Source organism: Schistocerca cancellata, chromosome 3 (genome assembly GCF_023864275.1).
Source record: "Schistocerca cancellata isolate TAMUIC-IGC-003103 chromosome 3, iqSchCanc2.1, whole genome shotgun sequence".
Taxonomy (NCBI): Eukaryota; Metazoa; Arthropoda; class Insecta; order Orthoptera; family Acrididae; genus Schistocerca; species Schistocerca cancellata.
Window position 1 is genome coordinate 168,599,490 of NC_064628.1, and position 72,089 is coordinate 168,671,578.

At 41.3% G+C, this 72,089-nt stretch overlaps 1 protein-coding gene across 1 annotated transcript; it reads left to right on the forward strand.

The window, feature by feature from the left end:
• Positions 1-5,258: 5,258 nt before the first annotated feature.
• LOC126174795 (venom carboxylesterase-6-like) lies at positions 5,259-51,315 on the forward strand. The gene is made up of 10 exons (XM_049921165.1): positions 5,259-5,494; positions 10,617-10,760; positions 17,910-18,054; positions 19,843-20,028; positions 22,958-23,151; positions 35,366-35,522; positions 40,898-41,064; positions 44,931-45,075; positions 48,490-48,625; positions 50,835-51,315. Exons 1-10 carry the CDS (start codon positions 5,279-5,281, stop codon positions 51,019-51,021), a joined length of 1,677 nt encoding a protein of 558 aa, XP_049777122.1. The 5' UTR covers positions 5,259-5,278; the 3' UTR covers positions 51,022-51,315.
• Positions 51,316-72,089: the final 20,774 nt, after the last annotated feature.

The following is a 72,089-nucleotide window of genomic DNA, read 5'->3' on the forward strand; positions in this document are numbered from 1 at the left end:
TCGAGCCGTTCTGCTGCTCGTCTAAGATCGTAAGTACTCAAATTATTTCTTACAGACATGTTGCCGCAGAACACAGAATGCCGCTATTAATCGATTCGACAACAACCTACGTCAAACACCATATTGCATGAACAGTCGACCGCATACAAAGCGTTTGTGCTCAGGTTTCACTGCAGTTGACGTGTCCTAACCTCTACATTCTCTTTAACTGTCATTGGTCGGGGGGTTCCGTAGCAATTGACAGTCGTTTTTTTAGCAAGTACCAGACGTTCCTTAGTAACTGCCAAGCATTTTATTACACATCTCTACGTCAATAACATCCATGCTAATTATACATTCTTTGTGACGTTCAAGTCGATGTTTATCTGACAGTATAAAAGTTTTCGTGCTTGATAGCGCTGCCAGAACTTAAACAGTGACATTTCCTGGTCACTTTGTATACAACTGTCTTATATGTAAACATGGAACTGACAGATAGGCTCCTGAACCTAATACTTTCTGCGATCCTCCTTTCTGTAATCTTCTATATCTTGAATTTAATCCTGTGTTAACAATAAACGGTATCCTTGGCTGGGTTAGATAGTTCCACGTTTACATTACATGACAGGTGTATCCAATGCGACAAAGGCATCAAACCGTTTAAGATCTGAGAGCAGTACCAATGCGATAACTTGCGCACTGTGGGGTGGTCATCGATTTGGACATCACAACGAATTTATATACTTAACATGTATATCGTTGGTATAAAGATACATAATACACGATCAAGTCATATTAATGAGATCACAACTGTTCGACGTCAACATGCAATAGCCACCCACAGAAGTCAGGTGGCAGCGCTGGCAATGGAGGATATACGAGGGTTGGAACTTTAATAGTGTCAACTATTTATTTACAGCTCGTACAAAATAGACACGTGTTTCAAAGTTTTACTGACCTTCAAAGTAGTCACCAGCATTGTGTATAACCCGTTGCCAGAGATGTAGAAGTCGTAGGATACTCTTAGCAGTGGCAGCTGTGTTGACAGCTCGAGCGGCGAGGTCTATTGCCCGACGAATTTCTAGAAGTTCTGAAGCGAATGTCGTGAAGTATTTCCTTCAGTTTAGAAATCGAGTTGAACTTACGAGGGCTTAAGTCAGGGGAGTGCAGTAGGTGGTATAGCGCTTAGCAGTCCCATCAGTCAAACAAATCAGTAACAGCTTGGACTGTACGTGCTTGAGCATTGTCCTGCAAAATGATGGTCAGGTCCTGCAGAAAGTGTCATCACTTCTGTCTCTGTGCTGTTCATTTCTGGAACACAACCTACAACCAGCTTACTTAACGAAAGAAAGTTTACTTACTGTCAGTAAACGCAAATCCCTTTTTGGTGCTGGTGTTCAAGGCTGAAGACCAAAATAAGAAATAATAATTGACTTATGGCCGTGTTACAACAATAACAGACCAAAAAATACCTCTTGGCAGAAAGTCAGTTCTAATAGACTAACAGTTAATATCCCACTAACTAGTCTGGCGGAAAGCCGGTGTGGACAAGTACTTAACCCAGCTTGAGCGAGGCCGTGTGGCCGAGCGGTTCTAGGCGCTTCAGTCCGGAACCGCGCTGCTGCTACAGTCGCAGGTTCGAATCTTTCCTCGGGCATGGATGTGTTTGATGTCCTTAGCTTAGTTAGGTTTAAGTAGTTCTAAGTCTAGGGGACTGATGACCTCAGATGTTAAGTCCCATAGTGCTTAGTGCCATTTGAACCATTTGCGTTAGGCTGTAAACGTGATTCAGAAAACAAACAAGTATATCAGTTATGTTTTCTCGAGTTGTCAGCGATTGTCAGTGTCTAGAGTCAGCGAATTGTCAGCGATTGTCAGTGTCTAGAGTCGGTGAGAGGTTGTAGAGTATTGTGCAACCACAGTCAACCACGAAGGTCGAGACTGTTGATACGGCGTCGTATGCCCCACGCCCAGTGGTGATGATCCGGAGCATCGAGGTTGCCCCAGTAGGACAACTCGTCGTCATAGCGGCGGTGGAGCGCGACCCATCTTCCTGGATGCACAGAAGGGAGCCCAGGTTGTGGAAGAGTGGTTACTCTTGGCGCCTTGGCTGTTCAGCCGAAACTCCTTATGTAGTCCGTGAAGGACCTTAAATGGGTTACTCGCAACAGAATACTCTGCGCACTATTTTTAATCACGTATCTATGAGTAATAAACTACTCCATGTTCGCGCGATGTTGCAGTGCCAGAGTTATTCGGAATGACGATGGAAAGTTCCTTTGGACATGAATGTATGCATGCATTTCCAAAACAACTTTGCATCGTAATTCCCACTAACACTGGAGCTGCAATGTCACTTTTATCCGCCGACACCGGGTAAGCGACTTTCAAACAAAATATCTCTCCTGTACGGAAATATACATAATGGACGTACGAGTGCAGCTTGAAGACGAGTGGTTGACGACAGATGGAAGTTTCGGTCTAACCGTGAGTCGTGCACGGATAGCCAAATGATAAGGCGATCGCTCGAGTCCCGGTCCGGCACAAGTTTTCATTGTCGTCATTTCATTCTGCAGCTGATGGCTGTCCATGTTCGCAATTGGAAATACATTTCTGGTAGACCATTCACGTCGTGACATCTGACGGCGTATCGGATTCGCCTGACGGCTGACAGTACGCCCTGTACGAGTAGTAACGTCTGGCGGCTGACAGGTTAGCCCCTACACTATCCAGGACCCGCCCAACGGACACATTGTGAAGATGGCCGAGGTGTATCGTATATTTAAACAGCCTGCTTCAGTGAAGAGCCAAAGAGACTGATACACCTGCTCAATATCGTGTAAGGACCCACGAGCATGCAGAAGTGCCACATTAGGGCGTGGCATGGACTCGTCTAGTATCTGAAGTAGTGCAGCAGGGAGATGACTGCCATAATTTTGCATGGGGGGGCGGTCCGTGGAGATCTCTTCTGAGCAGCACGTGGCAAGGCATCCCAGATATGATAAATAATTTTCATGTCTGGGGAGTTTGGTGGCCAGCGGAAGTGTTTAAACTCATAAGAGTGTTCCTGGAGCCACTCTGTAGGAATTGTGGACCTGTGGGGTGTCGCATCGTCCTGCTGGAATTGCCCAAGTCCGTCTGAATGCACAATGGACATGAATGGATGCCGGTGATCAGACAGGATGCTTACGTACGTGTCACCTGTCAGAGACGTATGGAGACGTATCAAGGGTCCCATATTACTCCAACTGCGCACCCCCCACCCCTCCCACCATTACAGTGTCTCCACCCGCTTGAACAGTCCCCTGCTAACATGCAGGGTCAATGGATTCATGAGGTTGTCTCCATACCCATACACGTCTATCTGCCCGATACAATTTAAAACAAGACTCGTCCGACAAGGCAACATGTTTTCAGTCATCAACAATCCAATTTCGGTGTTGACAGACCAAGGCGAGGCGTAAGGCTTTGTGTCGTGCAGTCATCAAGGGTACAAGAGAGGACCTTTGGCTGCGAAAGCCAACATCAGTGATGTTTCGTTGAATGGTACGCTCTCGGACACTTGTTGATGGCCCAGCAGTGAAATCTGCAGCAATTTGCGGAAGAATTGCACTTCTGTCACGTTGAACGAGTCTCTTCAGTCGTCGTTGGTCCCATTGTCGCAGGACAATGTTAAATATCAACACGTAACAACTTTCACAAGAGCAAACACAATTTTATTTAATATATTTCTCATTTAGTGGTCCGTCTCAGTTGCATATTTGTAAGTGATAACATGTTTCGATCACTCTGGATTATCTTCAGATCGAAAACAAAGTACAACTAAGTATGTACCGCGTAATATATTACGATAAGTCAAAAAGGCATAAATTGTACCTAAACGTAGAATTTACCTAAATAGTTGTTTGAACAACCAGTCTTACCCACTATCAACAAGGTATCAAAGTGCTGGGTTTTGCAGCTGCAGTCAGTGTTTTAAATATGTATATACGTTGGTGGTTTGGGGTGGAGGGCAGAGGGAAGCGGAAAGGAATCAGGGAGGGGGTTGTGAGAATGTCAAGAGTTTTACAAGAGAGGTCGTGCTAACATTGTAGCATTATGTAAAGATTCTCGTTTAAACACTAATGATGTATAACAACAGACGTGTAAAACATAAACGGCATAATAGACTGAAATTGTAAAACAACGCGAAGGAGGACTGAGAATGGGCAAAGAAGGTAAGAGAAGAAGATGGATGGATAGTGGCAGGTATGCTATGGATTTAACAAGAGAGCGTCTTATACGAAAATTGCAAAAAGTCCGAAATGTAAAAAACCTGCTGCTAAGACACCAGAATGGATACGTAAAACTGTAAAAGGTGGATAAAATAGATTATACAAGTGCAAATATAAAAGCTAATACTGAATTAGTTTCTGAATAAATTCAAAGTGCGAAACTTGGAAAGTTCGAAGTCATAAGTTCTTACTCTAAAAGTGCAAAAATAAAACTGTACAAATTTTTCTTTTCGTTATAGTATTAAAAGTAAAGGGTTATGACCACTGACGTATAAGTAGTGAAAGGATTAAAGATCCTAAAGTTATGGAAGCGATATTATGTTGACGACCTAGAATTGCATGAGGTTTCATTAAATATTACGAATTATAAAAGAAATTGAAAGCATAATATAGAAAACACTAAATTTGAACAGTGAAACTACCTGCAGTAACTAAAGTTATAGGTAACAGTGTGTGACAGTTACGATTAATTGCATTTGGTTCTGCTTGGAGGCATTTTTGTTCAGTTCATGTGTTTTTTACTAACGGCAAAACTTTAGATGGTACATATTCAGTATTGCTTTGTTTTAGATTTGAAGATGATCCAGAGTGGTCGAAACATGTAATCTAATCACAAACGTGCAACCGAGATAGGACAATGTATGAGAATTATTTTAATTATCTACACAGATGATGAATCTCTCAAGACAATTCTCGACTATAATGACAAATTTATTTCGTATATTGTAATAGTGTGGGCATTAAAGATGTTAGCGTGGTCAATATCATTCACCACCATATTCATTCAAAACTCCAGTGCATGTTCGACATACGTGGTTACCTACAACGCTCACATCTCATTTCAGGTACGCGTTTGCGTGTAGAACCCTCCACATTGCGTAACGCTACGTGAGTTGCAGTTTTTGGCTGTGGTTAATCACGGGCGGAGTACGCGATAACATGCAGAATGCTGTCAAGGACCGTGACTTTGCGATACGGCTCCCTTCAATATGAGAAGCACCCCTCGGTGCCGGCTCACAGCAGCCATGGCCGGAGTGTGGAGCGCGCCCTCTGCAGCACTGCTGCTGCTGGTGTTGGTGGTGGAGGTGTCTCTGAGTGGCGCAGCGGCAGCCGGCGAGGTGGTGCGCACCAGGCAGGGCGCGCTGAGGGGCACCAGCCGCATGTCCAGCGAGGGCCGGCCCTTCCACGCCTTCTACCGCATACCCTACGCCAAGCCGCCCGTCGGGCCGCTGCGCTTCAGGGTGAGTCGAGGCGGACGGAACTTACTTTTCAGATCCTACGTCCACATTCCGAGATTTCTGAGAGTGGGGCATAAAGTACCCTCCACCATACCCGTAAGGTCGCTTACCGCTTATAGATGTAGATGTAGAAATCTATCGTACTATGTGTGGCGGCAGGTTGGAAGTTCTTTTGGAACTTTTTTATACTCTAACTTCTCTCATCAGGATCTAGGCCAAAGGTCTGGTTGCTCTTCTAAGTCGACGGCATGCTGGAAAGTAATGACTCCGAATTTTTTATGTCCAAACCATTAAAGCTATTTTTAACCTTATACATCTTTATTCTTCGTGCTTACGTATTTGCAGCCTTCTACCTGATAGAGTGCTCCGAATTGTTAAGTGTAAACATGACGGGATGAAACGTAACTATGGCAGTGTGTGGGAAACAGTGTGAAGAAATCGAGTTTCGAACCCCCTCCTTCAGCATGACAATGCAGGACCACACATGAGCACTGTATAATCTGCAACAATCCGACAGCCGGCCAGTGTGGCCGAGCGGTTCTAGGCGCGTCAGTTTGGAACCGCGAGACCGCTACGGTCGCAGGTTTGAATCCTGCCTCGGGCATGGATGTGTGTGATGTCCTTAGGTTAGTTAGGTTTAAGTAGTTCTACGTTCTAGGGGACTAATGACCTAAGATGTTAAGTCCCATAGTGCTAAGAGCCAACAATTCGACGCCTTGGATTTACTGTCATCGATCACCATTAATACAGTCCCGACTTGGTGCTACCCGACTTTCATCTGTTTTCTGAACCTGAAGAACCCTTTCGAGGACTTCACTTTGACAGTAATGAAGCAGTGCAAGCAAATATGAGATTGTGGTTCCATCAAGAAAGTCAAAGATTGTGCAGTTACGGTATAAACAAACTGGTCTCTCGCTGGGACAAAGAGTTCGTCACCAGGATGAGTATATTGAGAAATAAGTATGTACACGCGAAGAACTGTAAAGCATTAATAACGCTTGTTTTTTTTTGAAAAGGTTTTAAGAATTTTCACATAAAAAATTCGGACTCATTACTTTTCAGCACGTCCTCGTATTCAGCCGTCTCACTTTTAGCCTTCCCACGGATCTTGAACCTGTAGGTCTGAAATTTAAGGCTACTTTTGGTAGTCTAGAATCTGGATTTTGTAGCAGATGTTCTAGCCAGCTTTGTCCACTAGACTAGATCTTACCATATATCTTGATCATTGCTCTTATGCCTACTTTTTTGAGTCTGTTTAATCTTGTGGAGTCAATCACTTCCCTTAAAAATTCAGTTTCTGCCACTTGCTTTCTATATTCTAGCTTTTCATTCATTGTTCAAACGGTAATGTTGAGACGGCCGCCGGCCGCGGTGGTCTAGCGGTTCTGGCGCTGCTGTCCGGAACCGCGGGACTGCTACGGTCGCAGGTTCGAATCCTGCCTCGGGCATGGGTGTGTGTGATGTCCTTAGGTTAGTTAGGTTTAAGTAGTTCTAAGTTCTAGGGGACTTATGACCTAAGATGTTGAGTCCCATAGTGCTCAGAGCCATTTGAACCATTTTGAGACGGCCATTACCTTATAAACACGAGTTTTCCTCTATATATTCTTTATTTTAAGTCGAAGCTTTAAAATAATCCACCACACTGAAGTGTCCGTCACTTGTGGTCTCGCGGTAGCGTTCTTGCTTCACGAACTCCTGGTCTCGGGTTCGATTCGCGGCGGGGGATTTTCACCTGCCTAGAGATGACTGGGTGTTGCTGTATCGTCTTCGTCGTTATCATTCATTTCCACTACGGTCGGAGGAAGGCAATGGCAAACTACCTCCACTAGGACCTTGCATAGTACGGCGGTGCGGGTCTCCCGCATCGTTCCCCTACGCTGTGTGGAGTATGGGACATCATCATCACTTTGAAGTAACCCTTGGATTTTCAGGAGATCGCCCTCATATGATATATGGATTCCAGGGAGACCTTCCTCTCATGCTCGCTGTTAATAATGTACTATCTGTTTATGTTCTTGTATTATGCTTAAGTTCCTTGCCTCTTTTTAAGTTTTATTTAAATGTTTTAACATCTTGCAAGCTGTACACTATCTGCAGTGGATATCGTGTTCAGTTCCGCATGCAAACGTAGTGCACGGTCACTCATTTCTTCATGGCAGTGGTTTTTACTTTGGTATGACACATTTAGATTCTTCTTTCGCAGATTCTTTTTTCGCCTGTAAACAAAGCTGATATGCGCGTTTCTTTCCCTGAGGTACTTTTGCTCGAACTTGATTCTGTAATTTGGGACAATGCTTCTCAGGTAGAATTAGTACTGCCAGATGTTGCAATTTCCTCGGGATGTCCTAATTGCAAGGGATTTTATGAACTACCCGACGTAACTCTTACACAGTGCGCAAACTCCTCCACTTTTGGGCACGGCTAACAATTCTAAATGTAATCACTATTTACTATAAACAATTCGATTAGACGATAGTTCCAAAGTAGTTTCTCTACACGTTGATACCCGTCACCTAGAAATGACGCGCTGCACCAAGTGGTCGCAAACACATGACTATCAAAAGGGTCGCAATAGTGCATGAACGAAATGTACGTTTGGAAAAGACTCAGCCAAGTGGCTTCCACTCTGGTATTATTACCATAACCACGCTTTTTCCCCTCGTGTGACCTGCTGACCAGCTGCTACTTCTCTTGACGCGCTCACTACTGCTGCATTTCCAGTCCTTAACTGTGATTGTACCTAACAGCAGCCCGCTTGTTCGTTTCGTACTTTCTTCCGCAGTGAGGAAAGAAACGCGGGAGGCAAGTGGCTTTTAGGTGTGTCTACTACACCCATAGATGTTTCAGTCCATTCAGTCAAGAAATGCGACTGGTAACTAATTTTCAGAATATGTATCTACAAATGTTTGAAGAGATTTGCCAGTTAGGTATAATACGTAACTTGAGTTATCGCAAACACTGAAACTTCACATAATGAACATTTCATTCTCACACAACTATCTTCCGATGTATAGTGGTTCCATTCGTAGCACATTAAACTGTGTTCAGGGTTGAACTATATCTAAAAACTTCGCACATTTGATTGTGGAGCGGCATCACATATCTTTCTTGAATGTGCTTGTGATACGTGCTTCCTCAGATTCTTGTTATAATCACTTCTCCCACACTCTGAATATGTGTATTTGTTCTCTTGGTTCATGATATTTCTAATGGTACTCTCGTGATTCACAAAGGGGAAAATTGTCACACTTTCACAATACCTCAAAAATGTCACTACACACTTGACAGGTAAACAATAGTCCGCGTGGATTCCCAAGCGTGAGGCAGTTACCTGTTGAAGATCGCGTTTTTTATGTCTGCTACGTAATGCAGGATCGGCTCTGGAGCCGCGGTTGCATTACAGTCTCGACACCCATGTTGCAGACGATATCAGTTGTTGCCTATCCGACACTGACCAAATCTCGCGAGAATGGAGATTTAAGTTTCTGATTTGCACAGCTGTCGCGTTTGGTGTTGTTGGGGCCTATACTAGCTGCGGGAATGAGGTAGTAGATGCAATTTCTGTGATACAGAGAAGTTCGTAAGTAAATATTTTTGACATCAACTGGGACGCAGCAGTACTATGCAAGTTATGTAAATTACTTTCCAAATACAAAGACGATTTTTTTGGAGATTATGGAAGACCTAAAGTAGGATGATCACAATCACAAAACAGGTTGCAAGAAAGCCATATGCCAAGCTAAGTTTCATTGGAATAATGGTAGGGTAATCTAATCCATACAGTACATAAGCGGCTTATAAAATGCCCGTTACTCTGATTATTGGATATAGCTTATCACTCTGAGAGCGTTATCGCGCAGTGTTAATACGAGAGATAGAGACAGAGCGGCACATATTTCCGTCATTGGATGGTATAATAAGGGGAAGAGCGTTCTGCAAATATTCAACAAACTCCAGTTGTACACGTTAAAAAATTTGTGTCCCGGAGATACTGTTGAAACTTTGCAAACGTACTTTCGCAAAAGAGACGCACAACACATGACTCGCGAAATGACCAAGACGAGAATTTCGGAGAAATTGTTCATATACGGAGGTTTATCGTCAGTTTTGCCTCAATCCAGGAAACGAACAATATATATGTAATTCGAATGAAAACCAGTTTAATTTTGTTCAAGCTGAACAAAGGCTTTACTGAAGATTAGACACGAAAACACCTCCTTTGATTGGGACAATGTAACCGTTACTTTATATTTCGCTTCTTTCTCCTACACAGAGTTCTTTCTCCGATAAATTTCATGTTGTGGATCGCAGTAAGCAACCAACTGTATTAACTTTCCTGTGAATCTGATACCATCTTTCCATCGCTTTGATTTCTTGAAGAAAGAGCCTCGTCTTGTTCTTTATCGACATCTCTCAAATTATTAGGCAAGAAAGAGAGGTGAATGTTCACAAAGTGAAACTTGAGCTTATTAAACAGCGTAACTTCCTGAGTATTTATAGCACGTTGCCTACAATAAATATGTAACATGGGTTCTCTTACTGCCAGACAAGTTTGTAAAAACCTCCGTCTGACTCCAGTTTTTATTTTTTGTTCGAAGCTATAACTGAAAAACATTTTTCTAATTTGATATTTAACAGACGCACCTTTTTTTAAATTCACCTATGATGGATGAAGAAACTTCTCGTAGATGTACTTGAAACATTGCCTGTCTTCTGTTAAAGCTTTCATAGACTATTCAGTAGGCCCAGCCTATTGTGAAGAAAAGGTAACAGATTTATTTTCGAATTCACAATGTCCTTACACAAAATCTTTTCTCGCTTGGCTTCATAGATATTCTTGCACGGCAGTACATTGTCTGAGTGTTGATCACATGCCCTACTAATCTATTTAATTCAAACTATTAAGTGAAATTGTGCATGAAACTTGTATCACAAAAATAATTAATATGCAGTTGATTAAACTTTGGATGTTGTCTGTAAGCAGTGGTGGATATTTCGGCGTCTTCGTTTCATATTACTACTAAACGTAGTAAAAATCACAGTAATATGTGACGTTCGTTGAAAATGTTTTCGCATCGTTGATTTGTGTAACAAGATGAGTTATGAGTTTCACTGTTTGTTTCAGAGTCCTCAGCCTCCGGATTCATGGACACACATTCTCGATGCTACGACTCCTGGGCCTGTATGCACCCAGCACGCAGTGCTGATGCCAGGATCGGCTGTCTCCGGCACTGAGGACTGCCTGTACCTTAACGTCTTCACTCCACAGGTACGTTTTCTTTCGTTATGTAGCCTATATCGTTGTAGGATACCGCAGTACTAATGTATATTAAAACTGTAACGCCCAGAAAGAATATCTCGGATCAGAACAATCTCAGTGGGTGTGTTAAACAGAGTAACAGCTAAAACTGATTACAGCTGCAAAGAGATGGCGTTTACGTAGGTACAGCAGCGTTCTCCCTTGCGCGACCAAAAATTGTTAGTTTTTCGTCAAACATCTTCGATGAATAGTTGCCATACAAATTGGAACGACATAAAAAAATGCCATTTCATAGAATTGTATATCAGTATGTGAATTAGTTCGCTGGGACGCAGCAACCAATAGTCTGAAAATAGATTTTTTTACTGCGACTTTCTGACTGCAACAGCGATACACGCTTGGAACCAACTGATAAAAGAGAACTGTAGTAGCGGCAAGCAGATGTTGAGTCACACAATATAACACAGCATTGGAAAGCTCACATCTTCTCCAGAGGCTACTAATGGCCGGTAGAGCTTCCTGCACACCGTAAGCTTGTGTCTCGACCCATCTGCTGCGCAAACGTCCTGCATGTTCTCGGAGTTTCCAGGTGAAATAATTGCAGGAAATCTTGTCGATTTGAGGACGCATCTACCACACTCAACCTCTGACCCATGACTTCCATCTATTAGAGCTATCAATTTAACTAACACTAAAATACCTCACTCTCGAGCGTGAAGTAAATTGGAACACTCACTTACTAATTATCCGACAGAAAACTCACAGCAGACTAGAACTGCTGACAGACGGATCACGGGATTGCGTCCCTTCAACGACTGTTTGGTTGCTGGTCCAGTGTACACATAGAATAACAAACCTCTTGTCATGCCCTAGTCAACATTTGCTTGTCTTTAAAATTCTATAATGCTCATAACAGCAGTCTGGTTTTTGTTCAAGTTGGAAAAATATATCTGTAGAATACTCAGTATTGTAGAATCCTCAGTAGAATGTCGTTTATTGAAACTGAACTACACTTTTCGAACAATCACTATATACACACAAAGAAAACAAATAACGTGTAGACGACCATTCATCAAGAGCGTTGGTGAGGTCCGTCGGAGCTGGTCCTAGCTCGGTGAAGAACTGGCTGTGCTGCTGTTTTTTTTCTTTTTCTTTACTGAATTTCAATTCCCCCCGAAGGGGGCGGGCTGGCAGCAGCTTAGTATGCCGCTCTTCAGCCTACAGATTTTGTGACAAAGATCAGGAGAACAAATAATAATAAAAAACAGGCGATAAAATCGGAGACTTAGAGAGTAACAAGGCGAAAAGAAATCGTGGAACTTAAAACAAACAACAGAGGGATGATGATGCTAATAAAAATACGTACGAAGCAGACAGGGAAAACAATAGACAATTAAAAAACACGGCGACAGTCTGGATTCTGTTCGCAAAAGACATAAAATTCACACCTAGCGACAGCATGGTTTCCGTTCGCAACACGAGAAAGACAAACAACACTGAATAGTCACTGGAACACTGCACGAAAAAGTTGGCAAATGTGACACCACAGTCGAGAGCAGGTGGGGGGAAACTGGACAGTAGATGGGAAAACAAAAAAAGGGGGGAAAGGAGAGTAAAAGCGAAGGGGGGGGGGGGAACCGGGAAAGGAGCTGATGGAGGATGAGGACCCATAAGAGGGGCAGGGGGCAGACGCGACAGGGAGTGGGGTAGGCAGAGGAGGGGAATACAAAAGGACTGGGGGGGAGAAGGGAGGTAGGGAGAGGTTTAGTGGGGAGAAAACAGGACGGAAGGGGGGGGGGGGAAGAGGGAGCCCAGGGAAAGGACAGAGGAAAGGAGGGGGAGGGAGGATCAGAGTTGATAGGAAGGATAAAGGGAGGGAGAGAGGGCATCATCCGGGAGGGGGAGTTGACGGAAGCCACCTTGGGAAAGGAGATGGAGGGTGTAGAGATGGAGGGTAGGGGGGACACAACGGTGAAGACGTGGCAGGGGGCAGGGATGGGAGAGGAGAGGAGCAACCAGGGGGTGAGGGGGTTCAAGACGGCGGGAGGTGTAGAGGATGCGAATATGTGTGCTGCTGCTGCTGCGCTGGCCTTATAAAGCCGGTTGAGGTCGGCGGAGTGCTCCAACTTTCCCTGTATCTGTGAGGCGACCTATGCAGAAAATGGTTCGCATTAGTCTCTAGCAAGTTCTGTTTGTTTTGAAGAATTGGTTTCCTCTTGGTTGCGCCTGCAAGTGCTTGTGTATGTTATTTGGTGTACAGGAGTGTCTTGAGCGTAGTCTGCATGGCAGGGGCCGTCTGTGGAAGACGTAAGAATATAATATTCCATCACTACTACAAGTCCCACCGCCACACCTTCACCTGCCCATGTTAGGAAAATTTTCTGCCTGACTCATGTAGTACTATCACCGTCAGAGGGTGGTACGGGACTACAAGTCCCACCGCCACACCTCCTAAGTGAATTGCAGTGGCTCACCAACACAGTTAGACCGGTGATGCTCTACCTTCGGAATTGCAAGTATATTCTAGTCAACATTTCAAGAACTGTTACCAAAATTTTCAAATGCATAAACGTATATTGACCTTTCTTTAATTGGTAGCTTGTAAGTATTGCCTCGCATACTCATAAATTCTCCTGAACTCAAACTGATGTTCCCTGAGGTCGACTTCTAACAATTTTTGATTCTGCTTTTCATAATTCGTGTTAGTACTTTGCAACTGTGACGTATTAATCTAATATTTCTTTAATATTAACAACAGTCACTACCAACCGTCTTTAGAATTGTAATTATTACATTCTTCTTGAAGTCGGAGAGTATTTCCCCTGTCTCATATATCTTGCATTCCGTACGGAATGGTTTTGTCGCGGTATGTGTTACCAAAGGTCATAATAATTACGAGGGAATAGCGCCTATTGGGCGTCTACACTATTCATAGGTATTTCAGCGCTCCATCAAACTACTCTCGTGGAATCGCATCTCAACTACAGCTATCATCTTTCGCAATATTGGCTTCAAGTTGTTTTTGTGTATGACACTTAAATATTCCTATATTCCACCCATCTTTCAACTTTTCATTATTTATGAAATAGCAGTGCCTGAATTATTAAGAAGTACAATGGAATATTTCTTCGTACATGCATGCATGTCCAAAGAAACATTGCAGAATTTGACACATGGACGTATTGAAGTCTGGGTCGGACCTTATTCGTGCAAAATGAACGTGGAAACTGAACGTCACACATTTACAAGATGACGAATAGAAAGAAAGATTCAGCCGGGTGTGGGAATAATGTGAACGAAAATTTGCATCGTATAGTTGAGCAATAGCCTGGTGGCGCAAATGCGCCAGACCCCAACTACTAATAATGTTAATGAATTACTCACGTGAAAAAAATTCTGGCGCAAAAAAACGAGTGAATTTTACATCGAATGTATCCGAGATCTTTACAGAGTAGATATCTCAGTTGTCTCGAAATGCGTGAAGATACAGAAAATAAATTCCAAGCATGAGACACTGAAACATTTAGAACGATACAAAAGTTGGGCGAGGATGCCGGAGTATGTACACCTTAAAGAAACCTCAATATATCACGTTATGTGCGAAAGAACGGCTGCACAAAGCAAAATATTGACAAAAATTAAAAGGAAAGATGCATCAAACATTTTCAGAAAAGAGCTCAACAATACTGACTCAGATGAAGAATGATGAAGAAGTTTTGGAAGCATTTATATAACATAGTCCCTAAAATAAATCGCCGGGCCCATATGGAATACCAGAAGAGATTTATCTTATCTTCCAACAACAAATTAAAATTAAATTATTATGCATATACAATGAACTAGTGAACACTGCCGCAGAAATCCCAATTGACTTTTGTAAGCCCGCATCTCGTGGTCGTGCGGTAGCGTTCTCGCTTCCCACGCCCTGGTTCCCGGGTTCGATTCCCGGCGGGGTCAGGGATTTTCTCTGCCTCGTGATGGCTGGGTGTTGTGTGCTGTCCTTAGGTTAGTTAGGTTTAAGTAGTTCTAAGTTCTAGGGGACTGATGACCATAGCTGTTAAGTCCCATAGTGCTCAGAGCCATTTTTTTTTTACTTTTGTAGAAGGAATTACGGTTTTACTTCCAAAAAACCAACACAGTGTATCCATGGAAAACCATAGATCCTTAACTTTGCTGAGCAGTGACTGTAAGATCATGGAGCGTGTACTACATCAGAGGCTCAAGAATGTAATGTATATAATTAGTTACCGCTCCTTATAAAACAAGCGTGGGTCAGGATAGAACGATTGTACAGATTGTGGTGATTATAGACATACAACAGCCATAGTAGATGTTCTCAAATTAAAATCCTCTGTAATGTCTCAAGGCTTCAAAAAGCCTTTGGTGGAGTAAACCAACATTACCTATTCGAAACGATGAAGGTAATGAATTTTCCGCAACGATTTAGCACATTAATACTCAGAATATCAAGCTAAGGTTCATCCAGAATCCTAATAAACAGCCATCTAACGAGAACATTTAACGTCTGTTGCTCGGTAAGACAAGGATCTCCGATGACATTGGCCCAGTTTGCCACCGTATTTGAACCTCTGCTAGTCACTCAGGAACAGCAGCTAAGAATAATAAACATAAATGCTCAAAATAGCGTATGTAGGGCAAACTGTGATGACATGAGTCTCAAGCGTGATAAAACTCGACGAATTTCAGAGGCTATCCCCGAAGATATAAATCATGGCAAAAACCAACTATGTTTCTTAAGTGATATCGATTCCTCGAGACACAGGTACCAGAATTATGTCGGCCTTAACTCACTTTGTAACCCGTCGAAACATACTGTAAGTTAAATTTGGCACTCTGACTCTCTCTGCATAAAGCCGTGGAAAAAAACTCGTTGATATTACCATAAAGTCTAAAGCAATATTTATATGTACAACGTACAAATTATCGAAAAGATCGTTCAACACTGTAACATCTCTATTGCTCAACGAAATTACTCCAGTTAGTGTGGACCGCCAATTAACGTGCAACATCTCCCTACCGGATTACATCATCTTAAACAATTTTGAATTGTATTCAATTATATACAGATATACATGCCGGAAATGAATATGACGAAGACATAGGAAATATATCTTAAACTGATGGAAACCAAAATTAAAGGTCCCGAGTTCGAGTCTCGGTCGATCGCACAGTTTTATCTGCCCGGAAGTTTTGTGTCAGCGCACACTCCTCTGCAGAGTGAAAATTTCATTCTGGAAGCATGCGCCAGGCTGTGACTAAGCCATGTGTCCGCAATATCCTTTCTTCCAGAAGTGCTACTCTTGCAAGGTTCGCAGGTGAGCTTCTGTCAAGTTTAGAAGGTAGGTGACGAGGTACTGACGGAAGTAAAGCTGTAAGGACGGAGCGTGAGTCGTGCTTGGGTAGATCAGACGGATGAGTACTTGCCCGCTAAAGGAATAGGTCCCGAGTTCGAGTCTCGGTCCGGCACTCAGATTTAATCTACCAGGAAGTTTCATGTCAGCGCACACTTCTCTGTAGTGTGAAAATTTCATTCTGTGAAGATCTCTGGCTCTTATTACATTGCATGACAACCTAAAACAAGGAAAAGTTACAAAATTTATTAAAATTTATCATTACGTAACAAAAAAAGTAACTCACTGAAATCGAATAGAAAAAAGATAACTACACAAAATTTCCAACAAATCCCAACAAATCTGACAGGTCATCGCCAATGGACATACATTAAAAGTTGATGACATTTTACACTCGCAGACCCCGATGAAATAAACGCAAAGGCGTATCCCCAGAACTATCCTAGGTGACGTGCTGCTATGTGCACAACAATCCATAAGCTGATTATTTTGTTGATATATTGCTGTGATGTAATTGTGTAACGTTGCATTGTTAAATAAAGTTTTGAAAAAAAAATAGCTGCTAAGGCGACCGCTCCCGTAAAGCAGGATATCTGGGTTTGAGTCGTGGTATGGCATATACTCTCACTGTCATCATTCCAATATACAGCCAACGATGGTTCCTTTTCACATTTGCGAACGCTTCCTGCGTACTTCCATAATTTGCTTAATACTAGGGTTAAATGTTTTTCAAGCTCGTCCCGTTGCCTTGGCTGTCGGCAGAGTCTGTGTTTTCTGTTCAAATGGCTCTGAGCACTATGGGACTTAACATCTGAGGTCATCAGTTCCCTAGAACTTAGAACTACTTCAACCTAACTAACCTAAGGACATCACACACATCCATGCCCGAGGCAGGATTCGAACCTGCGACCGTAGCGGTCGCGCGGTTCCAGACTGAAGCGCCTAGAACCGCTCGGTCAGAACGGCCGGCCTGGTGTTTTGTGTCACTGTCAGTGACCAAATGTAAGAGTCCATGAAATCATTTGTATTCATCACTTTCCCGTATTTTCGCTACTGGTAACAACACATACATCTTTTAATTCTATATGAATTGTTGCCACATCGGCAATGAAGTCATTAACCGTGGAGCTCAAGTTATGGATAGAAAAAGAGAGAAACCAAAGGGTTTCTTTACACGGGACCCAGCACCGACGTAAGCATGGACCAGAGATGGGGAAACGAGAGGAAACGTAAATCTGAATAACAGGACAATCCTCAGAACCTCTTCGTAGTCGAAACTTTAAACTGTAGTCTGTCTTCTTTAATATTTTACTTGTCATTATTGTTTAAAAAAAAGCAACTCATGAAAAGGTGATTTCCACATAATAGTGATGCGTTTAAAGTTCTGACTTCAGTATTTTGAATTCTGTACGCTATCTGAAGTGTAAGCAAAGAAATTTTATGAAGAATTAATTAAAAATTAAAACTGCGTAGCAGCAAATAATGAAGAGAAGTTTTTAAAAGTATAATGAAGACTCTTATTTCTTTATTCGACTAACTGACTACTTTCGGAGATCTATACTCACAATAAAATCGTTGCTAGATTTTTCTGTTTTCATTCCACAGATTTTAATCTTTTCATAATAGTTATTTATTAGAAAATAACTTATTTATTCATCTGTTTAGGCCATTTTAAAAAACAGCCTGGTTTCGGTCTCATAACTAATATTTTTCCGAAGGATTAGTTCTATGTATCGTGTTTACAAGGCAAACAGAAGTAGTATATGCGTTATCATTTCTCTTGCAGCTGAAACGTGCGGAGGCGCTTCCAGTCATGTTCTGGATTCATGGAGGTGGCTGGATTGATGGTAGTGGAATCGGTTATGAGCCAGACTTTCTAATGAACCACGACATCGTTCTTGTCACTATTAACTATCGTCTTGGTCCTCTGGGTAAGTAAAAGCAAGGAGCGGTAGATTGATAGTATTTTCTACCTGACAAAAAGCATTTACAAGAAATGGAACGTAATATTCCATGGATAATTATATTTAAGTCATTATTATCACTGCTCCATTCTTCAGAAGCATGTGAACGACGTTGCACTGTCCCAACTAACAACGATGTTCAGTTAGTCTTACACGATAGCTACTTTGATCTCGGAGCCATACAGTCATAATCTTCCATGCTGCAACATGACATTAGGTAACACTACAATCAGAGCCTAAAGGCAATGGAAATGTTGGTGAAAGACGTCATGTTAAGAGTTCGAAATTTTATGCGTCTATGATAGATGAGAATCAGATCTCATTATTTCCATAACCTTAGATCCCCTGATGTCAAACGGAAAATATTCTGGCTCCGCTCCTTGTACCGGGTCGGACAATACACCGGTCCAATCTCCTTGTGAGAACGTGTCCACCAATCACTCTTAAACAAATCTCACACATATTCCCTGGTGGTGTAACAGCTAAATTAAACATTATGAAAAAGGTACCACTGAGGTTTAAGAACGATATTCATCTCAAGTGGCAATATCGTTCCAATCTTTTTCTGGCCATCTTGATTCTGCTCTCCCCTGATTGAGTAAAATCACATCAAGTGAATGCTGAAAATATGTTTTAAATATGCACTCATGCCGTTCATCTAGTGAGACAACACAATAACCTCTATCCAAACAAGCAAAAGTTTTCTAGTGTCTTGCGCAGTAGTTTGCCATGTCCCTGATCCGTACACTTCACGAACGAGTTTAACTGCATGTTGTAGAGGGAAGTCACCTTACACACCTGGTTCTCATGTATCTTCCACCTAAAAATGGTTTCTGTTTGTAAGATACTGAGATTTTATCTTAAAAGCAACAGTTTTGCGCCCCATTAGATTCCACACAAAAAGATATTGCAAATGAAAAGAAGAGAAAACTGATGATAGATTCAGAGTGGACTAGTTTAGTTTCAGGAAGATCAGTGTGTCTTTAATGAGCGACAATATTCACGAATTATTTTCCCACATTTCTTTGCAACTGCTTCCTAGTAATTTTTTGTGTTTGAGAGATGGAATCACATACGTTTTCATAGAAATTTATACATTACAGGTAACATCATACTAAATTATTGCTCAATTTCCAGAGATTATCATTTTATCTAAATGTCGCATTGTTTAGAAGACGTAAGTGTGTGGGAAAAAACATCTGTAACCTTTAGAAACACAAACCGAAGACGAGTCAGATCGGTACAGTACTCAACCGGCATAGAAAAACTCACTGAAACGCTTTTCACAGACCAATACACAAAAATTTAAGGTTATAAGAGCACATTGATGACTAAGTTATATAAATGAAAGTACTGAATTATTCGAATAGTGAAGCAGCTCTACGCCCAGAGATCTTTCACAACTGCATTTGACACTACACAACAGTAACAGGGAAAAAAAGGATAAATATTACACACAAGTGGGTTTTTATTGTTGGAATCACGACGCAACAGAAAAAAATAACAGTTCTAGATAGTTAGGTTTTAGCTCAGTCGACTCGAGTTTATGAAAACATCATGCATTACACAGATAATTTACTGGGAAATAGGACCATGTATTCTTGTGGTAGCTGAAAAACATTTGCGTTCTCTGGGAAGCAATGAATTGCACTTAACAGTGTCTTAAGTAGAATAAATGATTCTTTCTTCTATAAATTCATTCTGATAAATAGCGTTGTGGTAACTCTAGCTGAAAAGGATCGTTTTATTTCGAAGGTTTCCTGAGTACAGAAGACGCTGCATCCCCAGGAAATTTTGGCCTGAAGGACCAGGTTGCGGCTCTCAGGTGGGTCAGAGAGAACATCGAGGCGTTTGGCGGCGACCCCGGCAGTGTGACCATCTTTGGCGAGAGTGCAGGTGGCGCCAGCGTACACTACCACATGCTGTCCCCGCTCTCCAGAGGTGAGTCTCCAAACGCGGAACCAGAATGAAGAACCGGAATGCCATCGCCACAGTAAACATGAAGAACCATCGGGATTCAACTCGTGTGTGGTAGTTTAGCCAATTATTTCTTGACTTTAATTAAAAGTATTGTCACTTCCGTACAAGGTTACTCTCCAGACATTTTTATACGTAAAGGAGACACTCCCTATCACTTACATTTTTATTAGATCTTAACAAATTTCTTATATTCGTACTATTATCAGCCCCAGTTTATAACCTCTCAGTTTCTGCCTTCATCATTTACTTTACTACTCAAGTAGTAAATCTCATCTACTACTTTTACTGCCTCTTCTCCAAATCTCTATTCCCTTGACATCACCTGATTTAGTTCGACTACATTCCACTGTAATTGTTTTATAAATTACACTATGAAATGGTCGGCTGTATCAGTAATTTTCATTGATGATGATCAGTTTCAGTGTATCATCAGATTGTCATCGGGTCTCCTTGTTTTCTTGAGTAGTTTATCCATTACTGCAGATTCATACCCACTGCTAGTAGCCACATGCTGTAAGATGTTGAGTTCTCTATGTGCTTCTTAGACATGGAAGATCTAAACAATGTATGGAGCATGGCATGGAAAATGTATGACATGAAGACTCACATATGACAACATCTGTAGCAGTAGGTTTTCTAATATGTTTTGTTAATGCTTCCTGTTAAGTCTGGTTATCCTCATACAAAGAAAACTGGTAGTGTTTCTTTTTTATATTTCAATTGTGAAACTGATATCAGGGCGCAGTTCATAAAACTTGTCATGTAAACTTTGACTGACTGATCTGCTTCCGCTGAACAGTGTAAGTGTGTCATCGACATATTTTTTTGTAATAGATGATGTTACTACTCACTGCCTGCAACTCAGTGGACAATTTTTTTCCTAAGATCATCCATGGAAATGTTTCCTAGAGTCCTCACCAGGCAGTTATGTATTATTAAGCCAAAGGGTTGTTTATAGAAGACCAAATTGCATGCCAGCCGGCGTGGCCGAGCGGTTCTATGCGCTTCAGTCTGGGACCGCGCGACCGCTATGGTCGCAGGTTCGAATCCTGTGTCGGGTATGGATGTGTGTAATGTCGTTACGTTAGTTAGGCTTAAGTAGTTCTATGTTCTGGGGGACGGATGACCTCAGATGTTAAGTCCCATAATGCTCAGAGCCATTTGAACCATTGGACCCAATTGTATAAAAAATAATTTCGAGAGGAAACTGTATTAAGAAGATCACACAGCTCCACAAGTTGGTGGCTATTCAATTTATTGTATGTCATTAGAGTATTTTCTTAAAATTTTAATTTTTTTCTCAACTAGTAAAGTTGTATATATATATTAGTCACAATTAATGACAGCAATTTGGCCTCAACTGATACTACAGTGTCTTGGATAAGCAGTTCTAGTTCCGTTGCATTTTTAGCACATGGCTGTTTATAAATGATTAGATTTCTGTTGTGATCTGAATCAATTTTTGACTTAAATGATTTGGTTGAATTCTAAGTTTAGAAGCACTGGTTTCATGACTATACACTCTTTCTTTCGAAAATCTGAAAACATACAAAAAAAATTTGTGAACAGCTTCTTTAGTTTAGTCCTGATATTTATCAGGAGGGATCCTTAGGAATATAGAATATTTGATTATCTTCTAAAAACCTTTCTGTTTTCTCTATGCACTCGTCTTTAGTAAGGGTAACAGGAGAACTGACATTTTCTACATTGAGAATTTGTGATTTTTCTTCATCTAATTCGTTATTGACTGTTCTAATTATTCCCTGATCACTTTTGTGGGATCTCTGCCGTTTGTCATCTATTACACACCCCTTAATAATGTTGGCTACAGCAATTCGCCCTTGCATTTCCTTTGTTGAATACTACATAATTAACAATGGAGTACTACTCCACTGTTATTTACTTTTTCGTTGCATTACCACCACACTGTCAAAGATATTACTTACTGTACGCTTCTGCTTCAGTCTAGACGTGTTACTTCTCTTCCAATGTTATTTGCAAACATTGTAACTTATTTGGTGATAATACTCAGTAAATATCTGAAGATGGGTTTGTAAGCCGAAAACCGGTTAACAATGAAAGTAATATTGTAGAACAAAAGCAAACTGGTGCTTTTCATTTATTATAATGTTGTTCTACCAAGAACTGAAGGAAGATTCTGTTAACACCTAAGATTCTACGTAGAAGCCTTAAAAAATATGGCCATTTAAGTCACATATTCTATTACTCGCAAATTCAGTCATGAAAACTTGTAGGGTACTCCCCGTTGACCTAGTGTCACGAAATATGGCAAGAAGCAACTTTTCGCAGTAAAAATCAATAAAAAAATCCGACAACTGTTAATTTGTAATTACAGCAGACGAAAATAAAATATATATTCTGTCGTTTGTTATCCGACTTTAGACTTAAAATTAAAAGGTTGTCGAAAGACATGGAATTCCAGCAACTGACGTCTTGCCAGTATCTATGTCGATAACAGAAAAAATCTTCGAGATCTTGATTTGCAGGAGCGATGAAATGTTCATACAAATAATTAAGAATGTACGGAACCCTCGGAGCGAAAGACCTAATCGCATCTGGCCCATTTTTATTTTTTATTGCAGAGTGTTACTACAAATCTTAAAAAGACATATTTCACACTACATTCCTGCTTTCGAGGACTGTCGAATATCGTTACTCAAATTCAAAGCAAAATTTCAATCTCACTGTCTCAGTTTGTAAATACTGAGCACACAACAATGTCGGTTGTTAGCAGTATCTCGACCAGTTAATTAAATTTTGGGTGTTTACACAGAATAAACTAATGGGTGAGAGGAATTGCTAAGACAGTCTATATGCATTTGTCATCGGAAGCTGCTGCAATGACTTGTGTGTGCTGTTTATCCATCAGGTCTTTTCCACCGGGCGATCTCGCAGAGTGGCGTTTCCGTGACGCCTTGGGGAGTACCACTGCCTGGAGGCCTGCAGAAGGCGCAGAAGGTGGCAGCCCTGGTGGGATGCCCCACAGAGCCCAGCGCCGCCCTCGTCGACTGCCTGAGGAGCGTGGATGACTACAAGATCGTCAACACGACATACCACTTTACTGTTAGTGCAATTACTGTTCTTTCTCATAATTTTCAAATAGCTCATCGCAGCCACATTTTCCATTTAGTTCTTACGAGCAATGCTATTAAACACATTCTTATAGCACTACTAGAAATAATTGACCATTAGGACAATGAATGAGATGGTCCTATATTGCGACAAACCTAAGAACAATGTTATTTTGCTTTAATGGAACTGTCAACGCAGCTATGCGAATCTTTGTACACTAACTATTTCTGTGACTACTGGCTTTAACACGAAAGAATTGATTGCACTGTTTTGTTTCAAGTACTTCAACTCCTTCTGTTAAAATTCAGTGCAGGTTCAGGGACAATACTGACATGTGTGCAAGGACGCTTTCACTACTGTGCTAACGTCAAAAGTGAAGCAGAATCCTCAAAAAGGAAAAGTGAGGCAAGGTAGGCAGATACAACTGAGATTTTACTACCACAGAAATTAGTGTTGGACTACCCATACTGGCAATAAACTTCTACTCCTAGTTTATAAAACGCACATAACGCCAATACTTTGTGTGCCTTTGCACTTAGTGTACTGTTGTTAGACACTGGAAAAGTTTGTGTGAGACCAATACAAAGTCTCTCAGGTCCACAACAATAGCAATATAAGGCCTTAACGGCACGACAACATTAACTAACCAGAAATTATAGTTTCTAAATTAAATGTGTATCAGATGGTCACTGTAATTAGGCTATTTCGCAACGCCCAGCAATTTAGACTGTTTTTATGGAGTCTGTAGCTTCGAAACTGAACGACTAATAGATGGAGAAAGGCTCTCTCCACAGCATAAAGTAGCTTCAGTTAACAAACAAAACTACGGGTACGAGGTACTAAAACCACATGTGCATATTTTCAGAGGTGTAATGACCCAGACCTCTTTAAAATTATAAATGAATTCAATTCAGTACAAAACCTATCTTGAAACACCAACCAAATGGTTCGAAAATATGTGTCATGTCTGTTCTTTCGGACTTTTTGATCCAGTAGCCACTGTGACACAAAGAAATTACAGACATCGGCTGCGTGTGGTGATTGTTTTAAAATAATGGCGAATGTTGAAAATTGGTACTGGACTGGGGTATACAATTAAGCCAAGGATGACCAAAGATCTCATCAGTGCGGTTGCAACCAGGCTCTAATTTTTACGGGAATCCTCGAAACGCCGCCAGTAATGAGGATAGTGGGCGAGGCGCCACGCGTTAGTAGTGTGTGGGTAAGTTGAGAATTTGGGTCTGACGGGAGGCGTGCTAGGGCGGTTCCTGCAGTCGCTATGACCGCTGAGTCGGGATGACTCACCGTTCGTCAGTTCTGCCTAAGATTCCTACATAGAGGGTTCGTCCAGTGCGTTCGGCAGCGGTAGTGCGCTTCCGCGTGACGTCACTGTCGAGAAACGTCAGCAGCGCGAGACGTATTCTCACGTTCGCGTATGATGCCATTCCTCGCATACCAACGTTAATCTACTAAAACTGAAGGGCAACGTAACCAGTAACGGGTTCGATAGAAGTTTACCTATACAGGGACTGAATGTAACTACTTACTAAGACTATCAAACTCTTTTGTTGTCTTTCTTGTAATGAAAAAACTATCGATTGTGCCCCCTTAACATGTACATTCTGTTATTTAATATTTTCTATTAGATAACTCAAAACCTGGTATCCTTTAGTCCGTTTCCAAATAGAATACAATTTTCAATCGTATGTAAACGCAACAATCACAACAGCCTCCAGTTTAGTAAACATATTTTTGCGTCACATTCGGAAATAGTGTATGAAACTTTTCTCATGCAGATGTTAAATAGTAAGGAAACGCTATGAGTCTAGTTACTTGTCACATTACTACGCATGATGATACGGAAGGTAGACGATTAATCGCCCCATTTTCAGCCATTTGAAGAAGAATTTATATACTTTAATCGGATCTGGAATGAACCGCAAAAGCTCTCCACCTGCGTGCTGTTTTCTTCTGCTGTTGTTTGGTCCCCTGTGCTTTTGCTGATGTGTTGAGGTGTCTTATTCGAACAAAGGTTCTGGTCGTAGAACACATTGTGATGCCCTCTTGAGAAATGGCCGGATATTTCCCAATTACATATATCGCCAGGTTTCTAATCACACTGGCAGCTTCACACAGACTATTTCCATGAAAGTTTAAAAATAGCCACTGCTTAACAACTTCCGTCGTGCTGTACTGTCCGAGTCCAGCACTCACTCCCGTGCCCTGTGCCATACTCCCCCTCCCACAGCACTGTTCCGAACTACCACGTGTCCTCTCCAGAAACGATGCTCCTCCCCAACCACCATACGCCTCTCTTAGTAATGAGTGCTGTGATTGGCTAGAGCGCTCCCTCCATGTCTCCAAGACAACATATCCCCACAAACATATTGAAACACATGCAAAATACTGGAGTTACATTTAAAAACTTGACATTAAATACATGTTCCTATGGCTGGACCATAAACACGCTCTAACATAAATTATTAAATACATAAACAAATTAAATAAACATATATCAAAGAAATACCAAGCAAAAGTAAGACAGTAGCCTAATGTCTCGGTGCTTTCTAAAACACAGTAATATTTAAACAATTTCTTCATATAAGGAGATGGGACCTGGATAAACTGAAAGAACCAGAGGTTGTACAGAGTTTCAGGGAGAGCATAAGGGTACAATTGACAGGAATGGGGGAAAGAAATAAAGTAGAAGAAGAATGGGTAGCTTTGAGGAATGAAATAGTGAAGGCAGCAGAGGATCAAGTAGGTAAAAAGACGAGGGCTAGTAGAAATCCTTGGGCAACAGAAGACACACTGAATTTAATTGATTAAAGGAGAAAATACAAAAATGCAGCAAGTGAAGCAGGCAAAAAGGAATACAAATGTCTCAAAAATGAGATCGACAAGAAGTGCAAAATGGCTAAGCAGGGATGGCTAGAGGACAAAAGTAAGGATGTAGAGGCTTATCTCACGAGGGGTAAGATAGATACTGCCAACAGGAAAATTAGAGACCTTTGGAGAAAAGACAACCACTTGCATGAATATCAAGAGCTCAAATGGAAACCCAGTTCTAAGCAAAAAAGGGAAAGCAGAAAGGTGGAAGGAGTATACAGAGGGTCTGTACAGGGGCGATGTTCTTGAGGACAATATTATGGAAATGGAAGAGGAGGTAGATGAAGTTGAAATGGGAGATACGATACTGCGTGAAGAGTTTGACAGAGCACTGAAAGACCTAAGTCGAAAAAAGGCCACGGGAGTAGACAATATTCCATTAGAACTACTGACAGCCTTGGGAGAGCCAGGCCTAACAAAACTCTGCCATCTGGTGAGCAAGATGTATGAGACAGGCGAAATTCCCTCAGACTTCAAGAAGAATATACTAATTCCAATCCCAAAGAAAGCACGTGTTGAGAGATGTGAAAATTACCAAACTATCAGTTTAATAAGTCACGGCTGCAAAACACTAAAGCGAATTCTTTACAGAAGAATGGAAAAACTGGTAGAAGCTGACCTCGGGGAAGATCAGTTTGGATTCCGTAGAAATGTTGGAACACGTGAGGCAATACTGACCCTACGACTTACCTTAGAAGAAAGATTAAAGAAAGGCAAACCTATGTTTCTAACATTTGTAGACTTAGAGAAAGCTTTTGACAATGTTGACTGGAATACTCTCTTTCAAATTCTAAGGTGGCAGGGGTAAAACACAGGGCGCGAAAGGCTATTTACAATTTGTACAGAAAGAAGATGGCAGTTATATGAGTCGAGTGACATTAAAGGGAAGCAGCAGTTGGGAAGGGATTGAGACAGGGTTGTAGCCTCTCCCCGATGGTATTCAATCTGTATATTGAGCAAGCAGTAAAGGAAACAAAAGAAAAGTTCGGAGTAGGTATTAAAATCCATGGAGAAGAAATAAAAACTTTGAGGTTCGCCGATGACATTGTAATTCTGTCAGAGACAGCAAAGGACTTGGAAGAGCAGTTGAACGGAATGGACAGTGTCTTGAAAGGAGGGTATAAGATGAACATCAACAAAAGCAAAACGAAGATAATGGAAAGTAGTCGAATTAAGTCGGGTGATGCTGAAGGAATTAGATTAGGAAATGAGACACTTAAAGTAGTAACGGAGCTTGGCTATTTGGGGAGCAAAATAACTGATGATGGTCGAAGTAGAGAGGATATAAAACGTAGACTGGCAATGGCAAGGAAAGCGTTTCTGAAGAAGAGAAATTTTTTAACATCGAGCATAGATTTAAGCGTCAGGAAGTCGTTTCTGAAAGTATTTGTATGGAGTGTAGCCATGTATGGAAGTGAACCATGGACGATAAATAGTTTGGACAAGAAGAGAATAGAAGCTTTCGAAACGTGGTGCTACAGAAGAATGCTGAAGATTAGATGGGTAGATCACATAAGTAATGAGGAGGTATTGAATAGAATTGGGGAGAAGAGGAGTTTGTGGTACAACTTGACTAGAAGAAGGGATCGGTTAGTAGAACGTGTTCTGAGGCATCAAGGGATCACCAATTTAGTGTTGGAGGGCAGCGTGGAGGGTAAAAATCGTAGAGGGAGACCAAGACCTGTATACACTAAGCAGAATCAGAAGGATGTAGGTTGCAGTAGGTACTGGGAGATGAAGAAGCTTGCACAAGATAGAGTAGCATGGAGAGCTGCATCAAACGAGTCTCAGGACTGAAGACCACAACAACAAGAAGCGTGCTGCTACCGTTTCTTCGTGTAACTGTGGAGTACTTATGGCTTGACGCGATCAATAGTAATCGGCCACTTTGACCTCCAATAACTCATGAACTATTCAAGTTACATGCCTGTAATTCATACTGAATTAGGTTTACACTAATAGCTTTCTAAAGACACATCGATCGATGAAATGGGACGAAGCTTTTACATTTTGGAAATTCGTTGCTGGGGGTTGCTTGTCTAATTTACCGTCAGATACTAAACTTTAAACTAATAAAGATATTGAAAATCTGATGACACCATCTGAAACGTCGTGCAAATAATAGTAATGTTTGTTTCTTTTTGAGGTATCGTGATTCATCTGGCGATTATTAATTTCTATACGAACTGTGAAATGTCTTCCATGATGGTTTCACAAAGTTCGCCATCTTCGGCGCTTTCGGCATACAAGTCTCTTTCATCGACACAAAGCACCGTCCTCGTCACAGCGGAAGTCCCAGCCATGCGGCTGGACCATGCGCTGGGGCTACCCCTCTCGTCCGGCTAACGCCCCGGCTGTCTGAGCGGACGCCCAACTCCGAACATACAATATTTCCAGGCCGCCACAACTCGCCCGTTGCCTCACAGCCTTAACCACGGTTGCTAACATAAAGGAGATAAATATTTCTCCTTAATATTAATTAAATGAAATTAATCTTGCACTTGAGAATAGAAACACAAGTATATTAAATTAAAATGAACGTGAAGTCTCTCATCTTCATAGGGAAAAAAAATAAAATCTAGTATCCCCTTGAAGTTAAAGCTTTTTTAGAACATAAAACTTCTCTTCTTAACACATAAGGTGATTAAAAAGTAAAATGAAAGAAATGTTTCGACTAATTTCTTCATGTGTATTTAGTCCTGTGCTTCTTGCCACGGACTTTATATCTTTTCTGGAATGTCTCGTCAAAGGATCTACCACATTGTTGTGCCAGTTATCTGTAATCATGCAACACTATCATGTCGGAAGTCCATGCCAATATTTATCTATTATTGTTCTCTGTAGCATTTTATTCCGTGATTCTACTTAAGAAGCGTGCTTAATTTATTTTTTAGCCAGTTAACAGCGTTTCTTTTCGCATTAGGATATGGCACTGCGTCTGGAGTCAGAAAATCTGCGGCGGTGAAGATGGCTGGAGATGTTCTGTTGACAGTCGCTAACATTTGCTTAACTATATGCCAAATTTCTCTGCCTTTATCACACACAAACCGGTGTTCTTCAGTATCAAGAAGGTTGTACGACGCGCTCATGAGCGAATTTCTGAGATGTATAGCATGCAGTTTGGAATTAGTTGATATTTCCTTGCTGACTGCAATTATACCAAGTTGGTTTCACTTTAGAGGGAAAGTTCCGATCGTGGATGTTTTTCCCAAACTGCTGACCAGTCGTTGTTAGGGTATTTCCTTTCAATGATATTTCCTTCCTTAGCTTTCATCAAATATGTATAGATGCCCTTTACTTTCGTCAATTGCTGTTCTGAGAGCATCGATGAGATATGACTGTCTTCAAGGAGAAAAGCTTTTAGGTTGCAAAGACTAGTTGGTATATGCTGCACATCTGTTGGCGGCTGCATGCTTGCAGGAGCAATTTCATTCAGCAAGTGGGCCGTTAAGCTGTCCAGCAGCTGCTTCCATGGCTTGTACATTCAACACACGTATAACGCTCGTGACCTGTAACTGGCATCAACGAGATTTAAGCCTTCTTTCCTTGTGGGGAGCATTGTATCTCGTCGAGTTGCCTCATACCGTTCCCCAGTACAGATGCTCGTATGCTTGCAAGTATTTTTTTTTTGTAATTGATGGTAATGGTGTGTTGCATGTTGCTCCTAAATTCAATACCCAAACATTTCAGGTTGTACTTCCGTCAACCGTCCCTGAATGCGTATTCCTCTGCCTACGTTCATGATGCCCGCCTTCCTTATTTAGTTTGGCGCCAGAGGGATGTTCATATGTGTGTACAATCTGAAGAGCTTTTGCCACCTCATTTTCATCTAAGACCAGGACGCCCACATCATCCGCATAAGCGTTACACACTATTTTCTCTGCGGTTGATATGCAATCCTTGTAGATGATGCGTGAGTGTCGCGAGGAGAGGTTCTATTGCTATTGCGAAAAGGACCATTGACTTTGGGCAACCTTGTCGTACGGATCCAGTCATCTCAATCTCTGTGCTTAGTTGTCCGTTCATCAGTATTCGTGCTACACAGTTTTTTTTTAATATTTGCTGAATAATCCTCAGTTCCATGATTCCGAGGATATACTTATGATCTACTCTGTCAAACGCCTTCTCGAAGTCTAATGACACTAATGCACATTTTATGCGGCAAACATTTGCGGTTGATATTATATCCCTATATTCGCATATATTCTGATAGGTGTTTCTGTCTTTCCCTAAAAATGTTTGGTACGGGCCAGTTATAGAGTTAATAACCATTTTATCTTCTTGCTGTTAAGCGGGCCATAATTTTGTAATCACTGTTGAGTAATGTTACTGGACGAAGGTTTTCTATTCCTTTGCTAAGTGAGATTTTAGGATTTAGAACTACACTCCCTTCAGGAAATTTTTTGGAAATGTCCGTTCATGAGTGCGTTAAACATGCATAGCTTGCTTTTATTTGTGGCCAGAACAAATCAGATCCTAGCGATTTATGTTTTGGGACTCTGCTATTGCATCTTACAGTTCGTCCTCTATTTCAGCCGTGAGGTTTCCTACTTACTCTGTGATAATTCTGCCTGAAGACGTTCCTAACAAGGTCTCGCCGCGCCCCGTCGTTTGTACGTTTGTTGGACATGATGTCTGAGATATATTTATGAACTGCCTCTTGAATTTCACTCTGTTTTGTGAGACTGGTCCCATCAGGTAACTTAACTTCTGTCAATATTTTTCTGTTTCCTCTCTTATTCTTACCCATTACATGATACATAACAATTTCTTCCCCTTCTACAATGTTTTGTATCCTTGCTCTGATTTTGAAACCTTCTGACTGTCGCCGCTTCAGTTCTAAGAGTTTAGCTTTTTCTGAATCCGTGTATACCCCTCTATTAATCGTGTGTCCAGGGTGTATAGGTCTCTAAGGCAGCTAAAATAAAACTCAGTCATCTATTTAATCCAGCAGCTTTTCTGTCGTGAGTTGTCCATCAACATTCTTCTTATTTTGGGCTTAGCACATTATAGTCACCAAGCTTTGGTAGAACTGTATAGCGGGAGTAGTTTTTCGCATTCCTTTCATACATTATTAAATGCCACATGACATTCCTCATCTTGTAGATGTGTAACGTTGAGTTTTCTTAAGCCCCTCGCTCGGTAAGTTTCTCGTTTTTGTAAATTTATTGTGGTGATATACGCGGCATGGTCACAAAACATAGTGGGCCAGACCTCAGACGGGAGTACATGGTTCTTTAGGTTGGACGACACGTAAATCCTGACCAGCCTGCTCACTGAGTGGCTGGTAAAATATGTAAAACCGGGCTGTGCGCCATGTGTATGTTCCCAGGTGTCGGCTAACTACAGGTTCTAAGGACTTGTTAGTCTGGAATCACGCGACCGCTCTGGTCGCAGGTTCCAATCCTGCCTCGAGCATGGATGTGTGTGATGTCCTTAGGTTAGTTAGTTTTAAGTAGTTCTACGTTTTAGGCGACTGATGACCACAGATTTTAAGTCCCATTGTGCTCAGAGCCATTTGAACTACTGTAAGGACTTGAAATTCGATGTCTGGTCTTTCGGGCTAAGGGCAGAATCAAAATCGCCGGCTAGGATTACATAATCTTGATGTGTACAGAATAGGTGAACGATTTCACTTTTTAAAAAATCCGCTCTAGCGTGCCTGTTATTGTTGCCAGACGGTGCCTAAACGTTGATGATGCGGACTTTATTAACAGTCACTGCAGTTCCTCTACTGTTTGCAAGTTTTTCTGTTTGTGTGACACGGATGCCTTCTTTCGTGAGAATGGCGGTTCCCAGTTCTGCACCGATACCAGGGTTAGTTACGGCGTTGTACCCAAGTACCCAAGTATCTTTTCTAATTTAATACCTGTTACTTTCTGCAACATCAACGTCAGCTGCTTATAGGAAGTCTTGGAGATATTGTAAATGCAAGGAGGAACGTTTCTTATTAAGGTTCAACGTGGCGATTTTGAAGGCTTGTGCAGCGTTCATATTGTCTTATTCATTATCGAAGTCAATGTTCGTCTTAAGAAGTGCTGTCGGACTTATATCCTTTTTCACATTATGGTTCACATTATGTTCCGTCTATGTTGAATCCATCGTGTTCGGTTCATCTTGCCGGGCAGGAATCTGTCCCGTTCCTCCAGTTTCATCCATTTCTTCGTCTTGGTTCATTTCGTCCGATTCCTCAGCCCCATTTTTGTGTTGATTATCTCTCGATGTGTCTTTTTCTGCATTTCTAGTCTCAGCGAGAACCTTCTCTGTATTACATTTTGCTACCAACTTCAATATTTCGTGTGAAAAATGGTCCGTTGACATGTGACATGGTGTACTTGATTTGGTTTGTGATGGGTCAGATGCATGCATACTCAGAACCGGTTTACTATGTAGTTTGTTGCTAATCTGCTTTGCTTTTTCTCGCAAGGGCGGTGCCAGTTCTTCAGCACCCCTGTGAGCTAGTCCCCCCTTTTTATGCCTCCTTGCAGGACTGCCTCTTGGGGAGATTTCAGCGTTTTCCATTGCCTCGTGTGTTTCTTGCGCTCGGTCCTGTTCTCTGGCAAGTGGTGGCTCGGTTTCCTTGTTTTCTTTAGTCTGCCCCTTCTGAAGGACTGTAGTCGGTTCCGGGGTTTGTCGTACTTCAACAGCGATATTAGGTTCTCTTTCTTGACTCTTTGGTTGTGTTGTAACTGTCGAGCCGTTAACGTCCATTATCAATTCATTGAAGCGAGCAGCGTCATCCTAGGTAGCGTCAGGAGCGTGTCGCGTATGGAGCTGTCCAGCGGCTGCCGTGCATAAGTTAAAAACAATGTTGTCATACAGTAGTAGGGGGCCTCAAGTTTCGCCCTCAGGTGGACCTGGCCACTCGGCGTTATGACGGCTGCGAGCGGACATGGCCTGTACCGCCGAACGACGCACAGGTTCTTGTCTGCCCACCATATGTTACTATAGCATGATAATCACACAAACATTTGTATACGAGTGTATGTGCTTGCGTAAATCAACTCGCAATTGCCTAATACCATTCAAGACGGGGAACCTGTAAGCAGCAGACCACAATTCTGCAAAATTACTCAATATTCTCCCATGAGGAGCTATCACCGAATTAATGTGCTCAGCGGTGATTTCAAGTGGCAGTTTCAAGATACGGACGGTCCTTAATCCAAATCCAGCACGCGTAACACAAACTTCACTAATATTGCCAACATGATGTTAATACTTAAATGTTCCGCCACTAGATTCTACAATTTTCTCATACGATTCTGTTTTTTTTTTTTTTTTTTTTTTTTTAAGCTTTACGTACTTGATCCTGCTCACAATTGAAAGGTGAATACCTACGATGTCCTCAAACGAAATGTTCACAACTTTCTCTAGACATGTCTCAATTTCGAATGAATTCGGTCTCTGAACTTTCTGATCAGACACAAATTTCAACGTGTCTCTCCTACACTACTGATCGTTAAAATTGCTACACCAAGAGGAAATGCAGGTTATGAACGGATATTCATTAGACTAATATATTGCACTAGAACTGACATGTGATTACATTTTCAAGCAATTTGGGTGCATAGATCCTGAGAAATCAGTACCCAGAACAACCACCTCTGGCCGTAATAACGGCCTTGATACGCCTGGGAATTGAGTCAAACAGAGCTTGGATGCAGTGTACAGGTACAGCTGTCCATGCAGATTCAACACGATACCACAGTCCATCTAGAGTAGTGACTGGCATATTGTGACGAGCCAGTTACTCGGCCACCATTGACCAGACGTTTTCAATTGGTGAGAGATCTGGAGAATGTGCTGGCCAGGGCAGCAGTCGAACATTTTCTGTATCCAGAAAGGCCCGTACAGGACCTGCAACATGCGGTCGCGCTGAAATGTAGGGTTTCGCAGGGATCGAATGGAGAGTAGAGCCACATGTCGTAACACATCCGAAATGTAACGTCCACTGTTCAAAGCGCCGTCAATGTGAACAAGAGGTGACGGAGACGTGTAGCCAATGGCACCCCATACCGTCACGCTGGGTGATACGCCAGTATGGCGATGACGAATACACGCTTCCAATGTGCGTTTACCGCGATGTCGCCAAACACGGATGCGACTATCATGATGCTGTAAACAGAACCTAGATTCGTCGGAAAAAAAGAACTTTTTGCATTCGTGCACCCAGGTTCGTCGTTGAGTAGACCATCGCAGGCGCTCTTGTCTGTGATGCAACGTCAAGGGTAACCCCAGCCATGGTCTCCGAGCTGATAGTCCATGCCGCTGCAAACGTCGTCGAACTGTTGTGCAGATGGTTGTTGTCTTGCAAATGTCCCCGTCTGTTGACTCAGGGATCGAGACGTGGCTGCACGATCCGTTACAGCCATGCAGATAGGATGCCTGTCATCTCGACTGATAGTGATACGAGGCCGTTGGGACCCAGCACGGCGTTCCGTATTACCCACCTGAACCCACCGATTCCATATTCTGCTAAGAGTCATTGGATCTCGACCGATATGAGTAGCAATGTCGCGATACGATAAACCGCAATCGTGATAGGCTAAAATCCGAACTGTACCAAAGTCGGAAACGTGATGGTACGCATTTCTCCTTATTACGCGAGGCACCACAAAAACGTTTCACCAGACAACGCCGGTCAACTGCTGTTTGTGTATAAGAAATCGGTTGGAAACTTTCCTCATGTCAGCACGTTGTAGGTGTTGCCACCGGCGCCAACCTTGTGTGAATGCTCTGAAAAGCTAATCATTTGCATATCACAGCATTTTCTTCCCGTCGGTTAAATTTCGCGTCTGTAGCACGTCGTCTTCGTGGTGTAGCAATTTAATGACCAGTAGCATATTAGGCTGATTCATCTCTCCTTCTAATACAAATCCATCAAGAGTCTCAAATAAAGCAGCTAACTACTGCAACAGACGCTTGACTTACCGACCGGAACGCAGCAGACCGCAGCGCACAGCACACGCCGGAGGTCCACTCACCACGGCCGCCAAAAGCCGACTGACCACTGAGCTATCCAAAGAAAATGGCGATCGCAACTGCACGGAATGTCCTAGCATATCTCCCGTCATACCCAAATTCTCAACTTATCCGCACAGTACTGATGTAGTGCCCCTACCCATTACTCGCGGCGTTTCACCGATTCCCGTAACAGTAATACGTGAATCAATGCCCACTGGCAGCTACATGTCATAACGGCTGCAGGATCAAAATAGCAAAGCAGGTCACTTATAACTGCATCTGAATTTCTTTTACAGTTTCGAGAAAACTCTAGATTATGCAAACCTAAATAACGTTAGTTTCTTTGTTGTAGGAATGGTTCTTCAGCCCACTCATACCTTTCCGACCAGCTATAGAAGGTGAAGGAGAAGATTCGTTTCTGCCCAAACATCCACTTGAACTGGAGCCTCATACAGCAATTCCATGGATGACAGGTGCCACCCAGGACGAAGGGTACCTGTTTGCAGCGGGTAAGGTTTCGTTTTTACACGTTGACTCGCTGATGATTCTGGAAGGCTTACGGTATGGAATACTAATAATTTCGTCGAGGTAAATACTTTGGTAGCTCCTTCAATGCAGATACCATACAAGCTATTTTGCTTACACCGACATCGGAAACGTTATGAATTGCCGAAAAGAAGAAATAGTAGTGATGAACATAAAAATGAAACCTTTATTACTCACTCATTTCGGCACGTTACTTTTTGTTTTTCATATTTTTGGTAGCTGAAAATTTAGCAACTAAACGTTAGAAGATGGTTTAATGTCTCATTTCCTGTAGCACAAAAACTAGCATATGTTTTCAAACATAAGGGGTCAGTGGAACATTGTGTTATTTGCAAGAAAATCCGCGAACTGCACACCCCATTTCATAATAAGATGTGAGAACGTACTGCCTTTTGTTATTCGCTGATGAGTCACACAGTTATGATCACTCGTTTAATAGTGTGTTGGTACGCTTATGGAGCAAAGTGAATCAGTGATTCTGAATTTCATGGATTCGAAAGCGTCGTTGGTAGTTTTCCAGAGCTGTGTGATACGAGGTATCTACGTGCAGATCACACAATTCCCGTAAACTGCGGATTGGCGGTCCGTGTCACGCACCAAGCGTCCGCCAGCGTCTCTGACTTGATCTATCAAATTGACATCAGGAAAACTGGATGGCTAAGACATCAATGTTGATACACTATCATGCTTCGCAAACCACTGTAGCACAGACAGTTAACCTGCCGGAAGATGCTGTCGCCATCGTGAAAGAAACCAAGTATCATAGGATGCAAGTGGACTGTGACAGCCGGCCGGAGTGGCCGAGCGGCTGTAGGCGCTATAGTCTGGAACCGCGCGACCGGTACGGTCGCAGGTTCGAATCCTGCCTCGGGCATGGATGTGTATGATGTCCTTGGGTTACTTACGTTTAAGTAGTTCTAGGGGACTCATGATCTCAGATGTTAAGTCGCATAGTGCTCATATCCATTTGGACCATTTGGACTGTGACAAAATTTGTTGTCGTTCGCCGGCCGCGGTGGTCTAGCGGTTCTAGGCGCTCAGTCCGGAGCCGCGCGACTGCTACGGTCGCAGGTTCGAATCCTGCCTCGGGCATGGATGTGTTTGATGTCCTTAGGTTAGTTAGGTTTAAGTAGTTCTAAGTTCTAGGGGACTGATGACCACAGATGTTGAGTCCCATAGTGCTCAGACCCATTTGAACCATTTTTTGTTGTCTTTCAAAGCTGTCATGTTGCCTTCGATTATTACACCAACTCCCATGGGATCCCACACAAATGTCCTCATGGCATAACACTGTAAAACCTGTCACTGTCGATACATGGCACGATGTATGTTTCGAACAGCCGTCCGTTAGGATGGTGGTGTATCCGGAGATGACAACTGACCTGGTGTAATATCCGACCAGGGGACACGTTTTCATTGATCCACGGTGCAATATCGATGATACCGTGTCACTGCAGTCATAATTGTCGTGACCGTTGAGTTAACGTGGAAACAAATCGGAGTCATCTATTACGGAGGCGTATATTCAACAATGTCCACTTAACTGTATACTCAAAAACGCTTTAGGTTGCATCAGCATTGTACTGTGCTGTCATATCTGCCACTGATTGTTGCCTATCCTGCTTTCAAGGACTGGGCAAGTCTCTGACCTCTACAACATTACTACCTCCAAGGTAATTCTCTAAGGCAGGCATTCACGCACGGAGTCGTTCGTTGTTCCCAGTCCTGGTAGCAGCGCTGAAACACTTCATCTGACAGGGCCTTTGGTATGTCGGTCGCGTTCCTTTGCAAGTTCTCGAGACTTCCAAAGGACTTTTTCAGTTTCGGGAATAGAAAGAAATCACAAGGACTCAGGTCACTTGAATACGAGGGGCTGTGTAACAATAGGAATGCCTTTAGAGGTCAAAAATTCCGTGATGGAAGTGGCCTTGTAACATGGGGACACTGGGTGTTGACATGAGACAGCACACACTTTTCTGCAATGTCCAGTTTCAATCGAGTCAGCCTTTGGGAATTTGAGGAAAGTACTATGGGATCAAACTGCTGAGGTCATCGTTACCTAGGCTTACACACTACTTAATCTAACTTAAACTAACCTATGCTAAGGACAACACACACATCCATTCCCGAGGGAGGATTCGAACATCCGACGGGTGGAGCCGCGCGAACCGTGACACGCCGCCTCAGACCGCAAGGCTACCGCACGTGTCGATTCACCCTTTCCCTGAGCCTTTCACGGACATCTTTAAGCTCTTGCCTGACAGTTTGTCCTAGATGAACAAACCGTTCTACAGTTAAAAAAGCAAATTTTCATCTTTTATTTGCTCATTCGAGCTATTTCGGACGAGGAGATGTGTGGATGTGCCACTCCTGACTTTGCCACTTTGTCTCAAGATCGTACTCAAAACTCAAGGAATCGTCACCTGTGGTCATTTGCAGTCCTCTCAAGAAATTCAACGCACACACTTCTTCCACTGTTCTTCTGCTCAGTTTTGAGGGTTTTCAGCATCACTTTCGCACTAGCCTTTCGCACGTGCAAATCTTCTTTCAAAATTTATGTACGCTGAAAGTGTTGAAGTTTTACAGGTCACCCATCATCCTTATTGTTAAACGTCGGCCTGATCTCATCAGAGCAAGAACACGTTTTCGTCGGTTTTTGAAGATAAAGACCTTCCTGAGCGACGTTCATCTTTAGCTTATTCTCGGCCTTCCAGAAATGATTTGTGTCAGGGAGAAACTTTTGCTCTTGATAAGGAATGTTCCCCGTAGGCCTGTTCCAGCTTTTCAAAGGTCTACGTCGCGGATTCCCCAAGAGTAACACAAAACTTGATTGCTTAACTTAGCTCTAAATCTCGCTGTTTCTTTTTCGCAACATTCACAGATACACACACACACACACACACACACACACACACACACACACACACACACAAACACAACTTCACTGGTGGCGCTGTAAAGAGCCACGAATGTCTGTACGAACTAAAACTTGAAATGAACATCTGGAAGGGATGAACACACATGTCTGCACAAGTAGAGTAACACCGCTCGCAGTGTTGTTACTCTCATTACTTTTATCACACACCTCGAGGATGCTCACGACAAGTAGTTCACAAACAGTAGACAAACTTCGCCGTTTCCCAGGAGCCGGGCCATAACTATCTCCCCTTTGTCAAAGTGGCAGAAACTTTTCCCCTTTGCGGCCCACGTCGTCACTAGAATGATACACTATGTGATCAAAAGCACCCAGACACATGGCTGAAAATGTCTTACAATTTCGTGGCGCCCTCCATTGGTAATGTTGGAATTCAGTATGGTGTTGGCCCACCCTTAGCCTTGATACAGCTTCCGCTCTCGCAGGCATACGTGCAATCAGGTGCTGGAAGTTTTCTTGGGGAATGGTAGCCAATTCTTCACGGAGTGCTGCACTGAGGAGAGATTTCGATGTCGGTCGGTGAGGCATGGCACAAAGTCGACGCCCCAAAACATCCCAAAGGTGTTCTATAGGATTCAGGTCAGGACTCTGTGCAGGCCAGTACATTACAGGGATGTTATTGTCTTGTAACTCTCCACCACAGGCCGTGCGCTATGAACAGGTGCTCGATCGTGTTGAAAGATACAACCGCCATCCCCAAATTGCTCTTCAACAGTGGGAAGCGAGAAGGTGCTTAAAACATTAATGTAGACTTATGCAGTGATAGCGCCACGCAAAACAATGGGTGCAAGCTCCCTCCTTGAAAATCACGATCGCACCATAACACCATCGCCTCCGAATTTTACTGTTGGCACTACACACGCTGGCAGATGATATTCACCGGGCATTCGCCATTCCGACATCCTGCCACTCGGATCGTCACATTGTTTACCGTGATTCGTTACTCCACACAACGTTTTCCCATTGTTCAATTGTAAAATGTTTACGCTACTTACACTAAGCGACATGTCGTTTGCCATTTACCGATGTGAAGTGTGGCTTATGAGCAGCCGCCCGACCATGTAATCCAAGTTTTTTCACCACTCGCTCAACTGTCATTGTACTTGCAGTGGATCCTGATGCAGTTTGGAATTCCTGTGTGATGGTCTGGATAGATGTCTGCCTGTTACATATTACGACCCTCTTCAACTGTTGGCGATCTCTGTCAGTCAACAGATGAGGTCGGCCTGTACGCTTCTGTGCTGTATGTGTCCCTTCACGTTTCCACTTCATTACCACATCGGAAACAATGGATCTAGGAATGTTTAGGCGTGTGGAAATCTCGCGTGCAGACATATGACGCAAACACCAAATCGTCTGACCACGTTCGATGCCCGTGAATTTCGCGAAACGCCTTATTCTGCTTTCTTACGATGTCTAATGATTACTGACGTCGCTGATATGGAGTACCTGGCAGCAGGTGGCAGCACAATGCAATGCACCTAATATGAAAACGTATGTTTTTGGGGGTGTTCGGATACTTTTGATCACATAGTGTTTCTCAATCGTCTCTGCTACGCTTGACCACAATACTTACCGCGCCACCAGCTGGCGTTTGTTCTCGTGGTGGACAGTCGTCATAATGTTTTGGCTCACGAGTGTACTTCATGATGTTTGTTTTTGGTTAGAAATATACTGATATCTGCAATACTTTCAGACTTTTAATTTCGTTTTTTCTCTGTTTACGAAATATTTGCTCCGTCTGCAATATGATGACAATAAATTCAGTAACCACATAGTCTGTCTTTATCTAATTTGACCGCTCTGAATACTATTTCATGATTCGTTGCCTTTTTCAACTGTACGAATCCATGTTTTCTGATCTCATCCGTCCTGGAAACATAACCCACCAAATAGAAATAGCACTAAGACTTCATTGGTAATATGTCCTGTTTTTTATATAATTTTTTTTAATTCTAACACTTCAATATTTTAACAAACGGTAAAACATCATCAGAAAAAGAAAAATCAGATTCAAAATTCCGAGCAGATTAAAACTATGCGTCGGACAGTGATTTCAACCTGGATCCTGATTTTCGTAGAAATTGCTCTCCCCACCTGAGCTACCCAGGCTTGGTTAACTCAGCTGGTAAGAGCAAAGCTTGAGCAGTATAGTGGAACCCGTGACACGATTGAAAGCAGGTGCCATGGGGGAGAAAGTAATTGCAACACGCTACTAAGTATCTGTCTCTAAATTAAGTGGCCATAAGTATAGTACATCAGTACTGTACACAGTTAAAGTAGAGAAAATTTTCATATGTCACTAGCGAAATGACGTAGCCTTATGATTCCCTGCAAATATTGACGAATGTATGATATACGTCCATTGAATAACTTTTCATCAAAAATTGCTCTACATTTCAGCTTGCATAGCAAATGAACAGCTACTGGAAGATTTGAAACAGGATGGAGAAAGGCTGATTCCCTTGTCTTTATCGTATGACGGAGAGCCAGAGGCTGATTTCGTCACTAAGAAGATTAAGGACTTCTACTTCTCAAACGGTGAAGTTTCTGTCAGCAAACTCAGTGAAGTAAATATTCTCAAACTGAATGTACTGTTTGTATTCCGACTAAAATGAAATTTAAGATTAAGAATCTCTTATTTTCTCTATCACTTAGGTGTATAACATGCTACCCACTACATTAGTCCGCCTCTGTAGATCAGTGGTCAGCATATCTGACTCCCACGTGGAAGACTTCAATACCGAGTACTGCCAGGGAAAAAGAAAATAATGGCCGGCAGTGCTGTGTGCTGACGTCATGCCCCGCCCCTCCACACCACAACCACCAGCCACCTCTGGCAGAGTGTGACACGGCTGTCCCGATTGGCAAATTAGGGGCGGAACACGGAGATTTGCTTTTGATTGTGTCAATATATTACTGTCAATGAAAGGCACGACTGAAGAGTTAATCTTACCTGGAATCCTGAAATGGACCACAGAAATGTCCACTACTTACAGGAGTCCAATGCATCTACCACGACAGCTTACTGTGGGTGAATATTAAGTCCTATTACTATCCCAAGGCCCAAATATTTCCGTGTATGGGATTGTGAACGAAATTTAGATAGCACGATCACTAAGAAGCCATGCAGTGTCTAGAAGAGAACGCTAAAGTGTTCCCCTTAGAACACCAGCCATACTCACTAATCAAAAACGTTGACGGATACAGACCAGTGATACATTTCACTTAATGAGACATTTACATTGGATTAAGTATATCGCACTCAGGCGCCACTGTTATAGATAGCGTTTCATTTATATTTACAGCCTTTTGACTGTAAACTTCGAGGTTTAATCTTTCCCTCATGTACAGTTTGGTACTAATGGATACCATCCCAAGGAACAACTATTTTGTGTTGTCAGTAAGAACGAAAACAGTTCGTTTCCTAACTAGGTGAATAACAATCTAGTTCACTTCATAGTTCGTTAAGTCACAAAGCTCTTTCTTTCCATATATACTTACGGGAAGCTGGCTTCAGCCGGGAATAAGTTTAGCCGAAATTTTTACAAAGGACCTACCCGTGTTCAGTAAGGATAGATGAAATACAGTTGGTGGTGGAGTATTTATCGCTGTCAGAAGCAGTTTACCTTGCAGTGAAACTAAAGTTGATAGTTTCTGTGAATTAGTAAGGGTACAGGGTATGCTTGAAAGTCGGAATAAATTAATAACTGGTGCCTTTTACCGACTTCCCGACTCAAATGATACGGTTCCTCACCATTTCGAAGGAAACTCGAGTATCATTTCAAATAGGTAACTCACATATACAATTAAAGGTGGTGATGATTTCAATATGCCATAGATATATTGGCAAAAATATAGGTTTAAAGTCGGAGGTATGCACAAAACGTCGTCTGAAATCTTAACTACCTTGTGAGAAAATTGTTTTGAACAACTGTTTCAGGAGTGTAAATTCTTGAGAAAATAAACTTGACCTCTCAGCAACAAATACTCCTGACCAAATAAGCAGCATCGTGACACATACAGGGATTAGTGACCACAAGGCTGTTGTAGCTAGACCGACTACTTTACCATCCAATCCTACCACAAGTATACGCAAAATTTATCTATTTAAAAAACGAGACAAAAATGCGCCTGGCACCTTTCTTGAGAGACGGACTCCAACCCTTTGTGACTGTATAAGCGTAGAACAGATGTGGTTTAATTTCGAAGAAGTTGTAGCTATGGCAGTTGAGAGATATACCAAATAAATTAATAAGAGGTGGTACTGATCCACCATGGTGCAAAAAACAGAATACTATTGCAAAAGCAACGAAAGAAGCATGTTAAATTGAAAAGAACGCAAGATCTCGAAGATTGGTGAAGTTTTACACAAGCTTGATATTTAGCGAAAACTCATAATAGTTTCCACAATGAAACCCTATCTCGAAGTCTCGCAGGAAACACAAACAAATTCTGGTCGTATATAAAGTACGCCAGTGGCAATATATAGTCAATACCTTCACTGCGCAATAACAATGGTGATGTTATTTGTGGCAATGCCACTCACTAAAGCAGAGTTACTAATCACTCTTTTCAGGAATTCCTTCACAAAATAAGACACAATAAATGTTCCAAAATTTGAATCAACAATAAGTGTCGAACATGAGTAATTTAGAAGTAAATATCTTTGGTATAGCGAAGCAGCTTAAAACACTTAAGAAGGACAAGGAGTCCGATCGTCATTGTTTACCAGTCAGGTTCCTTTCAGAGTATGTTGATACAATAGCTCCGTATTTAGCAATCATATACAGCCGCTCGCTCGTAGAAAGATCCGTACCAAGGGACTGTAAAGTTGCACAAGTCACACCAATACCCAAGAAAGGAAACAGTAGTAATCGGGTGAGTTGCAGACCCATATCACTAACGTCGATTTACAGTAGGATTCTGCAACATATGCTGTGCTCCAACATTATGAATCACCTTGAGGAAAACGAGTTACTAACAAATAACCAATACCGATGCAAAAATTATCGTTCTTTCGAAACACAACAATCCCTTTATTCTCACGAAGTAATGAGTGCTATCGACGGTGGACGTCAAATTGATACAATATTTTTAGATTTTTAGAAGACTTTTGACACCGTTTCTCAAAAGGAACTTCTAATTAAATTGCGTGACTATAGAGTGCCGTCTCATTTGTGTGATAGGATTGTGATTTCATGTCAGAATGGTCACAGTTCGTAATAATTGACGGAAAGTCATCGAGTAAAACAGAAGTAATATCTACCGTTCGTCAATGAAGTGTTATAGGGCCTCTGTTGCTTCTGATCTATACAAACGATTAAGGAGACAATCTGAGATTCTCTCTTAGATGGTTTACAGATGATGTTGCCATTTACCGTCATTTAATGCCGTCAAGACGATCAAAACAAGCTGCGTACAGATAAAGACAAGATATCTGTACGGTGCAAAAAGTGGCAATTGACTCTAAATCATGAAAAGTGTCAAGTCATCCACATGACCACTAAAAAGAGTCCGCTAAATTCGTTCATACGATAAATCACACAAATCTAAATGCTGTAAATTGAACTAAATACTTAGGCATTACAGTGAGAGAATAACTTAAATCGAACAATTGCATAGGTAATGTTGCGGGCCAAGGAAATCAAAGACTGCTATTTATTGGCAGAAAACTTATAAAATGTAGAAGGTTTACTAAAGAGACTGCTTACACTACGCTTGTCCGCCCTCTTCTGGAGTGTTACTGTGCGGTGTGGGAACCGCATCAGATAGGATTGACGGAGAACGTCGGAAAAGTTAAAAGAATGGCAGCTCGTTTTGTATTATCGCGAAATAAGGAGGGGGATGGGGTAGTACTACGGACATGATACACGAATTTGCGTGGCAGTCATTAAAACGAAGCCCGTTTTCGCTGCGGGGGGATCTTCTCTTGAAATTTCAATCACCTACTTCCTCCTGAGAGTGTGAAAATATTTTGTTGGCACCCACCTGCATAGGGAGAAATGATCATCATAATAAAATAAAGGAAATCAGAGCTCGCACGGGAAGATTTTGGCGCTCACTTTTCCCAGTCGCTGTCTGAGAGTGGAAAGGTAGAGAAATAGCTTCGAGGTGGTTCGATGAACCCTCTTCCAGGCACTTAACTGTGAATTGCAGAGTGATCATGTAGATATAGATATGGATTGTATTTTATGAAGTAACTCTAAACTAATGGATACATGTAATACTAACATAAGTTACTGTCACTACAAGACTAAATGCCTCATGTTTTTATTGTGTGATTTTACTCATTTGCCCTATCAAATTTTTGTATTAATGCATGTAGGAATAAAAGTGACCGACATTGTTCTGTAAAAGTATTTTTTTTTTCTTTCGCTACTGAATTTTATGGAATGATCTGTCATACAAATAGTTTCCACTTTTCTCTTTCTAGTTATACTCTGATGGATTGTTTATTTGGAACGCGGATGAGGCTGTCAGGAAGTACAAGGATACGGCGCCTGTGTACTACTACGTTCTTTCATACAAGGGAAAATACCGAATGACAAAATACTTGGGAGGTGGTGATCTGGATCTGGGTAAGAGTTCTGTGAAAATTTTTCGAAAGTGAAATGAATAAAGTAAATAGTCGTTAGAGGTCTCATTTACTTTTCTGAAGTGCTTTGTAGAGTCTAAAAGTATATTTTTACTTCTTCCTCAATGGTTAGACCCGTAATTTGCGCAAAACGCTTTTTTTTCTAAACAACTAGCAATTTATACTCTTCACGAGAAAGAATTAATGCAAAATTCATGATTGGAGGAACAGTACCATAGGTATGTAGAAATAGACATTCTGAGAATTAAAAAAAATGTACAGAATTTACCTCAAATCAAATATGTATTTATTAAAAACAATTTGTTTGTTTAAGGCCATTAATCATACAGAATGCCAGATAAAATAAAATACAAGGGAAAACTTATGATTTTATGAAACGTGAGGGAGTGCCACAAAGCGGTTCTCTCGGTTTTTTTTTTTTTTAATCAACTCAGTCTGTCTCAGAATTTTAACTGTTATCATAAGCCTATTCATGGTGCACTGAGGCCCATAATTCATTATTTATATTTTAACTAACCACCATCATCAACATACGAGTGATAGTTTTACAATGGAAAGCAAAACATAAATCTTGAAATATATGGCAGTGACAGTGAGATTTTCGAAATTTGCAATCTTTGATAATCAGATATCTTCTTAATAGTGTTATTAAATAGAGAACCATGAAATATTTGCTATGTTTGTACTTTTATTATCTGCTACATAGGGTAGGCTGGCGGAAAATTGTTGTTGAAGTAAATGAATAGCACAAATAAGAAACTAACCATTATAAGAGGTAAGAGTTTGTGATTGCTAAACAATGCACCGACGTTAAGGCTAACTTGGTACATTGTGTATGCAACTCACTCTTCTCTGTATAATAATTACGCTCTTAATTGATGCATAATTTACGCTTTGGCTAATTATAAAGCGAAAGTTTTTCTTTTTTTGTTTTATCCTCTTAATGACAATTGTAAACTATTCAGAAGCACTATGTAAGGTGTTGCAATGCTTCCCACATGTGCGACTTCTTGCTGATACTTAAATAATGCATCGCCGTTATTAGAGATAATGATCAGTACTATCCCGTAGCACAACGATAGACTTCTACATGGGTACGCTGGCACAAATCTGTTGTTGAAGTAAAGGAAAAGAAAGAATAAGAAACTAACGATTATAACATGCGCGAGTTCGTGATTGCTAAACAATGCACCGATGTTAAGGCTAACTGGGTACATTGTGGGTGCAATTCACTCTTCTCAGTATAATACACTACTGGCCATTAAAATTGCTACACCAAGAAGAAATGCAGATGATAAACGGGTATTCATTGGACAAATATATTGTACTACAACTGACATGTGATATCATTTTCACACAATTTGGGTGCGTAAATCCTGAGAAATCAGTACGCAGAACAAACACCTCTGGCCATAATATCGGAGACTGGCGTATTGTGACGAGCCAGTTGCTCGGCCACCATTGACCAGACGTTTTCTATTGGTGAGAGATCTGGAGAATGTGCTGGCCATGGCAGCAGTCGAACATTTTCTGTTCAAAGTGCCGTCAATGCGAACAAGAGGTGACCGAGATGTGTAACCAGTGGCACTCCATACCATCACGCAGGGTGATACGCCAGTGTGGCGATGACGAATACACGCTTCCAGTGTGCGTTCACCGCGATGTCGCCAAACATGGATGCGACCATTGTGATTCTGTAAACAGAACCTGGAGTCATCCGAAAAAATAACGTTTTGCCATTCGTGCACCCAGGTTCGTCGTCGAGTACACCATCACAGACGCTCCTGTGTGTGATGCAGCGTCAAGGATAACCGCAGCCATGGTCTCCGAGCTGATAGTCCATGCTGCTGAAAAAGTCGTCGAACTATTCGTGCCGCTGGTTGTTGTCTTGCAAACGTGCCCATCTGTTGACTCAGGAATCGAGACGTGGCTGCACTATCCGTTACAGCCATGCAGATAGGATGCCTGTCATCTCGACTCCTAGTGATACGAGGTCGTTGGGATCCAGGACGGCGTTCCATATTACCCTCTTGAACCCACCGATTCCATATTCTGCTAACAGTCATTGGATCTCGACCAACGCGAGGAGCAATGTAGCGATACGATAAACCGCAAACGCGATAGGCTACAATCCGACCTTTATCCAAGTGGGAAACGTGATGGTACGCATTTCTCCTTCCTACGCGAGGCACCACAACAACGTTTCACCAGACAACGCCGGTCAACTGCTGTTTGTGTATGAGAAATCGGTTGGAAACTTTCCTCATGCCAGCACGTTATAGGTGTCGCCACCGGCGCCAACATTGTGTGAATGTTCTGAAAAGGTAATCATTTTCATATCACAACATCATCTTCCTGTCGGTTATATTTCGCGTCTGTAGCACGTCATCTTCGTGGTGTAGCAATTTTAATGGCCAGTAGTGTAATTACTCACTCATTCGTTGCGTAGTTTAAGTTTTGGCTAATTTAAAGTGATCGCTCGTTTTTGAGTTTTACTCTCTTTCGACCATTCTAATCTATTCAGAAGCACTATGTAAGGTGTCGCAATGCTTCCCGCAGTGTTTGATATCTTTCTGATACTTAACTCATGCATCACCTTGATTAGTGATAATGATCAATAATAATCCGTAGCACAACGATTGAAGGATGGAAGGAAGGAAAATTGGCTGTAATGTCCCGTCGACATCGAGGTCATTAGAGACGCAGCACAAGCTCGAATTGTGCCAAGAATGGGGAAGGAACTCGACCGTGCCCTTTCGAATGAATCATACTGGCCTTTGCGTGGAGTGATTTAGGGAATAACTGGAAACGTAAGTGAATGTGAATGTCCTGTCGCGACTTTGACCCGAATGCGAGTCAAGTGTGCTAACCACCGTGCCATTTCGCTCCGTCCACAATGATCGAGTCTGAGCGGGAAGCGAAGGTTGTAAAGAGAATATGTAGTGAGCGGGTGACTGCAGCTGAGTTAGTCGTCGTCAGAAGATGGACCAGATTAACGGAACAGCATGTGTGTTCTGTTATGTGTTCTGTTATGCAACACAATGATAAAGGTGGTGAATAAATCAAAATACATACAAAATTACAATGATTCCGAACGAAATACAACCAGTTTTCGATCAGTGATGTCAGTTTTTCGTATTTAAGAACGACTAGTTGGAAATCGGTTGATCTGTACAGTTTTGAGCAAGTCTGAACCCCCCCCCCGTAAACGACATCTGCCAAACTGCCAAAGTTACAATCCATACAATCCATAGGGCTCTATCGGTGTCTAGTGCGCACAATTTTCATCAGTGTTATCGTAAGTTCTTCGAACACTATTGGACAAGTCAGAATGCAATTTCAGGCTGAAAAATTGAATTGTAGATCTTTTGTGATAGCGTGATCTTCTGTGTTACAGGAGTGGCCCATGGGGACGATCTGTTTTACTTATTTTCGAAGAATCCGTACTATCCAACATCTGGTGACATGCCTGAGGAGGACTACGAAGTCGTTAAAACCATAACCAAGCTCTGGACAGACTTCGCTAAAACTGGGTGAGTATGTATTAGACTTAATAAATAAGACCAACATCTGGTGAAATGCCCGAGAAAAACTGTGAAGGAGTTAAAACAATTACCAAGCTCTGTGCAGACTTCACTAAAACCTGGTGAGTATTTAATAAATAGGCCAATTTGTCAAAAGGATATTTTGGTGAAGCAGAGTGTACTTCACCAAGAAATTAATTGTCAGAATTGATTGTGTGTAATGGACATGTAGCATGGTTTTTACAGTGGTTATTAAGAGTAATGAATTTCAGTTTACGTCGGCACTGGCAGTGAGGTTCTGCTCGTTTGGACTTGGAACGTTTGCTGATAACTTTCGTGAATTCAAATGCAAAAACAATGTTTGACCTTTGCCTAATGCAGCTTTCGGTAGAATGTACCGCTGAACATAAAAATGCCTATTACACATGTGTGTCCGAGTTTAAATCTCGTTGGCTGTGTCATCATCCACGGGGACCTAACACACCAGTGGTATTGCTTTATTGCTGATTTGCTGTTTCCTGGAAACTCAAAAATGGATGTTGCAGGAAAGGAGAAAAAAGATTTTATTAGTATTTATGCCAGAAACAAGTACCTTACTGTTGGCCATGGCCGTACATTTTTCTCTTTTTGGTCTTCATGTAGGTTCGATCCTATTGAAGTGCCTTTTTGTCCGTATCCTTCAGTGCCATTTCCGAACCAGCAATGTGCACATCAACAGTCTCATTCAGCAGTTTTTCAGTGAAGGGAACCACCTAAAATTCTAGTCTCATAAAGAGGTCCTGATTCTTCCAGAGTTAACATTATTGAACACAACATGTGCAACATAGGAGAAAATACTCGTATTAAAAACAGTAGATGGACAATACGTTGTCCTTGAGAATCTCTTCTGAATGATGTTATTAAAGCTTTCGTTCGTGTCTTGTGTTCAACCAGCTGTGCATTTACTTTATAAATCGTAATGAATCGCTTCGCAAATGGGTTCACAGTCTTTTATATTCTACAGATGTCTCCTCTGATGGCAATAAATAAACATAATATCCCAGACGAGGACAGAGTCAGTTGGAAAGGGGGGTTGGCTCTTTACATTGGTTTAAACAAGATGGATTTTAATCATTTGCAGCACGGATTAAACTCTCAAAACTGGAAACAACATTTCTAACACGCTAAAAACTTGCTGGTGGGAACCAAAATTTCAATATCTTTGGCCTATTTTACGTACACCTCCCCTTAACCGAGTGGCAGTTTCGTCATGATGAATCATTTTAACGAATTTCCTGTTCGTCAACCTCGGCTGAAATGTCACCTACTGTTATAATGTGATGCTTTACAAATTATCAGTGTCTGTCTTAATAAACTTCGCGGAGAGAAATGCGTTTGTAGGGGCTGCAGGCTGTAGAAACAATTCTGTTCGGTACCTTGTTGCTCTCAGTAAACATGTATGGCTCTGAACAGAAAAAAAACTTCTGTGCCATGTCAGTGGATGATGGAAGTCTGTAATCAAAGAGGTAGTGCTAATAAAAGTAACAGAAAATAGTATCAACCACGACAGTTATTTGCAACAAAATCTATATGGTGTGATACGTCAACAGAAATTCGTTGGGTCACTCCCTGCTAAGGTCTAGGCAGGCAATGAAGACAATGTTCTGAAGTATCTGAAGGACGCAATGCTGGGAGCCCCCACTACTGAACGATATGTTATTTATTAATACGCTGTATTCCAAAGTAATACGAAAGGTTCGCACGTTTCTCCTTCGGAAACGGAGGAGCGTGGTTCAGACTCGATTAAGGGTCACTTGTTGCACCAATCGGACCTCTAGCCTGATGAGATGTTGCTTAAATACGACTCTGTCACTTGATTAAATAACCTGATACCATTCGTGATATTTATCAAGAAAATCTTCACCCTCCTGAAGTCATTAAGTTTCCATGTTGAGTCAAAGCACATGGAAGTGAGACTTAATGAGAGAGGGTTAAAAATATCAAGAGTCCGCCCTTAGTATCTAGATTTCTGTGACGATGAATACGTATCATACTGCAGAGGAAACCAAAGAAAACATTTTACAAAATTTCATAGACGAATTTTAATTTTGACACTACTGTAGTTAAGTGCAACTCTTCCTATTGATTTTAGATTCATTTTACTACAGTTGCGTGATATAGCTTCAAACCGTCCATTATTATAACGTTATTTGCCAATAAAGCTTTTCATACATTTCAGAAATCCCACACCAGACAACGACCCTGTGCATTGGCCCAGGGTAACATCAGATGGTGATTTGGAGTACCTGGATATAGGAAAACAGCTGGAAACGAAGAAAGGTCTCTTCCAAGAGCGAGTGGATTTCTGGAGGTCGCTACCTCTCCGGCAAACAAAGCGATTCAGCGCTACCAAGGAAGAACTCTAACGTTGATTCAAATGGGAATTATGTATTAATGCTTCGTTATTTAAGAAAATACAAAACATTTTGGTTCACTTAATACGAAATATGATTTTCAGGTGTCGTTAATGGAATTACTTTCTAAAAACGGTTTACTACTGAGTGAAAATGTTCATAGAATAGTATGTCCAGTTTTTACACTGTGTTTACGTATTACGCTCAACTCTCACTGCAGATAGTACTGTGTACATTGCTTTTTAGCTGTGAAAAGTTTGTTGTGGTTTTTTACCGAAAGACAAATAAACAGTTTCGAAGCTGTCAGTTTATAAGTTTACTAAAACATTCGAAAAACGCAACAGCTTATCTCTAGTAAGTGTGATCAGTATTGATAATGACGACTCTGGGCCACTTCACTTCCATTTGTGACGAAACCCTAGCCGGCCGTTGTGGCCGAGCGGTTCTAGGCGCTTCAGTCCAGAACCGCGCTGCTGCTACGGTCGCAGGTTCTAATCCTGTCTCGGGCATCACTGTATGTGATGTCCTTAGATTAGTTAGGTTTGAGTAGTTCTAAGTCTAGGGGACACATGACCTCAGATGTTAAGTCCCCTAGTGCTTAGAGCCATTTGAACGAAGCCCTATGACGTCATCACGTGATAAGCGCAGCTCCGTTTCCTTCCTCCGTCCTCTCCCCCTCCCCCCTTGTGAGTTGGCTTCCGCCTCCGCTTATAATAAAAGTAACGAAGCTCTTTAGTAACTGTCCCAAATTGGTGTTGGGATGTGGAGCGATGGAATTTTTCAAATGTAAATTTCATATCACAGTCTGGTAATCGCTCTGTACTCTGTAAGTAGTTAAATTCTCGGAATTCTTCTTCGAACGACTCCAGGTTCAGGTTGTACAATAAGCGAAAAAGAGACATTGGAAATTTATAACAAAGTGACGCCAATGGCTGATCAATGCCACCTCGAAATATTGCTTCTCTGCCAAAAAAGGGAGATAAAATCACGATGGCAAAAGACAAAAGCACACATTCAGGAACTTCCTAGCTGCTTTCGAAACAAACTGAAGGCCGCGTCCTCGTTTTTCGTACAGATAATGTAAATGCTAACATTAGACTCTTTCATCAGGGATCGTGACACAAAATTTTATACAGAAAAAAAAATTTAAAAAGAAAATGGTATTACAGTATCCCACTGAACGCCTACGAAAAAATGATATTGAGCGTAGTCACTGTACAAAAGAAAAGAAAAAATATACAAATTTTTACATGTTTGACGAAAACAGTGCAATAAATGAATGATTGATAAGTTATCGCGGTCCCGAAAAACAACGGCTGGAAGAGTGGAGTGCTGACTTGCTCCTCCGTATCCGCATCCGGTGTCGCCTAAGGGCTGAGGATGATACGGCGGTCAGTCGGTACCGCTTGGCATTAAAGACCTGTTTGGGCAGTGTTTGTTTTATTTTGATTAGTTATCGAGATCCTGGCAAAGACTTGTCCATATTTCCAGAATGAGATTTTCACTCTGCAGCGGAGTGTGCGCTGATATGAAACTTCCTGGCAGATTAAAACTGTGTGCCCGACCGAGACTCGAACTCGGGACCTTTGCCTTCGAGTCTCGGTCGGGCACACAGTTTTAATCTGCCAGGAAGTTTCATATCAGCGCACACTCCGCTGCAGAGTGAAAATCTCATTCTGGAAACACCCCCCAGGCTGTGGCTAAGCCATGTCTCCGCTATATCCTTTCTTTCAGGAGTGCTAGTTCTGCAGGTTCGCAGGAGAGCTTCTGTAAAGTTTGGAAGGTAGGAGACGAGATACTGGCAGAAGTAAAGCTGTGAGTACCGGGCGTGAGTCGTGCTTCGGTAGCTCAGATGGTAGAGCACTTGCCCGCGAAAGGCAAAGGTCCCGAGTTCGAGTCTCGGTCGGGCACACAGTTTTAATCTGGCAGGAAGTTTCACTTGTCCATATGTCCGTGTCAGCACGGCATGTGAGCAACACTATTGTTCTCTGAATTCTTGTTGCTTTGTGTGCGTGACGCAATATACCTCGTAGGTCTAGAGGAGTGACGTCAGATGTGAGCTGCAAGACGTCATCGGGAGGCGATATGCCAGTCAATGCGATCTTCCTCAGCACGGTCTGCGGTCGACGAATACATCGCTGTCTCATTGCTTGACGCCAGTGTCGGCTCACATTCATGCAGCAGTGCTGAAGGTCTGGGATTCAAGAAACATTCCTACCAAGATACTAGGCTCTTGAAAAACATCCACTACTACGAGCGTAGATAGTTGAATACGTAGATAAATAAATATACAATAAAAAGTTTAAATTTCTTTGTTTTGACAAATAGTAATATGAGCTCAGAACGTCAATACTGTGTACAACAGAAATTATTCCTTTTTATTTGGTTTCATTTAACTGCATGGACTTGGATATTGCCGGTTTCAGAGAAAGCTAAAAGTTCGTTTCCCTCCTTTTTTATCATTATAGCACACTGCATACCTACAAAAGTAAAAAGTTGATAACTTCACACGAATATTACGACGTTCACACAGCTTCATGTCATGTGAAGTTCTTTCAGCGACGACTGGCGTTGGAGAAGGGTTTTGAGTTCCTCTGCAGTCGAATCCACCGGCACCCTTTCGGTATCACATACTCTTGGAGGAAGCAGCTTCAGCTTTCTCACAAGCTAAGTGTATATCTTTGTATCCAGCAAAATTGCTGCTTATTTGTCCTAACGTCTCATTAACATCCCGTTAGGGACTGGGATTACACACAATGAGCTTAATCTCATCCCACTGCCTACTGTTGGTCATTGTGTTGTCATATATACACACCTTTAGTTTGGTTTAGGTACTTTTGCGTGAGGTTTCTTACTTAAAATAGGCTTTCATATTTACAGATTCTCTGCCCAAGTCATTTTATTTAATTTTTTTTTGTTAACCAATCATTTTCACAAAATATTACCTAGATTGTTAATATGCTTTTATAATCAGGATGTATGGTTCACATATCTTGAAGTTCATTTTTCATTTATTTATATACACATAAAAGGCAGTTCAGAGACAAGTTATTACAACACGTCAGTACCTGAAGTACGTGAGTACAAAATGGCAAAGTACTTACTATCAGAAAGGATTCAAGTGTAAAAGAAGGTCATCCAAAAGGAGCACAGGAAAGAACGTCTAGTTACTTGTTTCCTGTCAGCAGAAAATTACCATTCACGTTGCATAACAACATTTTGTGTAAGTGTATTACTAATGTTTACTTTGTGAACGGGCTAGTACGTTACATACATGTTTTTTATTGTTTTGTGCTCAGGTGGTACATGGCACACAGTGCAGTGTACCTCCGTAAATGTTTCCATTTATTAGCAATACATCATCCTCTGTCATTTTACTATTCAATCAGCTGTATTAGTTTATGACCATATTTTACTGTCACCACAAAGTAAATGTCATAGTATCAAAATGCGTTAAAGATAGCGTGTATCCAGCAATGTCTAAGTCTGAGATGCACCTTTGCAGTCTGAGGAAACAACCTCACACCTGTACGAATGAAACATTGAAAACCATATTAAAATGTGTCCATATGCAAACGAATAAATACAATTCCAGCTAGTATAGATCTTGTATCACTGATACATCCATATGTTGCAATTTTAATGCTAATTCCAAACGAAGTCAAGATACGTAATGTTCCATATGTTCCAGTTCATTCGGCAAGAAGTTCAACCAATATCCTCGTAGCCGGTACTTACCTTCCTTGATGTTCATTTATTGGTTTTGTGTATGTTGAAACTTTCTCAAATCTTTGTGTGGGTACAGACGTTGAAGTTATTGCTCCTTGGATCTGAGGAAATAACAACCTGCATGATGATATATGATCCTTCATATAGTAGTGTACACTTGCTGTTTTTTCGTTTGAACTGTGAAGATTTGCAGTGAGTCTTGGGTAAACAATAATTTCCTTCATCACAATATTACGTGTTTCTGAAAATCTTATCGACTGCAACTTTCAAAGTTGCGCTTGATTTGTGAATGCAGTTAACACTACCTTTCCTATTTCTTCGTAGGACTTTGCTTCTCTTGGAAATTTCGGAAGAGTGGCTACCCCCTCCTTGCTTTCTCTGACATTCAGCATTTAGTCTGCAGGAGTAGGTCGACACTGTAGATATCTTGCAATCCGGACAAAAGCTCTTCTGCAACTTCCAGTAACCTGCATATGATTCATGTAATCAGTTCCTTATGGTGTTCATCTTCTCTATGTCAGGAACAGACAGGGGTAAATAGGCAGACGAAATACTATAGTTATTTAGAAAGATAACTCTACAACTATTTCCTTTCTCCTGCTCTGTACGTTGACCGGGTGGCACTGCGATGGAAGTTTTCATCGTTCACAACTGATGTCACGAGCTAAATGAAACTAGATATTTACAACACTTGCACAACAGGTCCTCATAGAGATTCTCTATGGCACAAATATAATTATTAGGAAATCTCTGAGCTTTTTATAACAAACAATTGGCAGCTCCAGAACACTGAATTTTATATTTTTGAATACTAGGTGACGAAATCCTTCAAAGGAAGTAGTCAACAAGACGTTTGTAGCACAGTATTACTGATACAGTGGACATCCTATGTTCAACAAGGAGCACAAAAGAAATAGTACGACAGTAAAATTGAGCAAGGTACTCGAGTGAAACAATTCTTCTTAAGGCCAGTTGAAGCTAAGTAATTCCAAAGCCACTATACTGAATGATAACATCGAATGTACACAATAAAGTTAAATATCATATCAGCTTAATAAGAATAAAGTCTTTTAAGTCTTTTCCAAAATATAGCTTACAAGCTATTAAAGGTTTTTTATGCTCATTAAAGGACAATTATTGTAATTAAATGTTTGCACCCGACGAAAACTCATAAAATCCAGTTATATTTAATCACGAAAAAGTCTTAAGCCAGTAATGTCTCGTGGAACTAACGACGGTGGACCATATTTTGTGGGCGACCTTGTTATGTAGTTAAATTAAATGCAAAACATGAAGAATGACACGTAGTTATGTATCATTGGTTCCAGTGCGAAATCCTCATCCTGTGATTAACGTGACCAACAAAAATATACTATTGTATATCTGCGTGAAAGGGCTAGGTCAAAGAAACTGTTCCTGTCTGAACAAGTATGACTTAATTTTATCGCTCACAGTAGGCCCTGTGCGTTCTGAATTGCTGGCAATCAGATAACGTACAGCCACAGTCTAAACAAATATCATGAGCAGCTAAGACTTCACCGTAGCTGTCATTGTGTCACATGGAATTCCCATTTTTGTTAAAAAAATACGCTTATCAACACCACGCACCTAAGAAATAATGATAAGGAGGTCAGAGGGATGAACATAATGATCTACATGTCCATAAAGTATAAGATAAAAATTGTAGCTTGTATCAGCTGAAAGAATACGCGAATGGAGTAAAACTGAGCACGTAAACAGACTATCACACTGAATTTTCCGAAGCAAACGCTGTCTTAAATAATAAGGAATTGGTTTTTTGTCCTCGAGGCATAATTATCAGCTACACATCGTAGGTTAGAGACGGGAGGCAATGAAGTGGATGCTATAGAGAGAAAACGCAGGAACAGTTACACAGCTCTTACCACTAGAAATACGATCAGTAATTTAGAGGCAGTGGGTGCAACTGCGAGAGTGACTTTACTTCTCACTGAAATTCGACTAGACAAGGCTACATACGGTGTAGTTTCTCGCGAGCGATAAGTTGATTTACTGACTGAAGCGTCGTAAGGAAGTTCTCTTGGTAGCTCGGTTCAATAGAAATCGCAGGCAAAAACGGTGTGTCGCAACCCACCTTGGGTTGCAAAATACTTAGCTAACGCTCAGACCAGAGATGACGTGGGACTTTTGGTCATTCATTTCTTGGTTAGTTTACAAAATCGCACTGTTGACAAGCGGAGCAATTGCGCCCAGCGCACAGTACAAAAACTGTCCGTGATCATCTCACATCAAGTCTACTGCACAATTTCAAACGTGTTTCCTAAAATGCATGGAAAAGAAATTCTTAGATATTGCACAACAAACAGAGTTAATTTTTTTCTTTTCGTTTCCAATATAGAGTGGCAAAATGAATACCAGGCAATGACGGGTATGTCAGCTAGTAATGTTACAAATATTTCTTTGTAATAGGTGGGGCCTATTTAACTAAGGTGCAATGTGCTTTGTCATAATGTTACGTCTAAATGACAGTCAAATCCAAATCCGAATGGAAGGCCATAGATAAAGTTCACTGGTACCGAAAGCACTTTTGTTATTGAAACAGAAGTACAACCAGAACGGAACAGACCTCCTGGACGGAGAGAGCAGATATTTATACATACATAGAATTTTAGAGAATACACAAACGTTACGAACATATGTCAAGAAACTTCCAGAGACGATGGATACTAAATAATAAGTAATCGCTTTTGGTCGCGCTTGAACTGGTGACTCGAAGCACGACAACCATTGGCGCGAGCTCCTACAGCATGCTGCATGCGGCACATCTGGCCACTATGTGCAATAAACCATCGATACTTGCTAAATGAGATTAATTTACATTATACCCCAACTGTAATGTAGACAATAAAGTACTCACTTGCACTTGCACAGTTCTTATTATTAAAAAAGTATACATGAGCCTAGCCATAAAAAAAACTCTAAATTTTGCCACCGATGTCATAACTGCTTTTCGGGTGGCAAAGTAGCTGACGATGGCCGTAGTAGAGAGAATGATAAGACAAAAATTGGCAACAGCAAGAAAAAGCACAACTGAAAAAGGGAAATTTGTTAACATCTAATATAATCTTACGTGTTAGGAGGTCTTTACTTAAGGAATTTGTCTGGAGTGTACCTTGTATAGAAGTGAAATTTGAACGATAAATAGCTCAACGAGAATACAGGCTTTTGCAGTGTGGTGCTAGAGAAGAGTGTTGAAAAGTGTGTTAGTACAACGAATAACCGACGAGAGACTACTGAATCAATTGGAGAACAAAGAAATTTGTGTACGATTAAGCGAAAAGAAAGTTTTGCTTGATATTACACGTCCTGGGACATCAATGAAACTTCGGTTTATTAATGGACAGTAGTGTGTGGGATGAAACTTGTAGAGAGGGTACAAGACTTGACTCTAGTACTCAGGATAAAGTTTATTAAGATTGCAGCAGTTACGCAGAGGTGAAGAGGCTTCCATAGGATACTTGCGAGATCAACTGCGTCAAACAAGTCTTCGGACTGAAGACTAGACCAACACAGAAACTGCAAATATGTTTTGAACTAATTCTAAGTCACTGTTAAAAACTTTTTTAGCGATGATGTACGTACTTCATAAGCCACAGGTCGCTGATTGGCTGAGAGATGGCGCATATGCCATCATTCCAGAATACTAACCAGAAGAAACGTGAGGAACCAACAAAATCATTAGCTAAATCTTTTAATTTCCGACGCACTCTGTAATTAAAATATAAAAATTCTAAAGAGCACGTTGATCGCCACAGGAATCATATTTCCAACGCACAACGGTAATAATAGAACGTAACAAAAGGCAAGAAATGTTTGTGGTGGTAAACAGTAGACCCTATGTGTCATTAAAATTTGAAATTTATTACAGGAATTAATTTCTTTCAGATAATGGGATTGTGGGACTATGAGAGTGGGAAATCTGTGATAATGGGGATATTACAATACCTCACACCTCCTGAACATCAATTTTCCCTTCACCCAAGTGCTTTCGTGGATAGATACATTTCGCTTGTATTTTGGTTTTTGCAGTATACGATGTGTGGCAAATATTGTTACGCTAAGCTGGCTCAGAAGCCTAGAGTATGGTTTACCAGTTGTTTACCTTCGCAACGTACGCAATATGATGAATGCCTCTGTTTCCAGGTAACATTAGCCACGTGTGTGTGTGTGTGTGTGTGTGTGTGTGTGTGTGTGTGTGTGTGTGTGTGAAAAACATAAATTATGTTTACTAAGTTCTTTTCAGATATGACCTAGTAATATCTAAAAACTGTGTTTACAGATGTCGTTCTGTCCCAAAAACGTTAACATGTACAGTACATGGAGTATGGTGCCAGGTTCTAGAGGTGTGCGTAAGCACATTTTAGAAACAACTAATTGTTACTCAAAAACCCAAGCATTAAAGTGAATACTCAACCAAGAGTGGGCCACAGAATTACTGTTTTACAGTGAGCATATAAAATAACCTCCAAAATGTATAATCATTTAAAACAACATACGGTAGTACAATTTTCAATAAGCATATAACATTACCCCCAAAAATGTATAATCATTTAAAATAACACATGGAATTACAGTTTTCAATGAGTATATAACATTACCCCAAAAATGTATAGTCATTTAAAATAAAAAACAGAACCCTTATGAATTTTATAATGACAATATACGACGACCCTGAAAATTTACAGTCATTTAAACAACACAAATTACCATTACTTAGGAAGTTGCGTAATACTATCAAAATTTATTAAATAAGGTAAAGGCAATAACCTAATTAAATAAATAACCTTACGCCCACACTCCTGTAAAGAAATAACAGTACCTAACACTCTCATATAGTTTAAATACCTAAGTGTGTGTGTGTGTGACAGAACTTCAGTTTAAGTAAAAGGGCGCCACAAAATATACACGCATGAAAAACTATCTTAGGAGCAAGTGCCGCTTCTGATTTTTCTCGGATTAAAGAACTGTGACGGGCGTGCAACCGGCGAGAGAAGATAACACAAGTCTCCTAATGTGTACTGCCGATAGGTGGGCACACTGCGTAATTTACACGTTCTCCTCGTATCATTAACCAGCAGCGTCAGAAACCAAGTGCAGGTTGCCACTGTACAACTTTTCAGAAGGCCAAACATTGCATATAGACAAGAGAAACAGAGCAGGCTCACTTCCCGTCATCATACCCTGGATGGAGAATCGGTTATAGATTCCCAGTTCGCGTCAGTATTGCACATCCAGCAAGACGTGCCCATGCAGTCCAAGTGGTCTCTGCCGTCGTCACCTGCTGATCGCCACGCAGGAACTGAGAACACACGAGAGAATCCTCTCGACAGGTTTGGCCGACATGGACACTTTCTTAGCGGCCCGCCCTGGGCGCGACGGCGAAGCTTGGCTGCCGATCAACTCAGCCCGCGTCGGCGACGGATTTCAACCGTCGCAAAGCACTAAGTGGTCCCACATCAGCTCATCTTTTCACTGGAGACACTACTGAGTACATTTAAGCTAAGGCGTACGCCAAAATAAAAATTGCATATCTAAATATTACATAAATGAAGTATAATTATTCACGTAACTGGTTATAATACGAGATGAAATCCCTGGGCTAGCAGGACAGAGCGGATGAGGTTATATTTGTGGAAACGGGCCAAAATAAGTTGCTGTCAGTTGGGCTCAACATATAAACTTTATTTGTTAAAAGACACAATGACACAAGCAAGAATCAAACACTCGCAAAGTTTAAATCCTTTGATTTAATGTAAATCGGCTGAACGCCACATCGAAAATCTAAGGCACAAGGCCTAAGCAAGGAATTGAGGTACAGGAGTTCTTCTGGAGGTTTCACTGCTTAAAAAAAAATATCTTCAATATAAATCGGCTGAAAGCTTTAGCTTAAATTTTTCCCATTGAACTCGGGTGAAGGCCACATATTAATCAAGAACAGTATTATGGCTTAAGGCCGAGACAAATATTTTCATTGTTTAATCTAAGTAGGTTGAAAACTCGGCTGAAGACCCCATATCAACAAAACAATTTAACGGCTTAAGGCCTAGGAAGAGGAGCTTTCAATTTGAAAACTCGGCTGAAGGCCCAATACTAAAGAATAACAATCTTATGACTTAAGGGCAAGACAACGATTTTGAATTTTTAATTTAAGAGGAATTAAAACTCGGCTGAAGGCCACACACCATGCAGAAAACCATTTTACGGCTTAAGGCCTAAAAGGAAGAGCTTCTAAATTTCAACTAAAATAGACTAAAGGCTTTATCCTAAAATGCTTCACATAAAACTCAGCTGAAGGCCACGTAAGAAACACAATCTCATGGCTTAAAGCCCAGACAGAGAAATTTCAAATTTTTAATTTAAGCTGAAAATCTCGGCTGAAGGTCGCATAAAAACTAGAAAATATTTCTTACAGCTTAAGGCCTAGACAAATTTTTCAACTTTTGATTTGAAAATGCTGAAAACACGACTGAAGGCCACATACCAACTCGAAACAAATTTACGGTTTAAAGCCTAAACATAAGGAATTTTCAATTTTAATATTTAAAGGCTGAAACTCGGCGAAAGGCCGCATACTAAACAAGAAACTTTTTTTAATGGCTTAAGGCCTAATAAGAAAAGCATTGCAATTTAAATAAGCTAAAACTCGACTGAAGGCCACAAAGAGTACTTAAGACTAAAACAGAAATCACTATGTAAAACACAAGGAGCAGCGCTCAGAAGTTTCCAAGAGCCGGCCTTGGAAGGTAACACTAATGCACGTTTAGGTGAGACAGGCAACCAGACTGACAACGTCTCAATCGGAAAGCAACCCTACCAAAAGCCACCCGACGAACCAACCAACAAGATCAGTTGAGCTCCACCTGACCAGAAAAACGACAACAATATGTCCATAGCACAACGTTCTGGTTACTGGTGCCCAATCCGGCCAAGGCAGAATAAACGCCCAAAACTACCAAAAACATTTCAACTGTCGAACTACACGCCGTGCTGGATAGCATCAACACGACGAGGAAAATACACTGCCTAAAACTATGTCAACGACCAGGGCAGGTAACCGGAACGTCAACGGCCATAAGGCAGAAAATACCACTGGTATACTTCATTAATGAAGGAATAATTTTAATTAAGTTAAACACCACACAGGAAGATGGCTGCAATTCTAACCAACTTCAAAGCACACATGTTGTTGCTTGTGGGAATTTCCCAGAAGGCGACAACCAGGATCAAACGAAGAGATGTGATAGCAGTTCAGGTTTGATAGTTCGTTAAGTGAGCACTCAATTTCAGTGTCCAGGATCGGTGGGCGACGAACTTCGTAACCCCACAAGAAGCGTCTCCCGACACACGACGACCTGGAAATACTATCGGTCGATCCAGAGATGGTAGCCGGCCGAAGTGGCCGTACGGTTCTAGGCGCTGCAGTCTGGAACCGCGAGACCGCTACGGTCGCAGGTTCGAATCCTGCCTCGGGCATGGATGTGTATGATGTCCTTAGGTTTAACTAGTTTTAAGTTCTAGGAGACTAATAACCTCAGAAGTTGAGTCCCATAGTGCTCAGAGCCATTTGAACCATCCAGAGATGGTATGAGAGTGCACTTATCGATAAGCGCTGCTGCTGCCACTCACAGGCAGTTAAGGCAGGAAGTTAATCACTCCAGTAAAAGGAATAAGAAAACGAGGCGGCAGTACCGTAAGAAAAGATGACAAACAATAAGTGGGATGAACATGAGCCGCGCGTGGCTCACGAGGGTTGGAACTTAAATAGTGGCAATTATTTATTCACAACCGATACAAAAGAGTTACATGTTTGCAACTGTAACTGTCCTTCAAAGTAGTCACCAGCGTTGTGTAGAACCCGTTGCCAGCAGTGTGGATGGCGTAGTATACGGTTAGGAGAGCCTGTTCTGCTGATGGTGCGAATGGAGCGGTCTACTGCCTGTCGAATTTCTGAAACAATTCTGAAGCGAATGGCGCGAAGTGGTTCCTTCATCTTCAGAATCAAATCAAAGTCACAAGGACTTAAGTCCGGGGAGCATGGTGGAGGGTGCAGTATTTCCCAGGCCCATCGACCGAGCAGAGCAGCGACAGCTTTTGCTATATGCGCCCGCGCATTCTCGTGCAAAATGATGAGCGGGTTGTGCAGAAAGTGTCGCCGCTTCTTTGGAAAAGATGGTCGCAGGTGATGCTCTAAAAGCGAACAGTAATACTGTGCATTGACACTCTCCTGTGGAGGAACGTAATGCGTTAGGATAACCTTCCCTCGAGGCTGTACGTCATTGGGAATCTTACTTTTGGTACAGCCCTCCAAGCTGACAATAATCATTCGTACCTGTGCTGTGCTGCAGTCTTACCTCAAACTTCTTCTCTTAAAAAATGGCGACATTATTCAAAATTTATACTCCTTTCACCTTTCAATGTACTCATCATATTCATCCTCGCTGTCCTTTCTTTATCTAAGGCATACAAAAGGGGCGGTTTCTAAGGAAGTGCCGCTGTGCCATGGCACCACTTGTATGAAAAAGAAAGAGAGAGAATTGCACGTAAAACATTGTTTCGGAGTATGTATTTTCTGATTTGAAGAGGCGCATTTCGCCGCACGCACTCTTGCGGTAGTTTTCTGAAGCTTGGAGCCAACTGCAGACTGGCCCCATCTGCCCCCATAATCGCTGTGTGAAAGGCTCGGCTGTCGGTTCCTGCACACTTCTTATAGCGGAGATGGAGCCACAGCTGGTCTGACTCAAAGCTTCACGTTCATTCCGCCAGAGAGCAGTAAAGTGCAGAACCTATAGAGGCACGCTTTGCCTTCTAGCGATCATGTTACAATACATCGAGGCACAAACTTCTTGTAATCCAATCTTACAATCTTTCTGCAAGTTAATGCTAATACATTTGTAAACACAAATTAATGCTTGTTAAATCGAACACAGAAATAATACACTTAAATATCGTTATAAATATAATTATGCCCTTAGATTTTGGAACCAAGAGGCATTATTTCAATATTGGTATATTTCACAACAGAAGGGCTATTGGTACAGAACAAAAAACTAACGTATTTACCACCTGTTGAGCATCTACTCTCCAAACAACAATGAAGTATTTCTGTTTATACTCATTACTTTTGCATTATACAATTCTTTACAAAAACGTTGCAGTTGTTGTGAGATCAGGTAACTGACCGTATATAGCTGTGTGTGCGGTGTTATCTGCAAGGGAAAACTCAGTTGACTGTGAAAATAGCAAACGTGGACAAAATAACTGACTTATTAAAAACGCCATTTAGCGATGGGACTCTCAGAGAAAAAATTCGGATAAAAACACAGGGTGGGCCACTCCTGAATCTGAATCTCCAGCAACAACCAAAAGATCGAAGCCATCACTTCGAGCCAGAAATTTACCAAAAGAACAAATAGTTTTGTGGCTGTGAAGGAAACTGAAGTGTCGGCAGAATTGCCAACACTGTTTTTAGAGGAGGCCGAAATGCACGCAATAAGCTCACGCAGACTGGCGTGAGGTCTGAAACAGGATAAGTAATGAATGCTATAAAGAAAAGTACGTAGCTTCTGGAATACTTAACTTTAATCCACATTTGTAGAACATTGCTCTTGATGATACAGAAATATTATAGCAATTGAATACGGCGCCTTGCTAGGTCGTAGAAACTGTAGCTGAAGGCTATGCTAACTATCGTCTCGGCAAATGAGAGCGTAATTCTCAGTGAACCATGGCTAGCAACATCGGCTGTACGACTGGGGCGAGTGCTAGTACGTCTCTCTAGACCTGCCGTGTGGTGGCGCTCGGTCTGCAATTACTGACAGTGGCGACACGCGGGTCCGTCTTATACTAGCGGACCGCGGCCGATTTAAAGCTACAACCTAGCAAGTGTGGTATCTGGCGGTGACACCACAGAAAGAAGGCTGTTTTTCGTTTTTCTTGTGTGTTATTTGTGGGAGATGTTCGTTGGTGTAAGGCCAGAATAACTGATATTAGGCGTTTTGGTCTAAAATGAAAGTACATGAAATGTCAAAGCGACACATGAACAATGTGTTTAGTCTTTCACCGCAAAACCAGCAGACATTATATTCGCAATATAGACAAACAATTAACAGCCACAACAAATGTGTAGAAAAGAATAGATATATATATTGAAGTTGGTTGTAAACTGTATTCGATTCTGTGGTGCTTTGAAACTGGCTCTCAGGGGCAATGATGAATCTAATGGCTCTCAAAAAAGGGGTTTCTCATGAGCTAATTCAGTTCAGTGCGGAACTGGGTGAAGGTCTTCACGTTCATCTCAGTCAAGCATCAGTGTTTAAAGGCATTTCTAAGACTGTCCAGAATAAACTACTGTAATACGTGTTGGAAGTGTACCATGATGAAGTTCATAGAGAAATAAAAAGTGCCGATTATGTGGCAATAGCCGCGGAAGAGACCACAGATCTGTCTTGCGAATTTCAATTGTTTTGCGTCATGTTGTTGAGGGAAAATCTGTTGAAGGAGTTCGGAACTTTGTTAATCAGGAAAATCAGAATGCTCATACTATAGCTGAGAGTATTAAGAAAGAAATTGAAACATTAATTGACGTTATGAGTGGCAAGTCGACTGGGGTTCAGAACGTAATTAAAGGCAAATCAACTGCGTTCCTTCCATATGTCTTGCAAATTAGGCAGATTGCTTAGGAAGAATAACATTAATGTCATCTTCCGTCCACCAGCAAAGAGCAGGGCCTTAGTTGGATCTGTTAAAGACGATTTAAAATTGAGGAAGGCTGGTGTTTATAAAATTCCCTGTGAGTGGGGGCTCTGCATATATAGGCCAGACCACACGAGCGGTTCAGGAACGCTGTGTAGAACACACCTTTAAAATAAGCTGTGGCAGAATGCATTTCCTTGGGACATTCAATGGAATACAATAATACCAAAATTTTAGCACCGGTTTCCAGCTTCTGGGACTCTGTTTAAAGAATCCAAGGAAATACGTCTTGCTGATAATCAAATGAATCGTGACAACGGCTTTCAGCTCGATAAAAATTGGAATCCTATTATTAAAATAATGTGGTCACAACTGAATCGACATGCTCAGTCGATACTTAGCGATTAATTTGTTATTACTTCAACGCTGAGGGCAGCACACACAACTTGGCTGCCTTACCCATGTCACTTCGTAATGCATGCACCGTAAGCTGCCATTACGATTCACATGCGCGGAATTCGCTATAAATACTATGACTGCATCAGGTCTCTTCAATACTTCGTCTACCCACCTGAGGATGGCCAGGCGTCTCTGAGCCGAAATATCGTGGCAGAATGTTGATGGGATCCGGCTGCAAACCCGAAAATTTCCAGGAGAAGAAATACGCCGGGAAAATTTCAGAAGTCACATCTCAGTAAATGACATAACTGCAGAAGACAAATACAAGCTGAAGATTCCTTTAGTTAAAGCAATGCATGTTATTACGTTACATCGTGTGTAAATACAAGAAGATAGTATGCAATATCACACTTGTATAAAATAATCTTACACAATGCTATGGCAAAAGAATTAAAGCTAAAAGTTAAAAAGAAACCTCACGTAAAGCTGAAAAGTAAGAAAAACATCATCATTAGAATCCCACATAATTTCTGTATCTCCTTTCTCTTATTAAGTGTACTTTCTATCCACGTCACACCTTGTGAGTCATAAGTTGCATCTTCAGTTCCCAAGATTTTAAAATTTGCTGCACTCCTAAACTGTTATGACATCGTTTCATAAATATGTAAAGCTTATCTGTTAGACAAAGGAAAGCTAGATTAGTTCTACAGAATTCAGTATAACATAAATCTTGATTGCTTGCAGCTGTATACGAATCAGAAAAAGCAGTGACATTCATCAGTGTCAAGAAGAAAATAGACACTACGACAAAGACAAATCACAAAAAGTTCAACACAAAAACAAATGACAAAAAGGTCAATGAAATGTCATATACTAAAATAGTGTGACAGAGTACAGAGTAGCAATCAATGCTGAGCCATATCTTCGCAAAAACATTTTTCGTGCACAAATGGAAACAAAAATATACACTTCTCGAGCAGTTTGTTTAGCGTTCGCATCATGACAGCAAATCGATCGAGTTGTTGTGCAATAAATGAAGTTTGTTGCGCGACGATATTCGCCCAGTCCTGGTCAAAAGTTATGTGCCGCACGACTGGAGTCGTTCTCGCATGTGGTGTAATAGCATTTGCACTGTAACACAATAAATATTTTCGAAACAGATTGAGAGATTGCAAGGCACTCTCACTTCTGATACGGTGTCATGCTGCTTTGATGAAATGGTTTGCAGTAGCTAACGCTCTTGCTTGTGTGCTTTAGTGAAGGAATAGTGGTAAGCTTTACCTGCGTTCAAAGAAGAGGGTGCCAAGTTAACTGACTGCAGTAAAAGCATGCAATGCCTGAGGGCCGAGGTGACAACGTTTGTGGACTGCCCAGTCTCTCGGTCTCATTGTGCAGACACATTGGATGGCACCGGTCGCTCGTTGGCCGCGCTCAGGTACCCTGACTAGCGGCAAGGAATCGTTGGACCTATGGGCAGAACATTGATGACCGGCAATAAAGCAGAGGATGAGCCCTTGCTAGGTGGGAAGCCGATGAGACGACTGTGAGTTCTTGCGATTTTCCGTGGGACAGGTCAGTGGTGCCCAGGCGTCCAGACTGTGCTAAAAAACATATTTGTGAAGGCACGAGGCTTTTAGCGGGTTAATGGCCTTTCTTTGGAAAGTTTGAAATTGACGCAACAGGGGAGATAACGATCTTTTTATGGAGGGCTGTGGTTTCATCCAGGTCAGGCTGTTAGCAAAGACACGGCATAAATGCGCGGGAAAGAGGCCGCAAAGATGAATCATTTTTCCTTTCCTCCCATTTGTTTTTTTAAAGTCACTGGCTGGTCAGATCTGTGTATTCAGAGCAGGAGGTGGTCTCCCAGCTTCAAATGCCACGATCCATCTCGTGATTGGCTTGTGCTAAAGTGGGAGTAGTCTAAGATGTAAATGCTACCGAGCTGACGAAGAAAGCTGAGAGAAAGAGAAGTGCTCTCACTTGTACTGTCGCTTTGCTAATAAGGAATGGCAGGTCTTTACCTAAATGGTGAGGTTTGTGTCCTTTGCTAGTGTGCCACTTATAGCCTGTGTCAGTCACTATCTGAACTGTCAAAAGATACTGCTCCTTGCATCACGCACACAACGAGTGATGTGCGGGTGTACTTATTTGCTTTGAGTCAGCTGTCTAAAAATTTGACGCCATCATGCATAGTCATGGCACAGAGTCAAATTGGTTCGACAGACCAGCAAATGGATCCACCTGCACACTGGAATCCACTGGGGCTTCATAGGCTCATAGGGAAGTACCTGAACTCCAAATTAGCCAAGCGCTATACCGCGTATTTGCATTTTTCCGTGCATGTGCTTCTAATAACAGATTGTCAGTGTCCATGACTGCAGTACCAGAGAGCATCGTGGTGTGCCGCCCCGAGCAGCAGAAGGGTAACGTATTCGCTCCAATATATGCTTCTCGGCACCCTGTAAGCATATTTTTCTTTATGAAATAGTATAATATACATGCTTGATAAAAGCTTAGTTTTTGGTCCATACCACGGATTCACATGTATGAAGTCAGGTAAGGCTAGTAGTAGTTCTGGTTAGTGTCGTGTGTAGATCCACAGCTGACCACTTTGTTCACCATACACCCCATATCACTGAAAGCGTTTGTCAAATAAAAAATGTAATGTGCTGTTTCTTTAGCCATATTTTGTCATATGATGTTAAGAATGAATAAATCAATTGTTATTTAGACCACAGCTCCTCCCAGTGTTCTAATTAACGTTACCTTTGCCATTTTCATTAAAGTCTTGATTGGAATTGAAAGACAGAAGCTTGCAGTGACAGGTAGTTTCATCATATGGGTACCACCACATGAAAAAATAATTCTGATGCCTTTTACTACACAAACGTTACTTACTCCGTTTTCCTACTAACCACTTTACTGTTTATCACCCTCCCTTTACTACATGCAAAATAACGAAATATATCTATGCAAAGAAAAATCAACTTCAACAGAAACAGAGTCCCTAACATATGCCCTAACCATTACCCACACGTTCCCCATAATACGTCGTAATTCATAATCATAGCATCTTGATACTATGTTATCGTCATTACCCTCATAATCATCATCGTTAATAAACAGTAAGACCTTCAACTTATTGATCTCTGTTGTATCTTCATCACAATAACCTCACATCTTGTAATATCCTCCTATCTCGTAACTAATGAATAGTAAATACTCCCTGCTCTGTTTCATTAATCAGTACTTACACGTGGAACAGTCTACACTCACACTTCATAAATAACACTACTGAGCAAACAAGCCTTCATTACTGCACAACTAATCACAAAAAGAAAGCCCTACAAAAATACATATTACCTCGGGCACTGACAATTTCATTCAGACAACACAATCCTATCTGTAAAAACCTATAATTATTCCTTGAACTGGCAGAAAATCCTTCATTTACTTGCAATTCATCAGTACGACTATTATTTGCAAAACAGACTTTCCATTTAGAGAATAAAACTACTACCTCATTAATCTGCAAATCTCATCAGAACTGGTACTAAATATCTCATTTTATAACTCACGACTATTACTGCTATCTGTAAAAGTTGTATTTGTTTCGCCACTTTGTGTTTTACTTCCAAAAATTTCGTATTAGAAAATGTTTACTGAGAGCAGAATTCCTGGGACGGTCGTAGCTCTCAAATCACTAAAAATTACTTTCAACATATATACATTAGGGTAGTAGAAAAATGTTCCTTGTACTTATCGACCAAAAGGATAGTAAGAGAAGACGAGTGTACTAAGAACTTGAAGAATAGTTAACACCCAGTTCGGGGAGGCATCATCGCCAATAGATGTATCCAAAAAAGTGCAATGGATCCCCATACCGACAATTGAACGTAATAAAATGCATGGAATTCAGATTGTCACTTTTTTCGTAGTTGTTTTGTTCCAGTGCTCGGTATAATTGCGCTCGAATTGTTCACCATCTTGCATGTAAGTGCATTTTTATAAGAAAATAATCTCCTAAACTGTCTTTACCAAAATATTTGTGAATGTAGCTGTAATCTTTCTGTATCCACAAATCTCTGTTGGTATGCCTCAAGGCTGTTCACTGTTTCGACTGCGAAAGAAATTGTGTTCTCTTGAAAAGTCACATAAATTCCGTGAACACATACAGATACCTCAAACGCCAAAATATGAATGAGAATGACCAAGATCATTGTACTTGCATTTTCTTTCACTACGTGTAAGCAGTTGTTCCAGAAGTCTTACATGACCGCCTGTATGCTGTTTCAAAGCTTGAAGTTTTGCTATACGTGAAGAACAAACTAGTGAAATGTTTTCTGAGTTTCGGCCTATGCTCTTTGTTCGTGTTTTTCAAAGGTTGGGACAGCCAGATGTTGGATTTCTTTTTCACCATGAGTTGCAGCTATACAGGGTATTACATTGTTTTCTTTAGATAGTTTTTCTACTTTGTCAGTGCACGGATTTGTGTCTCTGTTTCAGCTCTTGTCGGCTAATGTTGTGTTGTTTGTTAGCGTACAAAATTGTTCTTTCTGTTCCTCAGAATTTAGTGTCAAAGTTTCCACTAGTTTGCTAATATCTTTTACCGTTGTGTTAAGATGTTCGTTCCGTTCTGTTATATGTGTAACTACAGCACTCGGAACTTCAGTGTTGATTTTAGCTAACAATTCGTCCTTCTCTTTACGCCGATTTGTCTTCCATGTTTTGTTTCAAGGTAATGTATTGTAGCTGCTGAAGTGTTAATTGTTGGTTCAAGGTCATTTTTAATTTCTTCCTTAATCTCAACTGATAAATTTTGTATTTTTTAATATCATATCTTCCTTTTATTTTCTGTTCTATGCGCGCGCTAGTCAATTCTTACCTACTGTTTCTTTAAGCATATGATGAGCTGATTCTAGATAATTTGTCGGATTCGTGAAGTGTGGTTCTACATGACTGTTCACTGAAGGTGATATGTGTCTTGCGTTCGTTGAAAAGGCACTGACACAAAATCTGATTCTGTTACCAGTCGTTGCAAACTTTCCCACCACTCTGGCGACATTTGTGAGCTTTCACTTGACTGTGGCAACTTATTGCCGATCGACTCAACTTCGGAATGTACGTATTCGTTACCCATCGTTTGTTCAGTTTCATTATTGTTCGCTAAATTGGTTAATAATTGTGGATCCGCGCAATCTCCTGCAATTTCATGTAAACCACTGGTATTTGCTAATTGCTTAAGCTGGTTTGTCTCATCCTGTGCCGACTCATTATTTTGCAACATTCTGTGCTGTCTTGTGCTACCACGAACTTTCAAATTGTTTTCTGTTGTATCAAGCATGATGAAACATTGTTTCTTGGAGAAACAGAACTGTTACAAGGACAAAGTAAACAAAATTGTACTATCGCGCACGCCAATACTGAACAAAGAAAGAAATGTTCACATAACCTGTACTGTTATGTCAACTGCTTACGCAACAGAGTAATCGATAATCGCCATACAACATTAAACTTCACAAACTGAACACAGGATTTTAAATAACTTGCCAGAAGAAGAAGTACAACATTAGAAAAATTAGCGCAGCCTTATTTTTGCTTTCGAGAAATCCAACAATATCTGACTATGTATTACCAAAAGAATGTATTACCAGGCAGAAAGGTCGACATATGTAACCTCGCCACTCTTTATTTGTAACTATACGAAATTTAGCCCAACTTTACCTCTATAAAAGTACATCTATGAACGTCTACCTATCACCAAAAATTTGTATTCACAAACTGTTATTCGACTTACACTCGTATGATAACCTCTGACTAAACAGAACTAAATTTGAGCTGAACTGTAATTTTGTGTTGAATATGCAACAGAAGTAAAATAATTATTTGGCCCTAATCAAAATTTACACATACCTCGCGTCTTGACAATGTTGTTGCAGCTTTCTCGCAAGCACAACAAGAAACAGCAAGCAGGTAGCGGCTAAGCTACATTTTCGTTTCTGAATACAATGAGGAGTGATGTTTCAAAACGTGATAAGTCCACTCACGGTCAAAAATTAGGCTGAAGTGAATTTCTGCTCCAGAAGGTGTGCTACCATCAAGCTATGGTGTTGTTTTCATTCAAAATGATATTTTTAACTATTTAAATCAGGTGTAAATTTGACTTTCGGTTCAATGTACAATAAGTCCATCAGCGAAATTGGTTCAAATCGTGATAAGCC

Bases quoted from the DNA above. Each gene is read 5' to 3' on its own strand.
- LOC126174795 (XM_049921165.1), top strand. From the start codon at position 5,279: ATGGCCGGAGTGTGGAGCGCGCCCTCTGCAGCACTGCTGCTGCTGGTG. The intron at 10,761-17,909 runs GTACGTTTTCTT...TTTCTCTTGCAG, and splicing joins TTAACGTCTTCACTCCACAG to CTGAAACGTGCGGAGGCGCT. The intron at 48,626-50,834 runs GTGAGTATGTAT...CATACATTTCAG, and splicing joins ACAGACTTCGCTAAAACTGG to AAATCCCACACCAGACAACG.